General features: G+C 47.4%; 1 protein-coding gene across 1 annotated transcript; it reads right to left on the bottom strand.

The window, feature by feature from the left end:
- Positions 1 to 4,802: 4,802 nt before the first annotated feature.
- KCNK1 (potassium two pore domain channel subfamily K member 1) lies at positions 4,803 to 58,900 on the bottom strand. The gene is made up of 3 exons (XM_045437337.1): positions 58,450 to 58,900; positions 8,622 to 9,017; positions 4,803 to 5,800 (listed from the first exon to the last, which is right to left on the bottom strand). The coding sequence occupies exons 1-3, from the start codon at positions 58,802 to 58,804 to the stop codon at positions 5,541 to 5,543; spliced, it is 1,011 nt and encodes a 336-aa protein (XP_045293293.1). The 5' UTR covers positions 58,805 to 58,900; the 3' UTR covers positions 4,803 to 5,540.
- Positions 58,901 to 71,698: the final 12,798 nt, after the last annotated feature.

Consider the following 71,698-nt stretch of genomic DNA (forward strand, 5'->3'; position numbering starts at 1 on the left):
CGCTTGGGATTCTCGCTGTCCTTTCTGCCCCTTCCCGTTTGTGCACGCGCTCTCTCTTTCTCTCTCAAAATAAATAAATAAACATTTTTTAAAAAGTAAAAAAAAAAAAAAAAAAAAATGGAAAGGAAGTGCTGAGGTATATGTGTGACCATATACGTATAATGATCATAATTTATATAAATAATGGAAGAGGATGAAAAAAGCCCTCAGAACTCAATTTCTCCAACTAAAAATAAATAATATCTAATTTATTTATAGAAGTTTTTAGTGGTCAGGTAAATGACAGCAAGGCAATACATTCACAACCTTGCTATCTCATGCTGAAAAATGAGAGATTTAGCCTAAATGAAGTTTTCAGACAGTGGAAGTTATATTTAAGAAGCAAGCCTCTTGGGGTGTCTGGATGGCTCAGTTGGTTAAGTGTCCGACTTCAGCTCAGGTCATGGTCTCGTGGCTCGTGGGTTCCAGCCCCACGTCGGGCTCTGTGCTGACGGCTCAGAGCCTGGAGCCTGCTTCGGATTCTGTGTCTCCCTCTCTCTCTGCCCCTTTCCCGCTCACACTCTATCTCTCTCTCTCAAAAATAAATAAACATTAAAAAAAAAAAAAAGAAAGAAAGAAAGAAAGAAAGAAAAGCAAACCTCTTAAGGGAAGCCTGGCTGACTCAGTCAGTGGAGGGTGCGATTCTTGATCTCAGGGTTGTGAGTTCGAGCCCCACGTTGTCTGTAGAGATTACTTAAAATCTTTAAAAAACCTAATTTTAATCATTTTATAGGCAAACAGTAGTTGAACGTTGTTAGGAAAATTACAATATTGAAATAACATGAACAAACAAATGTGCTAGCTATCCTGGGGGCTGTTTGCCCCTGCCTGGGAGGGCTCTGTGAGGCAGTTCCTTTCTGAGTCTGAGTCTGCCTTTCAATGTTAGGCTCTCAACAGCCCTTCTCAGTGCACTTACTAGCTGTCAACACGTGGTTCTCCAAGCAGGTGGCACAGGGGATCCAAGCGGGGGGTGCAGGAACCATGGACGCTTTTAGAGGCACAGAGCCCCGGCATTAACTTTAAGGCTGCCTAAGGTAAGGACTGCCCAGTGACTCCTGCCAATTTGCACCGAGACTTATAATTCTTTTGCCACCAAAAATTACAACACGAAGAGTACGCTAACTCCTACGTTGAGAACTATTGGGTAGCATTGCTCTCCTGTATTCTCTGTGGGTTCGAACCCAGAGCAGTCACTTTATCGGAGCGGTGTGCAAAGTGTGGGTAAGCTATGAGGGAAGAAAAGGGGCTAGCTTATTAAATGTGCTTCACTGCCAGGCTGTGAAAATACTTACAGTTTTACTTCTGGGTTCCTTACTCTGTTTTGCTTTATATGTTTATTTATTGAGAGAGAGAGAGAGAGAGAGAGCGCATGTGAGCGAGTTGAGGGAAGGGTAGAAGGAGAGGGGGAGACAATCCCCAGCAGGCCTGTGCTGTTAGCACAGAGACCGATGCGGGACTCGATCCCACGAACCATGAGATCAGGACCCGAGCCAAAACCTAGAGTCGGAAGCTTCACTGACTGAGCCACCCACACGCTGCATTCTTACTGTATTTTAGAAAGCTGAGTTGGCCTGACGATACCTATTAGGTAAATGTTTGGAAAGTTGTCTTCAGCAAACAATTTCATGTTTTGCCTTCACACAAAACACTCGGATGCACCCAATTTTCATAAAGTAGAGCGCTTGGAAAAGAATACATCACTATGGGGAAAGCTTTAAAATTGTTAAAGAGACAGGTTGAAAATTGTACTGGGCAGCAACAAATACGTAGCTGAGCTCCGTATGATTTCAGGCTCGGCATCACAAGGAAGTTTCGTTTCTAAATTTGCCAAGGCATGATCCGGTTGACCACGTACGCATTTCGGAAACTCGATCCCAGAGGACTGGTTTCCTCACTCGAGGATATCAGTATTTATCACAGCCCTCCTCGGCATGGGATGGCTGTATCATACGCCACACAATCACGAAGCCCTGCTCACTGCATTCTGAGTAGGAGACAGCTAATCTTACGGTCACCTTGCAGGGCGTGCTTGTTGGGCCAACTTGAAAACAAACTCTTATTCCAAGCAAAGTTCTGCCGCTTTCACGAAGACATCGTACTACTGACAGCTTTAAAGGGTTTAAAAGGTTTTGCGTTGAATCTTTCAGTTATTTCGACGTCTCCAGATTTCTAAGTATCTCCCCATCCATTTTCCAAAAGGCACAGAAGACTGGTTTGTGGAGTGTGGGCATGATTTTGTCAGGTGAGAAAAGTGACTCCGTGTCTTATTAATCTGATAACTCCCAGACGTTTTTTCCTTAAGTCACATCATATTTATTTGTTTGGAAAGCTTTCCCTTTTCCCACCCACGCATCTTCCTCTTCAACTTTTGAACATATGGCATTCTAAATCTCCTGGGGGCATACGGAGACTACAGTCTCATACACGGAGTCATCTGGGCCAAACGTCTGTTTTGTGTATTTCCTTTATTACCTCCTTTTGGAGGCTGCTCCTAGCCTATGCGGTGCCTCTGACTTCTGGGAGGGTAAGAATGCTTCCTCCACCCACACGCTGTTCTCTGCTCACACTGAGCGTATCTGCTGCACCGAAGTCAACCTACCTATTGGACACACGTAACTTAACACTCACACACAGGAGTGCTGTCCTTGAAGGACAAGGGTCTCTGCCACTTCTCTATCCCGAGGGCCTTCTACAGGATTCTTTTTTTTTTTTTTTTTTTAATTTATTTTGAGAGAGAGAGCAGGAGAGGGGCAGAGAGAAAGAGAGAGAATCCCAAGCAGGCTCAATGCTGTCAGCACAGAGACTGATGCAGGGCTTGGACTCCAGAACCATGAGATCATGACCTGAGCCAAAACCAAGAGTCAGATGCTTAACCGACTGAGCCACCCAGGCGCCCCAAGATTCTTAAGAACTCAATTTAGAACACTCTTGCACAAGAGCTGGATCCTTGGGCTTATCCTCTACTCATCACTCCCAGTCGTCTTTGCTAGTATTCACTTCCACTTCTAGCTGCACCCTCGCTCGCCTCCAACTAGAGGGTTCCAAGGTCAGCATTGGCAGGTGCCGCGCTGGCCTGCTGCACGCTGCTTGTCCTGCCCCCGTTCTCTGATTGACAGCTCGCTCCGCCTTCAGGACCACAGGGCAGCACCTGCCCACTGGCCAAGGACAAAAGACAAGCATAGAAAAGATACTCTGCCTTATAGTTTGCATCCAAAAGGGTGCGGGAGACAAAACTTGCCCCCCACGTTTGGACCCCCTGCTTCACATTAGAAACAACAAAAGCAATTTGAAGGGCATTAAGGGTGTCTTCTCTGCAGCTTCATAAAAGCTTTGAAAATGACCTTGACACTTCGATACTTGACGGCATCCTGATTCCAAGTTTTCCCGTTCTGCTCTTTCTCGTTCTCTGTAGTTTGGACTCGTCACTCAGATTAGTCAAGCGGTGGTGGCACCTGAGTTATTTTTCCCCGCATTGAATATAAAGACACTCTCCCCGTGTAAAATCCGTTTCTGCAATTTTTATCCTTCAACACCCCTACACCATACCAAGCACTGTGGTCACAGCGAACTTTCCAGACCCGATCAGGTCCTTGACGCATGTCCCTATTTTCTAAAGAGTCTCTATTCCACTCCTTAACCGATCACCAACCCCGTCTAAGGGCAGTCTCCACCATGGGGACATGGTCAGCATGGGGTGCAGACAGAAACGTGTTACTGGATCACCCAGCATCACCCAGATCCAGAAAAACAGAAGAACACGTTTGGAACTGAACACTGGAAAGGGGGGGGGGTCTACTGAGAGCATCACCGAAGCTCTGGAGCCAAGATACATCCTTCTTACAGCTTTGTTGCTCTGAGGCCAGATGGGATCTCCTACAACGAAGGCCCTGCTCATGTAAGGCCAGCAGCCAGCAGGGCAAGGCTGGTAACTGTGTGCTCAGGGTGCACGTCATGGAGATGTTTCTGAGGGACGTCCCCGAGGTGAGGACGCGCTGCTCAGCTGCCTCATGAGCGGGGCACAGATTTCTATCAACATCTCGAGCACCACCTCCCAGGCAGGTACCCATGGGAGAGAAGACGCAGGTGAGGGGGTCACTGGGCATCAGTTGTCATGCAGGGTCTTTTTCTCTTCTAGAATTCTCACTACAAAAAAAGTGTTTTAATGTTTATTTTGGAGAGAGAGAGAGAGAGAGAGAGCGCACAAGCGAGGGAGGGGCAGAGAGAAAGGGAGACACAGAATCTGAAACAGGCTCCAGGCTCTGAGCTGTCAGCACAGAGCCCGACGCGGAGCTCGAACTCCCGAGCTGTGAGATCACGACCTGAGCCGAAGTTGGATGCTTAACCGACTGAGCCACCAGGCGCCCCTCTCTTCTAGAATTCTTAAGTGTTCTGTGTGTATCACTTACATGTTGCCGTAATGGTTTCTATAAAGGAGTCCTTACATATTATCTGCATAGACGAGAGCTTTCCTTGATACATTAAAGCATAAAGATTGCAACCAGCTAGGATTTTTATTGATGTCAGCTTGCAAATTAAAAACTCTCTGATTAATTTGCCAGCATCTGTTCATCTGGGGCTTCTGTGTTCACGATCTGGGCTTTCGCACTAGGTGACTACGAATCACAAAATAACTTCCTTTACAAATCATATTCTTCATTGTTTGTCCACCTCCGGAGAAACGCTTACAGACATTTTAGACATCTGGTATCATTCCAATGCAAAGGGTAGAAACATTTATTGTAGAATATGACAGTAACTCACTCTTAAGTGTATTATTTCCCTTATTTTATTGTAGCAACTCTCGATTCTTCAGTATAAAGAGAAATCAAAAGGAAAAGTATCTACAATCTTGGGTTAAGAAGTATGCTGAGATCTGGTGACCTAAACCCTCTATGTACAAGATATAAACATATTTGGACTTGTTTGTACACAGTTAATGGCAACCTATTCATTATAAATAGTTTTAAGTTAGATTCTACAAAAATAATGATCTTGGATGGGCACATGCAGACTGGTACACATAAACTTATTTATAAAACACATCTCTATGCCTCTCTCTCTCTCTCTTTGTTTTTGCTTTTAAATATAAATGTTCTATTTAGCCATCAGCTAAAACGATTTAAATGCAAATCCCCAAATCCCCAATTAAAAATATAAAATCCACTTCTCTCCACCGCAGCACACTTCTTCAAGTATTCTTCACCCATTAGCAAAGTCTAGGTAATTTTGTCCCATGGGAATCATAGGTACACATCCCATTTCTTCGGATATTAGACAGTCCTCCAGAGTAAAAGCTTCCTTTGTTCTGTTATTTGGGGGGGTTTTTGTGTGTTTGTTTTTTGTTTTTGTTTTTTGTTTTGTTTTTTTTTTTGTAAATATTTTGGACAGTAGGTATTTGTTAAAATACCATCTTGGTGCCTACGTTCTCATACAAATAAACAAGACAAAGGGTCTTGCTCGCTGCCCTCACCCGGCTGCTCCCAGACAACACGGCAAAGCCCTTAGTTGCCTGCGGGGCCGTCGGGGTGGGCAGAGGATTGAGGGCCCACGAAAGGCTCGTTCTGCTTCCGGTCCTCCTTCGGGCCGGCTGCCTGGTCTGCGATGGACGAGAAGGACAGCTGGTCGTGCTCTATGATGTGTACTCGATCCTCATCCTTGTCCTTCTTCACGTAGAACATTTTCCTGAATTTTTTCAGCTCGTGGAGTTCGCAGAAGGTTTCCAGAACTACCAGCATGGCAATGAGGCCAAGCAGAAGGTAACCTGAGTGAGAAAAAAAAAAAAAGTGTCTCAGTGGGATCGACTCACGGATGAATCAAGGGACGCCACGGAAAGCGTGTGCGTGAAATCAAGTCATTGCCGCTTTCTGAATTTCTAGGAACGTTCTGAGGTCCATGGCTCCAAGACGGGTTACCCACAGGAAAATGAAGAACGACTTACCCTTGTGCAAACGTGGGATGCTCAGGATCCCAGGGTGTAATTTTTGAGGAAACAAAAAGATGGGGTTGACCTGGCATCGTTAAAGGGAAGTAGCATCCTGCAATGCCTGCCACACAAGGGTAACGTGCCGGGGGAAGGGCTCTCCACCTCGGCCTCATAATCAGCGGCTCTCAAAAAGCCAGTGACACACATCAGAAGACTTTTTGATGGCCATGAGTGCTCAGAACAGAGGCTGACGCTTTCTTAAGCACTCAATACTCGTGTCAGTATTTCCACTACCGAATAAGAAGTGTAGCGAGAGAAATAAGCTAACTGAAAATCCTTCCAGGAATGGATGCAGACAGGGAACAGGTCTTGGCGTGTGGCGATTTGCACCTGACCGGGATCCAGCTGCCCACTGAGCTGTCCACTGTGGGACACTTATTTTGGGGCCACACGGACCACACTCACCGGTCGACTCTACCAGCTTCTTACTCCGAAATAGAAGATAACCCGTTGATTCAGGTTGAGTGGTGTTCTTTGAATTCGGTGAGGGGGAAATGGTGCTTTTAACTCAGTTCCTACACATTTAAAATCGGTTTCCAGAAAAAAAAAAAAATCCATCATGGAAAGGAACAGGAAAGTGGAAATGAAAACTAAAAATAGCAAAAATTCCAATTTCATGGCCTACTGGTAAAATGCTTGAGGACTGTCAGGAAACAAATGAGCGGGCTAGAAGGAGCGGCATAGTGGGAACGAGGAGGCGGACCATCTCAAGAATGCACGGAGATGTGGTTCTAGCATCTTTAGAATTTGGCTATTAAGTTTTGATGACAGCATGGTATATTTTAGAAATAGCAATGACATTGTTGAACTCATTGACAATTCCCCTCCTTTTCCTTTATCTAGTGTTTAGTGAAGCCTTGATCAAGCACTGGCAAAAATATCCATGGGGTTTCAGGTAAAAACTGTGGGATTCTACCCTATCCACAACCCAATATGCCTCTGGAATATTCTTTTGCTCCGGTCAGCACATATGCTATGTAGACGGCTCCAGAAAACCCGGTTCATGTTGTTACGAGTGTGAAGATGATCCGAAAGTATTTAGCGTCATGTGAAAAACTGAGGCGTGCGACAGTTGGGCAGAATTTACGAGAAGACTATAAACCCAAGAGAAAAGTAGAGCTAGCAAACACAATCTCAGAAACACTCAACTTCTCGGAGTCATAAACAAATTAAATTAAAACAAGGAGGTAATATTTACCTGATGGGTGAAAAAAAAAAGTTGAGATAATGTTTACCAGAGGTACCACGTGCAACAAGACCCTCCCTAATGCTACGGGTCTATACCACCCTGTGAGAGTGGAAACCGTTACGCCCACATAATTCTGGGAACGGTCTGAGCTCATAATGCCATTCGGAAAGCACCGGGTCACTGTGTTCTGTGAGTCACAGGACAGGCATATTCACTTTGGGCCGTCAATCCCACTTCTTGGAAAGACAGCAAAGTAGAAAAAGTGTAAACGTACAAAAATATTTACTGTAGTGTTATTTATAATGCCCCCATGGCACGGTTAGATTATGGTATAGCCAGGGATGGAACATTATGTGGACATTGAAAATAATTACGGTAACTGGAGGAAATATGAAATCATCCTTGTAACCACTTGGTGAATATTTATGGAACTCGTATGGTAGCCAGGCATTGTTCAAAGCATTGGGGTTTGTGAGGGAAGTCTCTGTCCTGGGGGAGCCCGTGGTTTAATGGAGCTGTGAAAATATACATAATTCAACGAAGCATGTTGTCAGGTTAAGACTACAAGACAGGGCCAGGACAGAGCATCTATTACGATTTCCTAGGAGACACGACATGAGTCAAGTCTTGAAAAAATCTTGAGACAGCAGAAATGCAAACTGTTATACATCAAGATGCAAAAGATAAGAAAGGAGCACACAAAAATTGAGAATTTCTAAGTTCTTCATATCCTACTGAATTTTAAGTTCTTACTCATTTACCTTGGGAGAAAGAGAGAGAAAGAGAATGTGCAGAGGGAGAGTAGAGACAGAGGGGGACAGAGGATCCGAAGCCTGCTCTGTGCCGACAACAGACAGCCTGACACAGGGCTCGAACTCACGAACCGTGAGATCATGACCTGAGCTGGTCAGACGCTTAGCCGACAGAGCCACTCAGGTGCCCTTCCATATCATACCGAATTTTAAAAAACTGTTTAAAAATTGTAAACCACTGGCCATCCGAATTTAAGATTTTCCTGGTAAATTGAAAAACACGATCGACTGCTAATGGGCTACATTGTAGCCCTAGTTTTCTGGAACTTAAAACATTTGATAAAAATAGCAACTTTTTTTTTTTAATTAAAAGTTGGTAATCCAGTATATTTTGTGTGGTGCATTTTTACGCTGTAATTTTTAATGTTATTAGTAGGGAATTGATCAGTCATGTTATTAGTAAGAAACTGATCAGCAGTTTTAAGTACCTGGGAAAAAGTAAGTCTCAGCAGTAAGATTTCTGCATAAAGAGTTTGCAGATTTATCGGTGAAAAAGAGATCAGGGCTTTTATGAATGACTCCTCATTGGTAGGTGAGGAGGGGTGTGGGAATAGCAAAAGAGGCCAAGGAAGTAGGGTCCAGGAGCCTGGCTACTCACACGTGATCCCAATCTTATAGAGCTCTCTGAATTTTTGATTGTAGCCTTCTCCAGGAACGTAATCCCCTAGGCCGATGGTGCTCAGGGAAATAAAACAAAAATAAAACGACTCCAGAAAGTTCCAGTCATCCTCCAGGATGGAGAACACGGCCGCCGGGATGAAGAAGAAGCAGGACACGGTGACAAACCCGAGGAGAACGGCGTGGACGATGGCCACCACCTGCTTGGAGAAGCCCCAGCGGACATGGAAGTAGAGGACAGGCCTGCGGGTGACATGGATGGTGACACGCTGGACCACTGCCGTCAGGAACAGGAGGGTGAACGGGATGCCGATGACCGAGTAGATGATGCAGAAGGCCTTACCTCCATCTGACAAGGGCACAGTGTGGCCATAACCTGCAAGGAAGAGGGGGCCGGAAAACACATCTGTAAATGACAAGTGCCTGCCACCCACCCCTGCCCCCTCAAACCTAGGCAAAGAATCAGTCTTTGGGTCTGATACTTTTTTTTTTAATGTTTATTTATTTTTGAGAGAGAGAGAGAGAGAGAGAGAACACAAGCAGAGGAGGGGCAGAGAGAGGGAGACACAGAACCTGAAGCAGGCTCCAGGCTCTGAGCCATCAGCACAGAGCCCGATGCGGGGCTTGAACCATGAACCGTGAGATCATGACCTGAGCTGAAGTTGGACACTTAACCGACTGAGCCGCCCAGGCGCCCCAAAGGGTCTGATACTTTAAAGGCTCCATCAGAATTTTTACTGCAGTAAAATTCAACAGAGGATGCTATTGCCCTTGACAAAACCTGACCAGCTCTTTCCAACACATCCAAGTCTGGTTTTGAATTTACTGTCAGGCTGGAATAGACAGAGGTTCTGTGTGAGAAGGGGCTGATGCCCATTGTCCTAGACCAGCAGGGAAAACACACGAGATATGCCCCTCCACCCCTGCCTCCCAGGATCCTCATTAGTATCCAAACACCAGTCTACACTTGCATCCAAAACAGACTGCTCACAGAACTAGAGTTCTAACAGGGATGGCTGAACTATGGGCAGGCAAAGAAGACTCCATGAAGATAAAGACATCACAAAAGAAGAAAAAATTAAGATTTAAGCACACCAAGCCACAGGATGGAACGTTTCTTTTAAAATATTTTGCTCCATTATCTGGCTAAATGGCATACTCAGAAACTGTAACCTTTTTTTAAAAAAATTTTTAACGTTTATTTATTTTTGAGAGAGAGACAGAGATAGAGAGCAAGGTGGGGAGGAGCAGAGAGAGAGAGGGAGACAGAATCCCAAGCGGGCTCCGTACCCTCAGCGCAGAGCCTGATGCGGGGCTCGAACCCACAATCCGTGAGATCACAACCTGAGCCAAAACCAAGAGTCGGATGCTTAACCGACTGAGCCACCCATGCCCCCAACTGTAACCTTTTTTAGCCTTTACTCCCTCTTTGTTATTTCTGAAGGTTCCAAGATGCCATAAGTTCCCTTAAACAAACATTAAAGAAAAAAACACATTAGGGCCAATGGTCAAAACAGAGGTCTGTTTGGCTTTCCACTAGGTTTGAATCATGCCCAAATTAAGCCATTCAAAAGACTATTTGTCCAACAAATGCTGGCAAGAGAGAATCCAGGGGGCTGAGGCTCTGTGTACTATTTTTTTTGTTTGTTTTTAAAAAATTTTTTTTTAATGTTTACTTATTTTTGAGACAGAGAGACAAAGTGTGAGAAGGGGAAGGGCAGAGAGTGAGGGAGCCACAGAATCCGAAGCAGGCTCCAGGCTTTGAGCTGTCAGCACAGAGCTTGACATGGGGCTCGAAACCATGAACGCTGAGATCGTGACCTCAGCCGAAGTCCGACACTCAACTGACTGAGCCACTCTGGTGCCCCTCTGTGTCCTGTTTTTAAAATTTCAGGAGCACTTCATCCTGAAAGGCCTAATAGGCCGCAACAAGTCAGTTCAGGAAAAACCCAACAAAACGCAGTTTTGGGGGCTCCTGGGTGGCTCAGTCGGTTGAGCGTCCGACTTTGGCTCAGGTCATGATCTCACAGGTCATGAGTTTGATCTCCACGTCAGGCTCTGTGCTGACAGCTCCAAGCCTGGAACCTGCTTCGGATTCTGTGTCTCCCTCGCTCTCGGCCCCTCCGCTGCTAATGCTCTCTCTGTCAAAAATAAATAAACATTAAAAAAAAATTTTTAAAAACGCAGTTTTTTGTGGAGCTGGGTTCTGAACAAACCTCCTATGTGTGGTCATGACCGAAAAGTTCTTTCAAACCCTGATTTCTAAAACATATCCCCCTTAAAAATAAACAACTCTGAAAACCCTTCGGCTCTAGATGCCACGATTCCCTGCTCTGTGGCACCTGCTGGGGTAGGGCCCAGGTATCGGTGATAGAAGCTTTCCCGGTTCTGCCCCCGCACAATGTCAACACAACCGTCAGGAGGTTATCTGCTGGCCCAGAAGGCACTCCGGTTATGAATGCGCTGCAGGGAGTCCCAGAAACCTGCTGAAATCGTTTGCAGTGGGTCCACCCATGTGTCCATTTTTCTGTGACGACATTCTGGAATCTTAGATTCTCAAAAGCGTTAGGAACAGTCGTTCTGAGCCTCGGGGCCCAGAGCCGTGTGGCCTTTGCACACCCGACTGCTCCCGGCGTGGCGTGCTGGGTCGGGGCGCGCTAGAGAGGGAAGGGGACAGGTGGAGGCATCCGGGGAAGAGCAGGAAAGATGGGGCCAGCGTGCCAAATGATGTTCACGCCACAGAAGGAAGCAGGAGGAAGTGACTGTTTACTCTGAGGACTGAGCAAAGCTGCCACACGACGGGAGACCGGGGCCCGTAACCGCCATGAGAGAAGCAAGGCATCGGGAGGGGTGTTCCCGTGCTCAGAGATCTCTTGGAAAGGCCATCTTACTCAACCGTAACAAAGCCCCTGGAAAGTGATGGCAGACTTGGTTCTGGGCCTGTGCAAGTGCTAGGAGACCGAGGAGCCCGACAGAGACGCCAGGGAGGGCGTCCGCCGTGGCAGGGATTTTGTGGAGGAGATGGAAGGCGGTGCACATCAGTGGGACTCACCCAAAGCCCTTAAGTCCATGACTGTATTATGGGGCGTGGTAGTGTTTTCAAAAAGTATCTGTTCTGCAGATAGTAGAACACATCAGTTTCCTTGCAGCCCACCTCTCCTGTGCCATCTGCTCTAACACAGTACCTGATTTCGCTGCTAGTAGGGAACAAAAGTGAACAAATGTCTAGTTTTAAAATATGTTAGGGTGTGATTTTCACTTCCAAATGACAACAGCTCTTTTCATGAGAACGTTAACTGAATCTCCATTTCCTAAAACATTATCCCCGAGCAACGGAGATCATCATTGCGAGACTCTACATCTCTCTCCGCAGTAAATGCGTGTTTATGCCAGCAATCTGTTTCCGCTAAGAGATTTAAAACCAGCAGCATGTAGCTTGCTTACTGAAAGCCCGTTTCTTCTCCTGGTGTTTACATAAATAATTTTTTGTTAATGGAAGACGAACTGTTAAATTTGCATTTCATTGGTATTCTCCACGCTTTCGGTACAGGCCATATTGGGGAATCCATTGCACGGCAATTCTTTGGCAATAGCCAGCTTAATGCATCACATGGAAACCAACCTTCAGTGCTACTGAATTTTAATGAAGTGGTGAATAGTTTACTCAAGTTCAGTCAACTGAACCCCCCAGATAAATCATGAAGCAAAGTTCGTATTTAAAAATCTCATAATTATATTCAAATCCATTATAAACTATGAAGAATGTAGCAAAATTTTAATAAACCTCACATATTTGGTGTTCTTTAAATTTTCTGAGGCTATTCACAGACTTTTGGGCATCGTAGGAGTGTATGTATAATGGAGGGGGGCGAGTCCTACAGATGATAGTGTCCTAATAAATATGGCTTCCCGTTTGGCCACTCTTACTATGACAGCTGTCACGCTATGCTAGCTAACATCCAATCTGGGGCTATGCCATGCTGGATCTGGGCCTTCTGGTTTTTCTGGTATTTAAGTCCTCCCGAATGGAGTACAAGACAGAGAACCTTTGTGGGCTCCTGTTCAGTTCATTACAGAAAGTCACCGTGAGGCAACCTCCTCCCACCTATCAGATGTGTTTGGGAGAGGTACGGCTTACTGCTACCTCTTGTGACCCTGCACAGGGAATAAATATTGTCATTTACTCACATTCTTTAGTATGATGTCGTACAACACTTACATTTTCCATCAAGTTAGTTTGATACCTGCTTAAAAAAAATCTACAAAAGAAGAAACTCAACTTCTGAAATCCACCCCAGTAGAGATACTGAAATAAATTACAGTGTTCCCTCTCCTCTAAAACAAGTATTCATTTGCAGTCCTGGCTTTCGCTTATTGGCTAATCTCTTTCCCAGTAGACCGTGAGCCCCTGATGGGGAAATCAGGTCCTTTTCAACTATGAAGCTCTCCGGGTTCCCCAACCACAGCACCATCCAGTCCACCGAGAGCAATTGACACTGGGGTTGTAAGTGACTTCAAATTTGGGAGGGCCGGAAATTCACTAAGTGGCAACAAACAGGCTTCTGGTCACATTGACTTTGCTTGAAGTAAATTTTTGCTCCACAGTGTCAGTAAGTGGTTGACTTCTAGATACCTTGCACACAATAGGTCTTCATAGTTCATTGCTTTACAGCAATGTTTTCCAAAGATTCGCACGGGGATAAACTCTCTTCATCCCTTCCATCCATGTAGCTACGGGGCAGGGAATGCACAGCTTCTGTTACTTTGCTTATAACCAAAGTTGCTTACAAGGGAGAGAAGACTCCGGGGGAATCTAAACAGACTTGAAGAGAAATATCGGCAAAACCTGACAGTGGGCTACATTCGCTTCATGCGATGAAGGAGGCACGGATGGTAAGAGGGAACAGAAGTGAGACGTCACTGGCGGTGCAAATGGCCATGCTTTTCTTGTTTATGTTTAGGAGCCCGTTCTTTTAGTACCTTTTGGATGCTTCTTGTTGATTGTACTCAATCACAGATGGTTTCTTGCTAACGTCCCAAGAGAGAGAGGCAGCGGTGTTCCTAGTTAGGACACGGCTCTGATCCTTTACCTTGGAATGACCATTCTGAGAGATGGGCTGTATCAACACACTGCATTTAAAAACTACAGGATCCTAGCAAATGGCCTGAATGTCATAGGTGGGAGCACCCTGCACGTTTTGCAATGCGAGTTTCAACCCAAAATGGCAGCACTGTGGAAGAGCAGTAAGAAATGGTAACGAGGGCAAAGGGACTGCTGCCACATATCCATCAGCCTGCGGAGACTGAGGTGCTAGAAAGGATGTAGGTGAGCTCAAAATCTCCAACAGGGCCACTTGCCATGTGTGTGTCTGAGTGTATGCAGAATTGCAAATTGCATGACAAGATTCAAATCCGAGAGTTATTATACACACTTTACAGATGAGAACCCTTGAGTTTCTGAGAGCTTAGACAACTTATTTGAAGTCAAAAAATAAATAAATAGAGCCCACAATCTTTCCATTTGTATCATCCATTTTGATACAATGGTCAATGATGCCTCTAAAGCCAACTCAAGTCCTAACGTTATTTCTCAGGAGCTCGTGGTGACCAAGAGGCAGTGTTGGCCATCACCGCAAAAGGGCGCCATGTCTGGCCTGTGGCTCCATGGGGCTGCCTATGAGATAGTGAGCCTCAGGATAGGGCAGGAGGAAGGGAAACGGTGATCAGCAGGGACAAAGGACAGCACAGCGAGGTGGCGGGGGAACGCGGAGCCTGGGTAATGCTGCAGGTATCAGGGGCAGGTCAGCACAAAACCAATAAGGGCCATGGAGTGTGAGCACAAGCCAGGTGAGCCCCATGTTCTCGAATTCCAGTGGACCACCTGGGTAAATGGCAGGGTCATCAGTGGAGAAATGGAGAAGAGGACTGAGAAAATGAGAGAAAAACACGAAATCAGAACAAGTTAGGGGCGACCTTGGAAAGCAGAGTGTCTGCAGCAATAACTAATATCAGGGATAGAAGCACAGAAAAGGGTTCACTAAAATTCTTATCTTCCCATTCCACTGTTAAGCTTACATGTCGATAACCTGTGTGGAATCCCTGTCTGTAAACAAACATATACCTGCAGAGACACCGGTTAAATAAGACAGGCTGTCCAGTGGCCCAGAGGATTGGTTATAGTCCCAAGAATGTATAATTAATATATAGAGAGAGTATTTATAATATACAAATCAGGTAATAGTTTAAGTAAAAATGATCACTTACTCAATGCATAAGTACATTTTCGTTGTGAAAGTTTAAAAAAAAATGACAGTGAAGGCGAAGTCTCCTTGGCCAAAGCTCCAGGTCAAAAGCAGCTTCGTTAGGGTACTCCGGTCCTTGGTAAGGGCAGCACACAGTGGTGAGTTGTGATCTTGTGATCACCAACATTCCCTTCTCGCCTTGTGTGCTACTCACGTTTCCAGCTCAGAAGAAAGCTTATTAGCAGAAACCTAAGAATAAATTCTACACTGCACGAAGAATCTACCAGCTCCCAGCAGAGGCCATTCCTGGGGGTTGACACACCCAGTTCCTAGGTGGTGCTGGCATAACCTAACTCCTTTTCTGGCACGAGTATGCAGGGACTGGGACTTCCAGGTGAGAACTGGCTTCCCTCGGGCCCTTCCACCTGGGCTCACTTTTATATGTGTCTGGTTTTTTGTTTACTTGGCTGATGATACTACCGTTTTTTCCCTCTTGGCATCCTAGAGTCAACATATAATCTGTTCACATATAAACAACTCCGTTTGGTTTTTGATGATTCTGATTGAATACGCAGTTTTTCATAGTTTTCTACCTGTTAATTACCCAACTGCAAAATAGTTAATTTTCTCATTGTATTTTAGTTTTTTTGATGTTTATTCATTTTGGAGAGAGAGAAAGAGCACAAGCGGGGGAGGAGCAAAGAGAGGGAAACACAGAATCGGAAGCAGTTCCAGGCTCTGAGCCATCAGCACAGAGCCCAATGCGGGACTTGAACTCACGAACCGTGAGATCATGACCTGAGCCAAAGTCGGATGCTGAACCGACTGAGCCACCCAGGCACCCCATTAAATTTTCTCATTTTAAACTTTAAGTAGTTTGGCCAACTTAGGAATTCCTGTTATGGATGCTTTCTTTCTGAAGCATCACCAGTTTCCTGTGACTCTGAAACATTTTACCCCCTCCAAACTAATAATTCTAATACCTGACTCTCCTTGATCCTTACTGTTTCACTGCTACACATTCTCCCGAGCACTGTTTGACTATTTAGTTTTGCGATTTCTTACATAACCTTTTAAGCTCTAGATTTCAAATTACAATGATTCTTTGATGTGTTTCTTTTTTCCTATTTCTAGAACTGTTTCTCCCTCATTTTTATTTTTTTTTTATTTATTTTTTTTTTAATTTTTTTTTTCAACGTTTATTTATTTTTGGGACAGAGAGAGACAGAGCATGAATGGGGGAGGTGCAGAGAGAGAGGGAGACACAGAATCGGAAACAGGCTCCAGGCTCTGAGCCATCAGCCCAGAGCCCGACGCAGGGCTCGAACTCACGGACCGCGAGATCGTGACCTGGCTGAAGTCGGACGCTTAACCGACTGCGCCACCCAGGTGCCCCTCTCCCTCATTTTTAAAGGCCTGTGTCCCTGTCATGTCTTCTCTCACACTGCCCTCTGCATAATTCTCACAACCCTGGCTTCATAAAACTGCAGTTAGGAGAGAGAAGTGAGCGTGCTCCAGAACATTTTCAAACGACCCATCCTCTTTCCGGCCACTGCTGATGAGCAGGCAAGCACCTGGTGGACAGCCCAGCTTCCGATCCACCGTCTTCCCTCGTGAGCCTAACGTTGTCAAGGTGCTGACGAGGCCAGTCACCTTGTTCGGTTATGATGCGGGAACCCTTGCAGGAAGATGCTGTAAGTTACCCTAGTAGAGGCACAGGGAACAATCGGCCAAGGGCATTGTTTGCTTATCATCATAATTACACCTGCTCCCTGTGGAAAAAAAAAAAAATCAGGTGATAATCTCTACCTTCCCAAACTCCAGCTTGTTCTATTGTCCCATCTGTTGAGCAGTGCGTTTGAAGGGCTTAGTTAGGTCACATGACCTACTACCCGCCATGAGATTATAACCAAATGATGTCACCTTTTTAGTACAGCTTTCCCAGAATCCCAAGCAGTCACATTTCTTGGGTTTCCCCCAGGAAGGAACAGGAAAGGCAGGGTAAGCAGGCTTAGGATTGGCTGGTCTGAATAATGTCAGTGGATGTGGGGGCACAGAGGCTGGCCCTAGTTGTCTAGCATCTGGCCCCGGGGTCACTAGGGCAGCAGGACAGTAGTTTGGAGGGTGAGAGCCCCAGAAAGGAGGTGCTTAGAGGTGTGGGCTCTAGATTGGTTGGGCTGTATATGAAAGGTGTGCTCACAGAGAAGGCCTTTATTATCTAAAATTGGTTAACCCTGCGAAGGGTGGTTCCTTCTGGATCAGCAAGGCCCCAAGAGATCAAAGCATCAAATTGAAAAGAAATAATACAGGACAGCAAAGCAGGAGCCTAGTTCTGGAAAGGCATGCCCAGAGCAGTGCCAAGCCTGAGGGGCCTGTTCTAGTAACCAAACCAGGAAGATGCAGTGGTCTGGATAGAGGGACAGAGAGACGTGCCAGAGAGCATTTTGGAAAAAAGTCAGAGAACATGGTCCATGAAGAAACTAACTTTTGTGCACCGAACTCCTAGAACCTTTAAATTCTCCCCAGGTTTGTTACTTGTTAATTCTGGGTTGCCCTTGCAGACCTGGGCAGAGTGTTCCAGAGAGAAAAGTGACGAGAAGTGCTTGGTGTGTGAGCCCCAGGCACCATGCTGGGCGATTTATAAACACCATCTCCTTTAATCTTCATACCAGCCCTTGGAGATAAGCACACAAGTCCCTCTTTTACAGAAAAGAGACTATGCAATTAGTTCTACCTGGGAGCATGTGAGGGAGGCAGATCTGAACCCTGCGTTTACCGGATCTTTTCAATCTGGCCCTCGGGGCTGTGGTGAGGAGGACGAAGGGAAAATAGAAAGGGGTGACGGCGGATTACATGGGAAATAAAAGCTGGAGAAATCCGTGGATACTTCCAAAGAGAAGAATACTCTGAGACAGACCTAAGACAATGACCGCAGGGCTTGGGCTAACCCAACCCTGGGCTTCCAGAAACTCTCCCGCCCTGCCCAGGTGATCCAGTGACCCCAGGCTATGGGGGGCGGGGGGAGAACACATCCTGGTTCCTCCATTGACCTCAGACTTCTGTTTTCTAATTCTAATTTGTTGCCTTTGTCTTGGGGTTACTCCCAAGATTTCTTTCAGCCTTTGGTCTAACCTAAATGAAATCTCCAGGTCATCTCTGATCTGTCCGGTCCCAATTCCATGAGAAGAGCAAAAGAGGGCTTATCCGATTCTCACTGCGAATGCAAGCCACATAATCGCTCACAGACATTAGCACCTGCCCAGAGGGGGCATTGCCATGGTCGTGCCCTGGCGTCCCCATGCCAGCTGCTGCTTATCACGCTCCTCCCTCCCCAGCCCTTGTACCGGGGGTCAGCACACCTGCACGCGCCCAGGCTCCCACCTGCCTGTCACCCACGGCCCCACCCTTCCACCGCTGGGACATTGGTAGGAAGAGTTAACACTGACTCAAAGTCTGATCGTTCTTGAAAATGGCACAGCTGAAGAATCACACATTATATATACTCTTGTTGGTGTTCTTTATTATTCATTTTTACTGTCCCCTCTCACTCGTTCCTGACCATTTCTTAGGAATTTCTGTCAGCAGGACAACACAGTGAAGCTGAAGAAGGCCAAGGAACAATGGGTCTCGTTTTTCCTAAAGCCCCAATATATTAGACAAGGCTTCCTGATGTAGAAACTGAAGCACTGTCCCCCCCACCCCTGCCACTTCCCTTGGGTTTGCCTTCGGGTTGGACACGATTATCCTGCAGCCATGACTACCACGAGGTTTAAAAGTGATTACACTGGAAAGGCTTCCCAGTGATATACTTTTACAACAAGCTTTCACAATTCATGCCGTTGGCTTCCCTCAGCCCCACCCCCCCAACCCAGTATGCTGTGCAGGCAACTCAGGATTTCTTTCCCCCCGAAAGAGTTCGGCACCTTGCCCTGTGGAAGACTGGCTCAAAAGGTAATAGAAAAAGTGCGGGGTGACAAGGAGAAGACACGCCATTTACTTGGTGCTGAAATCCCGCTTCCCACCCATCACATTACGGATGGAGATCTTAGCCCGGCCCAAAGCTTAACTCCAGACTAGAAGAAGCCAAAGTATGTCCTAAACTCGCATGTGGTGTGAAGGGGTGGGGGTGGGGGGGGGAGCCCTAGACACCTGCTGAATCAAACCACATTTCCACTCTTCCCTTTACAGGGACTCAAAACAGTAATGTCCCAAGGGTTCTAGGGAGTCTGGGAGGGAAACAGGTGTCCATGGGAAAATGGCCTTGATGGGAAAATCTGTACACCTTTTGGAGGGAGAGCCTCCTGGAATAAAGTAAACGTTGTTCTTTTTCTTTTTCATCAGACTGTAAAGACTTGAAGGCTCTTGAACTTTGAGAACACAGGGTGGAAGGTGCAAACCAAAAAAAGTCCTTTGCAATACCACACTTGTCAACTAAGTGGTGCTTAGGGGAAGAGGAAGCGGATTTCCTAAATGAAATCCAGGCTCTGCTTCTTAGGAGCTGTGTGACCCTGAGAAACTTGAGGCCTTAATTTCCTCATCTGTCAAATACGAATAATACTTCCTCCCCTCATAAAAGAACCCACATAGAGCAACGAGCACCGATGCGGGTGCATATGAAGTCCAGGGAAGTTAAACTTCTCTTCTGATGCTGAAAGAGATAGCTAATGGAATTATCTCGACAACACCTACACTCTTCCAGGTGGCTGTAGTGCTCCTAGGCACAGTAGTTAGAAGTTCTCTTTTCTCACCTCTGTTCTCTGTACACATTTGAATTCTCCTCGCATCCTTCCAGACATCTTTCACAGCAATGGTTGAAGCAGTCCCTCATAATGATTGAAGACCTAACAACAGCACTTAGGGAACAGTTTGATATTGGAACTTTGTGGCCGCTCCGTAGTTTGGGAGGCTGCTAACGACCCGCCTCTCCCCGCCCAACAGAAAAACCCAAAGACTCTCTTTCAGGTTCTCATCCCCTCCATTGTAAACTGACCCAATATGGTGGCCATCAACCAGTCACATTTCCAAGAGGAGATACCAGCAGATTCCAACGATCAAAGGTAGGTGAAAATTCCAGGTCCCTGCCCACAAAACTCCTCTACTAAGTGTGGTGCATTACAACAAAAAAGAGGCACAAAACAGTCACACAACACATTGCAGGCTGAGGGCAATTCAAACTCTCTACATTAGGTACTTGAACGAGTAGTTCGTTGAAAGGTCAGATGGAACGCTCTTCTTGAAGCCGGATTCAACTACTTTCTAGTCAAATCAGGTGACAAAATCCTCAGCTCCTTCCTTACGTGGCAGAGCACAGAACAGGACAGAGTCCTAGGCCTTGACCACCACTGTCAGGGACACCCATTTGCCGGGTGCATGAAGATTTTATGCCCGCTTCAGGCCCGGGGCGATGCACGACTTCTCTAGTTACTCTAGTTAATCCCCGTAAGTTCACCACTACCACTCTTAACTTGTGAAAAGTACCTCTAAGTACTCCTGATGCTAATTAACAGACTCTCTGGTCTAGCTATGGAGGTACCTGCTGAGATAGACTTAGGAAAGTAGATTCCTAGTTAGAGTCTTTCAAACGATAACTAACTTTCCCTCCAGCAGTCCTAATTAGCAACTTGGCAGGCTAATTCCCGGCCTCTGGAGTGCAGATTCCTTGAAAAGAGAGCTATCGCGTTCTCCAGGTATTAAAATACAACATTTTTTCCTTCTGAGTGTCTGACAATGGACAGGCCTTTCCTTCTAGGGAATCTTGCGGCTCTGGGTGCTGGGTTATGGCCCAGTCAGTGCAGGCTCCCCTTCAGGAGCAACCGTGAGTGGGGCCTTTGTGCTGGGAGGCCCGTAGCTGTAGCTGGTGTGTTAAATTCAGAACATGCAGATTATGATTTGCTGACTGAGGACGCACAAGCCACCCATATGAGGCAGCTCCCTCAGCATCCGAGCTCTTACTTGGGGGAAGAGAAAAAACACAGGGTCATTCAACCCTGTGCAGTTTCAACCCACTAACCCGAAAGGAAGGAAGTCACAAGATTTAGGACTTACAGATCCCAGATACGGGAGGGGGGGGGGGGGGGCGTGGTAGGGGGGCAGGAGGCTAAGCCAGGGGAAGGGCGTTCCTTCATCCTAGGTCTTGGGGGAGGCTGGGGTAGACAGCAGGCCAGCAAGCACCTGTTACTTACCAGATGGTTGGGGAGGAGGTCCCTAACTTTTTATGGGCTCGACTCTAAGCGGTTATTTTCAAAGCTGCCCCAGGAAAAGCAACGTGGGAACACGGGGCAGGAATCCGCAGCTCAGGTCCTTATTTAAATGTCCAGACCCTGGCTGTGAGCAGGGTCATCGCTGCCCGGGCGGCGAGACTCAAAATAGCCGTTTTCTCTTCACAGACTCAGTTTCCTGCCTTAGCCCCAGAGTATAATGGTGGGGAGCAGGGTCAATTGCACCCACCCAGGACACGGACCTTTGTTACCGTAAGCCAGGAGATTGGGGGGGCTCCATCACCACAGCACCGCCTTGCCAAAATTTACTAATGCACCAGGAAAACATGAAAAGAAGGTGGGGGAGGCACGTGGGACGGATGAGGCACGGATGGTAGAATTGAGCGGGTGGACAGCTGGCCTGTGGGTACATGGAGTCCTCGTTACACAATTCTCTGATTTTGTACGAATTTTGTAATAACCTATCATAAAAAGTAAAAAAGTGGAGGCTTTGAAATGCGGACGTAGGGACAGCTTTTCATCTAGACAACCTCTGAGAGAGTTCTAGACTTTCTTCATGCCTTGGAATCTCGCTTCTTACAGACAGCACTCCAAGTATAACAGAAGAATTAGAACCCAGAAGTATGGCACATAACACACACTACAATCCAGCCAAATGTGACTTCTTAATTTAATGCCCTCTAAACCTAGAACGATTCCATAATCTCCTTGGATGGAGGAGTTGAAACCTCACGTTGTTCTTTGAGGGCACAAACTCCTGGGCCACCAGCGACCCACAAGTCCAGGAGCTGACCAGATAGAGGGGAGTGAATTTTGGGTTTAAAAAAAATTTTTTTTTAAATAACTTTTTAATGTTTATTTATTTTTGAGAGCAAGAGAGAGAGAGAGAAAGGAGGAGGAGGGGCAGAGAGAGAGGGAGACACAGAATCAGAAGCAGGCTCTAGGCTCTGAGCTGTCGGCACAGAGCCCGACGTGAGGCTTGAACCCATGAACCATGAGATCCTGACCTGAGCCTAAGTCGGACATTCGACCTGAGCCATCCAGGAGCCCCACACTCTGGGGTTTAAAGCAAGCCAGCTGTCTGCTCCTGCATGTGGGACAGAATTCTTGGAGGAGCCCAGGTCCATCTGCCAGGCTGGAGGGGCGCCGCCCAGGGAGCAATCAAACACAACACACAGGCTGAGCCGGACGTCCATCATCCTGTGAAACTAGCATGGCACACGAGGATGGAGGGCACAGCACCGGAGGAAAGGAGAGCTGGCGGCCAGCACCGAAAAGGCAAAGCCGCCTTCCCCATCAGCATCTGGCACTGGTGTTTATGGGATCACTGAGGGGCAGCAGGGTAGGGAAGGCAGTGGGTCCCGTGAAGGGCAGACACTCCCCCATCTGCCACGGCACGGACACCCTCCTCTCAAGGGACCTCACACTGCTCACCCTGCTCTCCGCTGGGCAGTGTGGTCTGCCACGGGCTCACTTGAGCCCTAAACTTCAACTAATGTTGGCTGAGCCCTGACTGTGCACCAGGCAACGGGTCTGACAAGACCGTTTGTTTCCATGAGCGATTGCAGAGGCTCTGATTCATGAAGCTAGAACACCCTGGCTTGGGAGAAAGGACCCGCGGAAGCCAAACAATCACACGTACCCCTGGGAAGTACCGAGAGGATTTCATCTGCAGCAAAGTCCTATTTCGACGAGAAAGACTTAAATGAAAGGAACAGAGGCGCAGATGACATCTCGTTTATAACACTGACAGGTTAATAAGGGGACTCGGGTACCACATTCCACAAGATTAAACATTTGGTTCAACAAAGTCGTTCGGAATAAAAGTCTCTAGCTCACGGCTGGGATGGAGTTTGGGTGGAGAAAGCAGAGAGAGCGAGGCCTCACTGGCTGCCCCAGGTTTGGCGGGGAGATCTGCAGGCTCAAAACGCACTTCCCTTCAACTGGCTCGATCGGAGTTTTTATCCAAGCCGCTCCGGTGAGTCAGGTCTGCCTTCTCAAGGGCACCGGTGGTTTGAAAAATCCTAAAATTGGGGCATCTGGGTGGCTCAGTCGGTTAAGTGTCTGCCTCTTGGTTTCGGCTCAGGTCACGATCTCACGGTTCATGGGTTCAAGCCCCGCGTCGGGCTCTGCGCTGACAGCGTGGGGCCTGCTTGGGATTCCTTCGCTCTCTCCCTGACCTTCCCCTGCTCGCTCTGTCTCTCTCACAGTAAATAAACTTAAAAAAAAAAAAAAAAAAAAAAGGAAGAAAAATCCTAAAATTAATTCTACCCTCATGTTCTGCAGTTTCTAAGCACCATTTGACCAAACCCGCTTCTCCTCCACCTTGAGACACTTTCTCCCTCGGTCTGAGACACACAGACTCTCCCTGGCTGTCTCCCAGTGTGTCCAGACTCTTCCCAGTTCCCTCCCCTGGTCCCTTCTCCTCGGTGGGCCTGCCACCTTAGGGCCCTCAAAATCCCCTCTATCTACACTCACTCCCTTTCCTGTGTCTTCTGCCTCAGGGCCCACAAGAAGAGAAACACGGTGCTAACCCTAAACCTCTGGCCCCCCTGGAGAGCTCAACGGGATCAGAGGCTAGCCGACCTGTGGCCTATTAGCAGCATCTTCCATTTTAGGCAGCTCCGCCCTGGGCAATCGCATCCAGACCTATGGCTTTCAACACCATTTACACCTGTGGCCCTTCAACCCTGGCAGGGCATTGACTTCACCGGGGAATGTCTTAAATACCATAGAAATTTCCTTTCAACTGCTCTAGGATGGACTGTGGGTATCAGTTATCTTTTTTTTTTTTTTTTTCAAATCTCCCCAAGAGTTACCAGTTAGGGCTGAGAACCAGTGACCTATATTTGATGACTCCCAAATGTACTTGCCTTCACCTGCTTCCTGAGCTCCAAATTCAGGCCAAACATCCAATTCAAAATCCCATCTGGGCCCTCTTGGGGCGTCTGGGTGGCTCAGTCGGTTAAGCGTCCAACATCGGCTCAGGTCATGATCTCACGGTTTGTGAGTCCGAGCCCCGCATCGGGCTCTGTGCTGACATCTCAGAGCCTGAAGCCCGCTTCGGATTCTCTGTCTCCCCCTCTCTCTCTGCCCCTCCCCTGCTCATGCTCTGTTTCTCTCTCTGAAAAATAAATAAACATTAAAAACAAAGACAAAATCCCATCTGGAATGTGGCATAGGCACCTCAAAATTACCATGTCCACAAAAGATTTCTTGATTATGTCATGCTGTGGGCCTCCCCACCCCCACCCCCGTCCCGCCATCACCTGTCACCATGGAACCTAGGCCCACATTCCCCCTGGTGGTTCTCGTTTCAAGCAACAGCACTAGTATCTGTTTAGTTCTTCAGGCCAAGTACCAGCTAGATTTTTAAAAATTCTTCTCTCCCTGTCCCCGGAAAATCCTATCGGTTCTACTTCCAGAAGAGGTTCTAAATCAGAGCACTCTTTATCATTCCCACACCTGTTGACCCAAGCCACGTGACTTCTTTCCTGTGTGACTTTCACAGCCGCCCCCCCAGGAGCCCGTCCCCCACCCTCTCACGCACAGGAGACACTTGTGTCAGTTTCCCGTGGCTGCCGTCACAAATTACCACCCACGGGGCGGCTTAAAACAGCAGAAATGTGTTGTGTCACTGTTCTGCGGGCCAGAAGTCTGAAACCAAGGTGGGGGCGGGGCCCTCCGCCCTCCACAGGCTCTAGGGGAGAGAGTCCTTCCTCGCCTTTTCCAGCTTCTGGTGGCTCTAGGCTTCGAGGAAGGTGGCTTCCCTGGCTTGTGGCCACATCACTCCAGTCTCCGCCTCCTGCTCCACACGCCCTCCCCTCTGCACCTTCTCATTTTCTGTCTCATTTCAGGACATGTGTTGTCACTGTATCCAGGGCCCATCCAAATAATACAGATGATCTCATCTCCAGATTCTTCATTACATCTGCAAGGACCCTTTTCCAAAGAAGGTTATATGGTTACCAGTTACAGGGGTTAGGACATGACCATAAATTTGGGGGGGGGGCACCATCAACCCAGTACAACACTGTGTCTTTTAATAGTGCAAATTATACCACATCACCTCATTAGATTAAAGTGCTCCAACGCCTTTTCATGGCAAGTACCAGAAAGAGAATGAAATCCTACATTCCTTGCTGTTTCATAAAGACTCTACGGGATTTGGCTCCTATCTGTAACCAAATTTCCTCCTACCATCTCCCTCACATATGACCCTGTGGGCACCCCGGCCCTGGATCGACTCTTCAGCAAGTTCAAGCTCCGACCTCAGAGCCTTTGCACGTGCTGTTTCCCCAGTCTTCCAGGACCGGTACCTCCCCCTCCTGCTGGCCTCAGCCTCAGTATCACTACCGCAAGAGAAGGCTTTCAGGTCACCCTCTCTAAAGTAGCTCCATCCCCTTCCAGACGCTGACGCCCCCTACCCTGCTGGCAGTTTCCCGTGGCACCAACCCCATCACGTGCCGACTGCCTCCCTAACCAAAACGGACACCGGGGTCTCGTCTGTCGTGTTCACGGCTGCGCGCCTAAGCGCCTGGAAGAGCTGCTTCGCCAGTAGGGTGCACATCCCTCCACGTTCTAAATATTCTACCCTGAGCGTGACTGGTGGGGGTGGGGGGGCCAGGTGAACTTGAACCACGCCCTGTCTGGAGAGGAGGCTATAGTTGCGGTGTCCGTATATGGACTCAGCCACATGACACCCAGGCAACAGGGGTGCAGGGGGGGAGCCAATTTTAGCTACCCCTGCCCACCTGCTCTAAGACCCATGGGGCAGCCCACACCCACTGAAGAAATCCAGGTCTCCATTCACGCCTCTTCTGCCTTCTGTAAACGGGTCACAACAGGTACCGAGGATAAGATAAGGAAGGAGAAGCACAGTAAGGGAGGAAGCTCGGAGTTTAAAGGGAAGTCACTCTGGGAAAAGCCCGGTACCAAAAACAGGAGCTCGTCAGAGAAAATGGCAAGACTGAATTCACACAGACAAGAATTCCAGTCAGCGCGTGGTGGGTGGGCCCTTCCCTCACCCCCGGATTCCCATCCAGCCGTTTAAGTGCAACTGGTACTTACGTGCACCCCTCTGCCCCCTACACCAAGGCCCCAATCCGTATACACTCCAGGCCCCCACCTCTCTTCATCAAACCCAGTCCCCCCCATTCCCACCCAGCTGGCCATGCCCCACAGCTGCCACTAACCCAACGTACAGACGGGCTGGTCGGCACCACCCCCCCCCCACCCAACCTGCCTTCTCCAGGCTGGAGATCACCTCCACTGTCCACCCACCAGCTGCCTGAGAGTAAGCCCTCACTCTTAACATCCAAGTGGACACCAAGGGCCGTTGACTTTGGAAGACTTTCTCTAATTTACTCCTTTTTCTCTATCACCACCATGATATCTTAGATGAGGCCTTTATCATCCGTCCCCCGTAGGAACAGCCCCTGCTGGCTTTTCTCCTACCCTGCCCATCCCCCCACACTGCCATTTCTCACCACAAAAAGGGCTAAAAGGGGCGCCTGGGTGGCGCAGTCGGTTAAGCGTCCGACTTCAGCCAGGTCACGATCTCGCGGTCCATGAGTTCGAGCCCCGCGTCGGGCTCTGGGCTGATGGCTCAGAGCCTGGAGCCTGTTTCCGATTCTGTGTCTCCCTCTCTCTCTGCCCCTCCCCCGTTCATGCTCTGTCTCTCTCTGTCCCAAAAATAAAGAAACGTTGAAAAAAAAAAAAAAAAAAAAGGGCTAAAATTCAGGTCCCTCCCGTGAGCACTTGGTGCCCGTGTGTCCAGCCTCACTGCTTGGTCACGGCTGGATCGAAGTGAACCCGGAGACGTTCTCAGGACACCCCGTGCCCTTTACACTTACGTGATTTTGCACACGCTGCTGCTCCCTTACCTGTTTCTGACCTGCCCCCGAGCCCCTCGGGCACTGGTCCCCACATAGGCTCCCACAGCAGCGGACACATGTTGTTGTGACAGCCACAAGGCACCCGGGACCCAGAGGTCCGGCGAAGCTGCGCATTTCCTTTCCCTGCCACCCCAGAAGCCAGGAGTGACCCCACGACATGGCTCTGACTAATGAGATCTGAGTGGGAATCTGCTGGAGGGAAACCTTTGTTTCCTCCTGCTTCGACCACCAGCAGCGTGTCTGGAGCTCAGGGCCCGTGTTGTGACTCTGAGGGCCTTGCATGAGGATGGAAACAGCCTGGGATGAAGGGACCAGCCACCTGGAGCAGCCAGCCCTACGCCAGCAACCGCTCACAGCCAGACCTTTATCATGGGAGAAAAACCGCACCCCCCACCCCGTCAATTTAAACCATTACAAACTGCAATTTTTGTTTACCGTGGCTGAAAGCAATCTTAATTGGTATTCTATTATAACGATCTGTTTACAGGGTTCTTTAACTTTTTTTTTTTCGACGTTTATTTATTTTTGGGACAGAGAGAGACAGAGCATGAACGGGGGAGGGGCAGAGAGAGAGGGAGACACAGAATCGGAAACAGGCTCCAGGCTCTGAGCCATCAGCCCAGAGACCGACGCGGGGCTCGAACTCACGGACCGCGAGATCGTGACCTGGCTGAAGTCGGACGCTTAACCGACTGCGCCACCCAGGCGCCCCTACAGGGTTCTTTAAGATATGCTTGATCCCTCGGGCTCTACCTTCTTTCTCCCTCTAACTCTGGAACCCAGCAAAGCCTCTCAAGTGGTGAGCCCCACTGCTACACAAGGCTCTGAGCATCGTCGCCCAGGAGGAAAGCAGTCCTACAGGCTGTTACAGGCAGACTGGAGGCAGACCTGACCTTTACTCTCAATGTTATTCCAGAAAAGCATCTCTTTTGGAGCAATTTACAGGGGTACCTGCCCAACAGATTACAAATACATATGGGGCGCCTGGGGGGCTCAGCCAGCTAAGTGTCTGACTTCTGCTCAGGCCATGATCTCGCAGTTCGCACGTTTGAGCCCCGCATCCCGATCTGTGCTGACAGCTGGGAGCCTGGAGCCTGCTTTGGATTCTGTGTCTCCCTCTCTCTCTGCCCCTCCCCTGCTCACACTCTGTCTCTCTCTCTCTCTCTAAAACAAACATTTAAAAAAAATTAAAATACATGTGTAAAATGTAACCAAACTTCCATCATGGGGAAATGAGTTCACATGACCACAAAATAACTTTCGAGGCTAATTCATTTTACCATTAACATCTAACTATAATTAATTACTTCCATGTCTGTTTTATCCTTCAATGGAGAAGAAATTAGCAATATAATGAGTCTGCTGAATTCAAGCTAATCACTAGGTCAAAAGCAAGGCTGGGCTTCCCCAAAGTCCCTAAGAGTTCAGCAATGAGAATGTGAATTACTCCTCTATTCCTCACCTGGCCAGCTTGCAATAAATCAGTCTGAGTTAAGCCCATAGCGACACCAATGCTGTGCAACTGTTAAGTCTTATAAGTGTTTCCACGACTTTTCAAATCTACCCCTGGTGCAAAAAAGTCAGATTTTATCAGAGGACTATTTTCCAATTTATTTAAATGTTACCGAAATGTTTAAAGCCTCAAACCAGTATCATACGGCTTCCTCTCACTGCTGCTTCCCACACTCTCGGGGTGTTGTGCTTATGGTCTTTCTGTTTGGACAAGAGAATTCTCATCTTAGATCTCTCTTTGGATACGTTTGCTAAATCCCTTTTGCAGACCCTCAGGGGAAAACCGAGAATACTGAAGTAACAGCAGCAGCCCCCCAACAAACGCTTAATTTGTCATCAGTCTCTTTTCCATTCATCCCCAACTCTCCAGGTTAGCAACCGCATAAAGCAAGAATGAGGCGGGAAGGGCCCCTCTGAGGATCTCTATCAGGTGACTTCCAACCTGGGCCACACGTGTAACAAGGAATCAGCATTCAGTACTACTTTGCAGAAAGGAGTTTTCAGGATAAAATTCAGGAGTACAAAATGAAAACAAACTGCAACCAAGCAAACATGAACAAGCCACAATGTCTAATTCACGGGATGACTGACAGCCTGTGGTTTTTTAAAAACTGGACAGCTTAAAAAGCAGATTCCAGGGCGCCTGGGTGGCTCAGTCAGTTAAGCGTCCGACTTTGGCTCAGGTCATGATCTCGCGGTCCGTGAGTTCGAACCCCACGTCGGGCTCTGTGCTGACAGCTCAGAGCCTGGAGCCTGTTTCAGATTCTGTGTCTCCCTCTCTCTGACCCTCCCCCGTTCATGCTCTGTCTCTCTCGGTCTCAAAAATAAATAAACGTTAAAAAAAAAAAAAAAAGCAGATTCCTTTCCCCAGGATATTAATGGGGGGATCAAGTATTCAACATACACAGACAATGTTCAATGCTTTTTCAGCCGTTAGATTCCTCCGACTTTAAATGTTCTTGGCAGAGGAGTGAACAGGAAGTCTGCTGGTGAAAAGGAGGGTACCTCTTATAGGAGAGATTCCATCAGGTAACATAAAGTTGGCAGATACGAGAGATTCTCTCGTATCTAACCACAAAAAGCAGGAATACAGTTGTGCTGGTCAGATCTCTATGACACATCTACAACATAGCAAACACTTTTAGATGCTTTAGAAGCTGAAGGTTCTTCGAAGAAACAGGACCAGAGACATGTCCCCTCTTACCTTATGAAAAATAAAGATGTGCAAACAGAAAGAGAACATCTTAAAAAATGCAGAACAGTGGGGCAACTGGGAAGCTCAGGCGGTTAAGCGTCCGACTTCGGCTCTGGTCACGACCTCACAGTTGGTGGGTTTAAGCCCCACGTCAGGTTCTGTGCTGACAGCTCAGAGCCTGGAGCCTGCTTTGGATTCTGTGTCTCCCTCTCTCTCTGCCCCTCCCCTGCTTGGGCTCTGTCTCTCTCTCTCTCTCAAAAATAAACACTAAAAAAAAAAAACTTTTTTAAAATGTAAAACAGTGAATGATTAGGGGTCAGCTGAGTGGTGAAAAATGCACTATATGATACAGAGAGAGGGGGGCAAGCACTACACGACCTTCTTTGATTTGGGTCCAGATTCAGGGTCACATGAATGAAAAACTCAAATCCTGTATCTTCCTTTCTTCTTTTGGTGCCTCAGGACCTGAGCCCAATTGTAGGGCCAAAAGCCATGGGTAAAAACGCACGTGGGTGCAAAACTACAGGGAGCAGACTTTTGGTCGGAGGCAACTAATCATCATTAGGCTTATGGTTTACTCGTCTGAAGAGGGAGTGGTATCACTTGTTTTGTGGGCAATTACCCTGGGCTAGCAGGAAAAACCTACCTGCCACTTCCGTGGGTACACACTCTCCCCTTTAGAGCCAAACGTAGGAAGAACAAGCTGCTTGGAGGAATCACGTGAATTCCTCCCTTTCTAAAAATACGACTTTCTGGCATAAAACACCACAGCGCATGGCTCAGCTTAGTCACCCAGCCCGTGGCCAGTGCTGGAATGTGCATCACATCGCGCTCTGCACCAGCTGGGTCCCCACAGCCCTGCACCTGTGCCATTGGGCAGCTCGGCCAGAAAGGACGGCCACAAGACCGACCCCCACTTAGAGGAGGCTGGGAGGCTGGCAGCTTCTGGAATGTTCACAAAGCTGCTGCACGACGGAACTTATTCCGCAGGGCTTTCGTCCCATCCAAGGGAAAGGAAGCATTCTCTTGTGTGCTAAGAAGCGGGTCAATTTTCTTCCTTCCTTCCTTCCTTCCTTCCTTCCTTCCTTCCTTCCTTCCTTTTTTTTTTTTTAATTTTTTTTTTATTTTTTGGGGAAATTGATCATCAAGCGCACACACATCTATCTTCCCTTCCTAACCCACGGCTCTACGTGACATAAGGAAACAGCTGCCGTGAGCTCCCCGTGTAGGGCAGGCACACCGTAGAGTCGGGGGAAATGAAGGCACACAGGATCTCCCCACTTTAAAGCACCTCATCAGACACTCCACGGGCTTTGTTTTACTACTTAAGACACGTAAGGGGTGACTATCCAAGCCAACATTTTACTAACTTTTAAAATCAATGCTCCATGGGGCGCCTGGGTGGCGCAGTCGGTTAAGCGTCCGACTTCAGCCAGGTCACGATCTCGGGGTTCGTGGGTTCGAGCCCCGCGTCGGGCTCTGGGCTGATGGCTCAGAGCCTGGAGCCTGTTTCCGATTCTGTGTCTCCCTCTCTCTCTGCCCCTTCCCCGTTCATGCTCTGTCTCTCTCTGTCCCAAAAATAAATAAACGTTGAAAAAAAAAAAGTTTAAAAAAAAAATAAATAAAATAAAATCAATGCTCCCTTTGGATAAACAACACAAGGAAAAGTAAACCCATCTCAGGAGAGAGTCTGGCTTCTCCAGGCGGGGGCAGGGGTGGGGGTGGGAGATAATAACACCCTTTTATGTTTTCTGTTTTTCCATAGCCCTGAACGTTCCATCAAGCATTAATTTCTATAACTGGCATGATAAATAAACATAAAATAGGGGCGCCTGGGTGGCGCAGTCGGTTAAGCGTCCGACTTCAGCCAGGTCACGATCTCGCGGTCCGTGAGTTCAAGCCCCGCGTCGGGCTCTGGGCTGATGGCTCAGAGCCTGGAGCCTGTTTCCGATTCTGTGTCTCCCTCTCTCTCTGCCCCTCCCCTGTTCATGCTCTGTCTCTCTCTGTCCCAAAAATAAAATAAAAAAACGTTGAAAAAAAAATTAAAAAAAAAAAAAATAAACATAAAATATGATACTTAGTATTCACACTACATATCCCTCCCCTCCCCCCTAGCTGTTGAGAGTCTCCGCTCTCACAGGCCTTAAATGTTGAGTCTCATCAGCCCGATAAATAGAACCATTTAAAATGTAAAATGGTTTTCTGGGGCTTCAAACGACTGAATTGAATTCACTTTTAATGCAGAGGCTCTCAAAAGGACATTACATTCTGACCATTACAGTGTACCAAAAGAACAGAACTCCTATGGTGTAGGTTTCTACAAGTGAAAATCCTGGGGCGACTGGGTGGCTCAATATGTCTGACTTGTGATCTTGGCTCAGGACATGATTTCCCAGTTCGTGACTTAGAGCCCCACATCGGGCTCTGCAGTGATAGTGTGGAGCCTGGTTGGGATTCTCTCTCTCTCTCTCTCTCATTCTTTCTTTCTTTCTCTCTCTCTCTCTCTCCCTCCCTCCCTCCCTTCCTCCATCCCTCCCTCCCTCCCTCCCTCTCCCCTGCTGGCATGCGCGCGCACTCTCTCTCTCTCTCTCTCTCTCTCTCTCAAAACAAATAAATAAAGTTGAAAAAAAAAAAAGAAAGAAAGTAAGAAAATCTCATCACTGGTCAGGCCCTGGTTAACCCACCAATCAGAAAGGTCGCCCTGAAAGCATAGTAGTTCTGTGTTTAAGAAAAGATAACCATCCACTGCCAAACAGAAATTCTGATTTGAAAGAGCTCTGAGGCTAGCTTGAAAGAAATGATGGTGAAAACTGAGAGATGGGCAGAAAAATTGGTAAATTATATCAGTGAGTTTTTTTCAAGTTTACTTATTTATTTTGAGACAGGGAGACAGAGCAGGGGAGGGGCAGAGAGAGGGAATTCTAAGCAGGCTCTGCACTGTCAGTGCAGACCCCAACGCGGGGCTCAAACTCACGAACTGTGAGATCATGACCTGAGCTGAAATCAAGAGTCGATGCTTAACCCACTGAGCCACCCAGGCGCCCCCGTATCGGTGAATTTTTAAAAATCCTTTTGTTTCCAATGCTCCTTACATTCTCCTCTCACTGAGAACACAGACGCCAACAGAAAAGAGCTCCCATAAGAACTCACTGGCACATCTACCTACTGGTGACAATGACCTCCTCCCCCCCCCCCGCCCCCCGCCCCAGTCTTTCTCTTGGATTTCTGAGACCAGCTCTCCCCGCAAACCCATTCACCCACCCAAGGACACGGGTCAGCAAGTCTGCCTTCTTTCCATAAACATAGTTAAGTCTCCTCTAACCCACCACTTCCCTCCCAGCTACCACTCATTTTCCTATTCCTCTGTGCAGCAGGATTCTCAGAAACCATTATCGGGGTGCCTGGGTGGCTCAGTCGGTTAACGGTCTGACTTCGGCTCAGGTCATGATCTTGTGGTTCATGGGTTCAAGCCCCGTGTCAGGATCTGTGTTGACAGCTCAGAGCCTGGAGCCTGCTTCAGATTCTGTGTCTCCCTCTCTCTCTCTGCCCCTCCCCCCTCGTGCTCTGTCTCTCTCCTTCAAAAATAAACATTAAAAAAAAATTAAAAAAAAAAAAAAAAAAAGGAAACCATTATCAACCTCCCGCCTCTAGTTCATCACCTCTCTCTCTCTCTCTTTTTTTTTATAGACTTTACTTTTTAGAGCAGTTTTAGGTTCACAGCAAAACCGAGCTGAAGGTACAGAGAGTTCCCACATACTTCCTGCCCACACATGCGTGGTCTCCCCGGTTATCGGCATCCCCTACCGCAGGAGTACGTCTGATACAATGGATGAACCCACACGGACACATTATCGTCTCCCAGAGCGTCCACAGTTTACAATGGGGTTCACTCTGGGTGTGTGCAGTCTATGGGTTTAGACAACTGTATAATGACTTGTACCCATCATTACAGGGTCACAAAAAGTAGTTTTGCTGCCCTAAAACTTCTCCGTGCTCATTCACACCCTGCTACCCAACCCCTGGCAACTGCCGATTTTTTTGATCGTCTCCATAGTTTCGCTTTTTCCAGAATGTCATACAGTTGGAATCATATGGCACATACTGTCTTCTTTCACTTAGCAGCATGCATTTAAGGTTTTTCCAAGTCTTTTCATGCGTTCGTAGTGCATTAGTGGTGAAGAATATTCCATTCTGGATGGACCACAGTTTATTTACTCATCCACCTAAGGAACCCTCTCATTTTCTTTTGAATCTAACTCAGATTGGCCACTTACCCCCACCAACCCATGACCCTGCCACTGCTAAATCCAATGGCGATCTCAGCCTTCACCTACTGACCCATCAGCGGCATCTGAGACCACTACTCTCACCTCCTCGCAACGTCTCCATCATTGATTTCTCGGCCTCCAGGCCACGGCAGTCACCTGGCTTTCCCATGACATCACCAGTCACCTCTCAGGCTTTTCATTGGATCCTTCCTCTTTCCGACCTCTGATGTGGCATACCTCACACCCACACGTCCAACCGCCTCCTCAGTACCTCCACTGGGCTGGCACACGGGCATCTAAAATTACTGCGTCCCCAGCTGAGCTCTGGGTCTCCCAACCTGCTTCCCTGGGTCTCTCTCTCCAGGTAGTGGCACCTCCGTCTCGCTGTGGCTCATGCCAATAACCCTAGTGATGCTCTGCTCTCTCTTCCACCTACCTCCAACCCCTCAGCCAATCCTATTGGCTCTACCACTAAAGAAGGAAGTCTGGAATCTGACCAATCCTCACCACCTCCCACTCTACGCTCATGGTCCGAGCCATGGAGATCTCTCCAATGATCATAGCACGAGCCCACCGATGGGTCTACCTGATCTGTGCAGCCTCCTGTACTCTGTTCCCCAAACAGCAGCACAGCGAGCTCGGGAAACAAGTCAGATTGTGTTACTTTTCTGCTTCAAAACTTGCAGCAGTGCTCACTCGCTCACAACGAGACCCAAGGTTCTCGTTATGGCTCATATGGTCCTACCTGACAGGACCCACATCACATCTCTCTAACTTCATCTGCTATTACATCCTGCTGCGTACCCAGCTCCAGGGACACCGGCCTCGGAGCTCCGTGACAGGCATACTCCTGACTCAGGGCCTTCGCACATGCTGCCCCCGCTGCCTGGAATGGTCTTTCTTCAATTATCCATTTGGCTGGCTTCCTCAGGGACTCCGGGTCTTTATTCAAAAGCTGTCTCACTCAGAGAAGCCTACACAAGCCACCTTACGTAAAATATCAATGATCCCTCCCCTCAATTCAAACCTTACCTCACCCTTCCCCGCTTTATTTTTCCTTAGCATGTATTTTATTTACTTATATTGATAATATTGTCATTCTTCCCTTCTAGAATGTATATTCCACGGTGGGCATTTTGGTCTATGTTGTTTCCTGATGTTCCTCAGCCCCTAAAAATGTGCCTGGCACAAAACAGCTGCCCAAAAGGTATTTTATGCAAGTAGTAATGAATGCATGAGTGAATGGGAGAGTAAATGAATTTCCCTTGGCTGAATCAAATCCGTAGCTTAATCTCTAACAAAAACCCAAGTTACTGGGCATTGGTACCTCGTTAACATGGTACCGATCACACGGGAAGAAGTTCCAAAATTTCAGATAAAAACATACAGCTGTGATGTTACACTGGCTTAAACTTTCCATTTTATCAGCCACTTAAAAGTATGAAAAACAACGAAAACATGATGGTCTTGGAGCCAGGTTCCCTTTGGGCTAAGAGTGTATTTGATCTGTTTATTCCCATATTTCAAGCCTAGCAGAGGTCAGCTCACAGTGGGAACTCACAAGATATTTGTGGCTTGAATGAACACTAAATGTGACTTTTATTTTGGTGAGCTGCCATTAGTTATTGAGTGTGCCAGGGTGAATATACCTCAGGGGTGCCCTGCAGGGCCCCTCCCTCCTATGCAGGGCCCCTCCCTCCTATGCAGGTATACACGTAAAGCCTTTCTATGGAAAAGATGATTATCTTTCCATTCAAAGGCTGATCACTGCTATTAGCAGCATTAAAGTGGTTCCTGAAATAGAAAAAAAAAAAAAAAAAAGGGTATTTACCCAGGTCAGAGATCAGGAGAATTACGTTGCTGAAAAGCCTTTGTACTTGAGACTGGTTTTAGGTTCAAAGCAGAACTGAACAGAAGGTACAGAGAGTTCCCATACACCTCTGGCCCTCACTCATCCACAGCCTCCCTCACTATCAACACCGCCCTCCCCTGTGGTACCTGTTACAACTGACGGACCTACGCTGCAGAGTCAGTATTTCTCTAAGGGCTCACTCGTGGTGCCCCACGATCTATGGGTTTGGACAAATGTACGGTCCCTGGCATCCATCGTTACAGCATCACATAGAGTTAACTTCAGTGTCCTAAAAATCTTCTGTGCTCTCTGCCTTTTTATCCCTCCTCCTACCTCAAGATAATTCCATCTTAAAGAACTGGTCTATACGATGGACAGGTTAGACCAGAGGATAACTTACATTTAATTCTTTTTAATGTTTTTATTTTTTTTTGAGAAAGAGAGAGAGAGAGAGAGAGAGAGAGTACGAGCAGGGGGAGGGGCAGAGAGAGAGGGAGACACAGAATCTGAAGCAGGCTCCAGGCTCTGAGCTGTCTGCACAGAGCCCAATGCGGGGCTCGAACCCGCGAACCATGAGATGAGTTGAGCCAAAGTTCAACACCCAACTGACTGGGCCGCCCAGGCGCCCCAAGAGGATGCGCCCCAAGAGGATAAGTTATGTTTAAACCTTCTTCTGGAGTTGGGCCAAGGAGTGGAAGCCTTGAGTAACAATGAGGGTTATAATATGTCAACTTAACTTTGGAAGGAAACAATTGTTTCTTTTAAGTTTTTTTCAAATTTATTATTTATTATTTATTTTTAAGAAAGACAGAGTGAGAGCAGGGGAGGGGCAGAGAGAGGGAGATTTTTCAAGCAGGCTATCTGCTGTCAGCACAGAGCCTGATGGGGGGGCTTGAACTCACGAACCATAAGATCGTGACCTGAGCCGAAATTAAGAGTCGGACCCTAAACCAACGGAGCCACCCAGGTGCCCCAACAATTATTTCTTTCTATTTAAAGGGTTCTATCTGGGGGCACCTGGCTGGCTCAGTCGGCTGAGCGTCCGACTTCGGCTCAGGTCACGATCTCGCAGCTTGTGGGTTCGAGCCCCGCGTCGGGCTCTGTGCCGACAGCTCGGAGCCTGGAGCCTGCTTCAGAGTCTGTGTCTCCCTCTCTCTCTGCCCCTTCCCCACTCGCATTCCGTCTCCGTCTCTCTCAAAAATAAATAAACATTAAAAAAAAAAATTTTTTTTTAAAAGGGTTCTATCTGGATAAAACGATCACTTCATACTTAGATGCGTGAGTAGGATGCCCTGGCAAACTGAAAAATGTACTCTGGGATCTATCTACTCCCCAGGAAATGATGCTCTTGATTTTTCCTTCAGCTTTTCATTAATGGATTTGAAGGAAGCATAAGTATAGGATCATCAGCCCCAGTAGAGGTTTCTGGTGATGTTTCTCCCAAAGAGGAACCTGAGGCACATCAAAGACTGAAGGTCACCATACGTAGGGCGGCAGTGGCCACAAGACCATGAGCCCTGCTTCTACTTAACAGCCTGCCACTAAACCTTGTCAGCCCTCTCGGAATCTGTCAGAATCTCTCAGAGTCCTCCCAGGACTGCCAGAACATTCCGACTGGAGTCCCCATCCTGCCACTTCCTAATTGCTTTAGGTTAAACAAGACACTTAACATTTTCCGGCCTCAATTTCGTATCTGTAAGACCGGGTTGATTAAGGTCTGCTCTGCTATCCACACACGAATGGTTTTGTTTTGTTTTTCCTTTTTAATGTTTATTTATTTATTTTTGATAGAGAGAGAGGTGGGGGGGAGCAGGGGAGGGGCAGGGAGACAGGGAGACAGAATCCCAAGCAGGCTCCAAACTGTCAGTGCAGAGCCTGATGTGGGGCTCGAACCCACAAACCGTGAGACCATGACCTGAGCCAAAACCAAGAGTCTGGCACTTAGCCAACTGGGCCACCCAGGTGTCCCTCCACATACGAATGTTTTAACAGTCAAAGAAAGTAATTTCAGTGAGAGCAGCCGGAAACATTTTAAAGCAATATCGAAATGGAGATATTCTTATGAAGTATTTATTGTTCCCTCCTTTATCTTATTCATGGTCATTGCCAAACACCTGTTGTCACAATCTCGTGTGCCCAGAAAATACTTGTAAGAGAATACACAGAACTACTGTTTTGTGTGGACTGTGGACAGACGGGTATTCTAACACTCCACCCCACCAGCCTCTCCTCAAAGCCATGATGGTTTTTTCTTGGCATCTGCCATTAACAATCAAATCATGTGCTTCTTTAAATCAAATCATTTCCTTTCAAATCATCTCCCCGAACCTCAAAAACAAACAAAACATCTCCGCCAAAACAAAACATGGAATTTTAGACACTGGAAACTATTAAAACTAGTCTCCTTTTCAGACTGTTTCTACCACTGAACAAATTTACCATTTCATAGGGTATCATTCAAGATTTTAGACAAATTAGCGTCACAAGTTTATTCTTCTATAAGGATCAAATAGGACTCCAAATTCTGCCTCACAAAATTGGCAGTTTAAGGAATGTGATAAAATCAAATATTCTTAGATTCAAGAATTAGTTCTTGAATTCCTCAGAAAAACAAACATGAGTTTAATGGGCTATCAACATTTCCCAAGTATATTATGTTAATCTGGCTTTAAATGTATCAACCTAGAGGGAAATGCCCTGGGGAAGAGCCCTAAAATACATACTCTAATGAAGTTTTCTTCTTAAAATGTCAGGTGTTTTTTTCTTTTAAAAAAAAATATTTATCTATTTTGAGAGACAGAGAGAGCAGGGGAGGGGCAGAGAGAGAGACGGAGAGAGAGAATTCCAAGCAGGCTCCGCACTGTCAGCACAGAGCTCGATGTGGGGCTTAAACTCACAAACCAAATCGTGAGATCATGACCTGAGCTGAAACCAACAGCTGGACACTTAACTGACTGAGCCAGCCAGGTGCCCCAAAATGTTAGTTTAAAAAAAAATATTTGTAACATTTATTTTTAGAGACAGAGACAGAGCACGAGTGGGGAAGGGGCAGAGAGAGAGGGAGACAGAATCTGAAGCAGGCTCCAGGCTCTGAGCTGTCAGCACAGAGCCAGACGTGGGGCTCAAACTCACGAACCATGAGATCATGACCTGAGCCGAAGTCGGATGCTTGACCGACTGAGCCACCCAGGTGTCCCAAATGTCAGTTGTTTTTTTTTTAAACATACTTTGAATACTTTCATACCTGTCAGAGGACTGGTCCGTCTAATACAAGAGAGACTTCTAAGGGTCACAAAATTACCCAGGATTGGCTGTAACCTCTTCTCCAGCCCTGCTTCTCGAGGATCTCACTGCTATTTTCACACAACTCACTCACCAGTAATCAACACTGTTTTCACTGAAACACAGGGAAGCAAACCCAAGTTAACAATGGACCCCCTAACCTTTGAGGGGCCAACGAGGAAGCCCTGTGGCACAGCAGGTGCATGCCAGACTCTGCGGAAGTCAAGCTGCCTGACATTTCTGGGAACAGACAGTACAGTCTTCTGGCTCCTCTCTTTAGAGGACAAGACCAGTAAGAGAGGAGAGGCTCCCCCAGACTAAGTTCTGAGAGCTGAGCTGCAAGGGAATCTGAAGAGGAAGAAAAGCCGGAGGGAAAGCAAGCAGAGATGTGGACCAGGAAGTGCACCCGGGGTACCTTCTGGGAAGAGGCACAGACCCAGGGTAATTAGGAAAGAGCGGTCGTGACCTCGAGATCCGTACATGGACGACAGAGGCCCCCAATTACGTGAAGGACAAAGCAGCATGCCCAGTGGCCAGCCCCCAGCAGGTGGTCGGCAAACAGTCGTAATTACTGGAATCACAGGACCAGACCCCTTGTGAAGTCCAGGCAGCAAGCCGGGGACAAACCACTGCCAGGAGAGCCAGCAGCAGTGTCTGCACTGATCTCAAAATCAAAGACAGGGACGCCTGGGTGGCTCAGTCAGTTAAGCGTCCGACTTTGGCTCAGGTCATGATCTCACGGTTTGTGAGTTCAAGCCCCACGTTGGGCTCCGTTGTTGACAACTCAGAGCCTGGATCCTGCTTCAGATCCTGTGTCTCCGTCTCTCTCTGCCCCTCCCCCGATCATGCTCTGTCTCTCTCTGTCAAAAATGAATAAATGTTAAAAAAACAAAAACAAAAAAAAAACAACAAAGCTAAAACCCAGTATTGGTGGGATCATGAAAAAATGGTCCCTTGAATCTTAAAGTCCATTAACTGGCCTTAACCATCTCACGTGGTCAAAATGACTAATCAAACGTTCTCTGTGATTTCATCAGGTAATTTGGCTGTTTGCACGTCAAATCTTACGAGCTTCAAATCAGAGCTCATAATTTCAGGGGGAGAAAACAGTGCAACTCCATCCGTGTAAAAATGAGTTTGTGCAAAACACATCACGGAAGGAATTATTACCTTAGGCAGCAGACTTTGGGGAAATAATGAGAACATTCCCTGAACTGAGTGGGCAGGGCACACGTTGACTCACGCTAAGAAGCTCTTCAGACAAATGTCATTTTGCCTTGTGTCAGCAGGACACAGAGCCGTGTTCTCCTTCTGAGCCAAGCTAGGAGCACACACGTAGAAGCAGAGAACAAGGTGGCTACATTCTGTCATGGCGTCTTGGGCAGACACCATCTGCTTGGGGTGCTGCTGGGGGACACAGTTGGGCGTCTAGGACCAGGGCCTCTGGAGGCACTGGAACAGCAGTGCTCTGGCCCCGAATGGAAGGAGGCCAAACCAGAAGACAGTCCCAGTTGCTAAAGTTTCTAGAAGCCACAACTCTCTCTGCCTTGGCATTTAATGGGAAATGGGGAGCAATGTGTTTGGGGAAAAGGTGGACCCCGTGGGCATCTAATGAGACAAACCATAGGAGTGAGCTCGATGTGTGAGAACACCAAGGATGTTTCTTTAGGAACACACAGCTCGGCTCTAGCTTGGCCTCATTTCACTGATGAGGAAGTGAGTGGGGGGGAGGGGGGGTGGAGAAACTTGAAAACAAATAAATGGTCTCACCGTGTACCCCAACACACGCAGAGCACCACCTCCCAGAACACGCAGAGCAGATAAATAAGGGTGGGTGACTTTATCCCGCTCTGAGACAGAAGGGAGAGTGGCTTTCAAAACCACCCTGCACACAAGCCAGCAGGAATTCAATTAAACTCATGGTGAGCTCACATACGTCCTTCAAGGTGTTAGGGCACAACCAGACTTTTTTTTTTTTTTTTGCTTCTAAGGAGAAACATAATGAAGCACGCCTAACCAAACTATGCCCTGATTCTCAGCCTCCCCCCAACAGCTATACAAACATGAGCTATCCAGTGAGGGGCTCACTCCCAATGTCAGAACCCTGCCATTCGGCGGCAATGGGAATCACTCGGATAGTCAGTAACCATCACGTCTATTAGAATTACTACTTACCGACAGAGGTATAAATAAAGCAGACCGTGGATGATACATGACTCTCAGGGCCCGGCTTCTTCCTTTTCTTTTTAAAAATTTTTTTGAACACTTAATTCATTTTTGAGAGGCAGAGCGCAAACAGAAGAGGGTCAGAGAGAGAGGGAGACACGGATTCTGAAGCAGGCTCCAGGCTCCGAGCTGTCAGCGCAGAGCCTGATGCGGGGCTTGAACCCATGAACCACGAGATCATGACCTGGGCTGAAGTGGGACGCCTAACCGACTGAGCCACCCAGGTGCCCCAGGGTTCTTCCTTTTCAAGAAGGCATGTTAGAATGGAAGTAAGGGTGACGTTGCTATAGGAATAATATTCAACCCACTCTAATTGTTTCAAGTACATCTTTTAGAAATGCAAAGTTCACCTGCTGCAAGCAGCTGTGAATCAGTCGTCTGTGGCCCTTAACTGCTCTGAGGGTGCAGATGACCCAGGAGCCCTGGAGTGCGGGCCGTGTCTAACCCTGAGATCCACCAGAGCCCATGCTCAGAGCTGACACAGCAGGTTTTGAAGAGATTAAACAATCTGATCAACTTTGCTTTGCTTTCCAAACATGTCCGCGGACTGGTCTATGTCTCGGGCTTGCCTATGAGCTATGGCAATACCGTGGCTGAAAGACTACTTTTCCTTTGGTCTAAGAGTCACCTACCCTCATCTGTCTGCTCTGCGTGCACATGTGGGTTCAACAGGGAACTCAGTTCTTGAGTTCACGCCTTTCAAATCAGGTAGCAAGGGGGAAAGGAGTGTCTGCAGGTGTGATCATGTGTGCACTTTAGAAAGATAAAAACCAGGGGCGCCTGGGTGGCTCAGTCAGTTGAGCATCTGACTTTGGCTCAGGTCATGATCTCGCGGTCCCTGAGTTCGAGCCCCGCGTCGGGCTCTGTGCTGACGGCTCGGAGCCTGGAGCCTGCTTCGGATTCTGTGTCTCCCTCTCTCTCTGCCCCTCCCCCACTCACAGTCTCTCTCACTCTCAAAAAATAAATAAATATTAAAAAAATAAAATAACAATCACATCTGGGGTGCCTGGGTGGCTCAGTTGCTCCAGCGTCTGACCTTGATTTCAGGTCAGGTCATGACCTCATGGGTGGCGAGGAGCCCCGTGTCGGGCTCTGCACGGACAGTGTGGAGCCTGCTTGGAATTCTGTGCCTCTCTCCCTCTCCGTCTGCCCCCTCCCTGTGCCCCCTCTCAACATAAATAAAAACGTAAAAAAAATTTTTTTAATCACATCTGACGAGAAAGAAAAGAAGATTATAAATGTAAAGATTTGCGCTAAGTGGTGCCTTTTCCTCAAAGCATCCACGAGGTTCACACAGCAGCTGTCATCACAGCTTTCCCTGTGAAGTAAGAACAGACTTGGGATACCGGACACCCTGAGGCAAAAACTGAAAATACTGAGCGATGAAAGAGAGGCCAGACATCTTCATTCTGAGTCCAAAACATTGAGAAATTCCCTTGAGCAGTTACAAAATGCAAAGAACTGTATTTATGATACCTGTTTCCTTTTTTTTTTAAATGTTTTACTTACTTTTGACAGAGAGAAAGAGAGAGAGAGAGAGAGACAGAGCATGAGTGGGGGAGGGGCAGAGAGAGAGGGAGACCCAGAATCCGAAGCAGGTTCCAGGCTCCGAGCCGTCAGCACAGAGCCCGATGCGGGGCTCAAGCTCACAGACCGTGAGATCATGACCTGAGCCAAAGTCGGCCGCCCAACCGACTGAGCCACCCAGGTGCCCCAATACCTGTGTTTCTTTTAACGAAAAAAGCTTCCCTAAGTCACAGCTTGGTCACTCGGGAGCGGGGCTAAAGTGGGGATTTTGATAGGTCAGAAAAGAATTTCCTTAAAGCAGGTTACCAGGGGCGCCTGGGTGGCGCAGTCGGTTAAGCGTCCGACTTCAGCCAGGTCACGATCTCGCGGTCCGTGAGTTCGAGCCCCGCGTCGGGCTCTGGGCTGATGGCTCGGAGCCTGGAGCCTGCTTCCGATTCTGTGTCTCCCTCTCTCTCTGCCCCTCCCCCATTCATGCTCTGTCTCTCTCTGTCCCAAAAATAAATAATAAAAAAACGTTGAAAAAAAAAATTAAAAAAAAAAAAAAAAAAAAAAAAAAGCAGGTTACCAGCGAGGCCATGATACAGGGAATGGCTATTTTACTCGACTTCCTCAATCCATTGAGAAATGCTTGTTTGTAACGAACTGAAATACCAATCTCAAATGCCGCTTATAGCCACAGCCTCTACAGCTCAGTCATTATCTTATGGCTGAATCCGTGAGAACTGGGGCTGGAGGACCCCGGCCCCCACAGCCCCCTGTGTCCCCCAGAAGCACACCCGGTGTCTGGGGCCCGGCTAACCACGCATGTGTGGGGAGGTGAAGGAGCACAGGACTGGGGCTCTTCCCTACGGTGCTCCCTGCCCCGTACACACCTGCAAAGACCTCACACTCCCATGTAAGGCAGCCACTCGGCTTGTCCCTCAAGCCTCAGGGTGGGCGGGCTTCGGGGTTCGGGCTGTGGCATTCATGGTAGGCCAGCCCGGAGTAACCCCTCTTACGCCATTGGTGCCCCAGGGCCTAGGAGTCCCCATTTAAGCCCACCGAGGGGCTCTGTGGGGGGTCCTCCCCCGGCTCCCCCCACCCCGTCCCCGCAAGTCTGTCTTCATGTCCGGGTGGTCTTTTGGGCAGTTCTCACTCTTCTTCAGTGCAACTCACAGCTTGCGTTTGAGCGACTGCCATGCCTCAGAGCCATGCTGCCCAGCTTCTCCTGTTCTCAGCCAGGCTGCAGGCCGGACGGTTAAGAGCACATTCAGGAACCGACGTGGCTCCCTCTTGCCGGCCGAGTGAAGCGCAAACTCCGCTCGCCATCGTCGAAGCCCTCTGCCTCCACCTTTCCTCCTCTTGTCTGCCACTGGCCGATGCGGCCTGTTCGCCTGCCACCGGTCGATGCCGCTGCGAGTCCCCTCTTCCTCTGCACGCTTCGGCCCACACTGGCCTCCCCCTCGAAACCCCGTAGCCCCACACGATTCAGCGGTTAGCTCTCCACGAGTCTTTACGTGTGCGTGTCCCCCGCTAGACGGCAGGCCTTTTTTTAAGGTCAGGGATTATCCCTTTACAGTACTTTTCCTGCGTCCTCACGTGTGGGGCACAGGGTAGACAGGTTCTCAGCCAACCTTCCAGGGGCCTAGAACCCCCAAAGCCTAGAGCTGGAGGAAGGTCTTCTTCAGCCCCTTCATTGCTATCGAGAGGAAACGACTCAGCTCTGGAGAAATTATCAGTGAATTTTTGTTGCCAGTGACTTGGCACAAGAGACCCCAGGCTGCCCGCCCCCAGTCCACGGATCGATGCTTTTGTGTTTCTTATACCGGCCGCCCTTCACTTAAGCCCCGGGGCTTATTTTTTTAATGCTCCCTAAAACACACCTCTAAGCAACATTTACTTCATTTATGTAGGGTTGTTCAGTATATCAGAAAATAAAAACTCCCCCTAAAAATAATGCATGATCTTCACTTTTCACTCAATCAGGCCGTACTTTTCCTTCTTCTTTTTTAAAGTTGTTTTATTTATTTATTTTGAGGTGGGGCCGGGGGGGGGGGGGCGCAGAGAGAGAATCCCAAGCAGGCCTCATGCTGTCAGCTTAGAGCCCGATGCGGGGCTTGAGCTCATGAACTGTGAGATCATGACCTGAGCCCAAGTCAAGACTTGGACGCTTAAGCGACTGAGCCACCCGGGCGCCCCAAGGCTGTACTTTTCTAATATGAATTCAGTCTGATATCACAACAATCGAACTAGACAACTCCATTCCCTGGCTCCCTAGGGAAAAATCCGTCCCTTGAACCCCGGCTATGAGGGGACGCTGCTGTGCGGCCCTCCTGCCCTTGGCTGGTGGTGTACTGAGGAGGGGACAGAGCAGGATGGCCGAAGAAACTCTCCAGACACCGCCGACCCCCGCCAGCCAGGGGGAACAGGACGCCGCCTCACCAGGAGGAGGCGACTGCCAGCATGAATCGACACACAAAATGTAGTTGTGAGAGACATGAGAGCAGGAACCTAAACGTACAGGTTCAGGTGCCAGTGTGACATTTCAGCCACATCCAGATTACCTTCGCAAATGACAGGTGGGCAGCCAGAGTTGCTGGAAGAACAAATGTGGGTGTAGGTCATGTTCCAGAAACTACCATCGGCGGTGTGCTGCCTTTTTTCCCCCTTTGTTAATTTAGTTTTGCTCTTTCCACCTTTGTTGGTTCGATTTTTTTTTTAATTTTTTTTTTTTCAACGTTTATTTATGGGACAGAGAGAGACAGAGCATGAACGGGGGAGGGGCAGAGAGAGAGGGAGACACAGAATCGGAAACAGGCTCCAGGCTCCGAGCCATCAGCCCAGGGCCCGACGCGGGGCTCGAACTCACGGACCGCGAGATCGTGACCTGGCTGAAGTTCGACGCTTAACCGACTGCGCCACCCAGGCGCCCCGAATGTTGGTTCGATTTTTAAACGGAAGATGCACTGCAGAGTGGCAGGGGCGGGGAGGGAGGATGGGCCCGGCAGAGCGGATGACAGATTGCGTGTCCACACACGGGTGCTCCTCCCTGCTGTTTAGGGGCGTGAAAGCGTGGGCCTCATCCGCACCCCCTCCTGAGCGGTGCATCTGTGCAGGCTCCCCGTGGGCGAGCTCGTGTCCCGACCCCTGGGTGGCAGGTAGGTGGTGACCTGGGGTCTCCTCTCCCAGCTGAGAACTCGGGGGGGGGGGGGGGGGGGGGCCCTCTTGACCGGGAGGCAACCTCTCCGGACCACCTTTAATTAACTTAATCCCCTAACCACAGCCTTTAAATAATTGAGCTCCTTGGTAACCAGTGTTCAAACATTTAAAGAATTTTAGCTACAAGAATGCTTTAACCTTTAAATTCTAATTTCAGACATTCCACTTTGCCTCCTGGTAAGTCACAAGCTGGTGGGGGTAGGGGGGAGGCTTGGACAAAATTCAGTGTTTGGGAATAGAGAGGGCACCTTAGATCATCCAAGAGGAGCTGGGAGCTGTGTTATTCAAATGACATCATTCCAAATGGTAATTACAGCAAACTTAAAAACAAGCAGAAGTGAAAATTACTCAGGTAGTTTTCCGGGTCCCATGATAACTTTGCCCTCTGTCACAAACTGTAAATACTCTTATTTGAAGGTGATCGACCTCCTAAAATTCTGAGATTGATTCCTCGTGGAAAAAAAAAATTATGTTTTTCTTATTTACTTTCTAAAAACAGAAAAGACCTACACTGATTTCTTGGTAATTTATTTAATGTTAGGTGCATCTAAAAACCGCACTGGAGAAGATATTTATTTATTGCTGTTCTCTGGACTATACAGAATATAAATTTTAAATTGAACTATTATGTCAGATACTAAATATCCTGTTGTTAAAATTTTAAGAAAAATATGAAGCAAATCTTCCTGTCCCGCTCTCCCAGTTTTCCATATGGCCCTATATAATATTAAATTAGAAAATAATATTACAGTTTAGAGACTGTTTCTTAGCTGGGAAGTTGAAGTATTTAAACTATTGTTAAATGAATTAATCAGATGGCAACTTGGTCGAGAGAATTCACATGCTTCACCTGTAATACCTTCTCTCTATTCTCTACCTATGGACATGCTATTTCTCAAGGCCAAGTTCAGGTATCACCCCTCAAAAGCTTTCTTCAAGTCTGAGTCACTAATGACACACAGATGTGATGTGAAATCACAGCACGCGGCTCCAGTGCAAGGACGGCCCTGGGGACGCCACATCAGAGGGAGTGCAGCCACGTGTGGACCCCGAACACTTCAGCAGGGACCTCAAGTCTGACAGGCCCATGACTGAGCTCCAGGCCTACCCCAAACCTGCTCCTTCCCCAGCCTTCTCTGTCTCCAGGCAGGGTTCAGATCAAAAACCTTGGGGTCATTCTTGATTATTCTTTTTCAACACCGCACATCCAATCTATTGGCAAATCCTGTTGGTTCCGCCATCCATTTGTGTCTGAGATCTGACCACCTCTCACCACCTACTTCCTCCGCCTGCTCTAAGCATCTGGGATATTGGAAATGTCCTGCTTTACGCCCCCGGCTTCCTCTCTTGCCTTCCTCCACCAGCCTGAGTGAACTTGGTAGAACAATCGGTCAGATCACGTTACCCTTGTGCCCAAACACAAGGGGGTGATATATGAACTTGGCCAGGGCTTTCCACCTTGCTCAGAGAAAAGCCCAAAGCTTTGCAGCGGCCTGGGACACCCTACCCCGTGTGCCTGCTTCCCTTCTCCTTGACCTGGTCACGCGCTGTCTTACTCAGCACCAGCCATGAGGGCTTTCTCGCAGCGCCTCCGATACGGGGATTGTGTTCTAGAACAGTCCCCCAGATAGCTGAATGATGCACTATCACCTCCTCTGGTTCTTGACTCAATGCCATTTACTCAGTGAGGCCTTTTGTGACTTCCTTATCAGAGACCACAGTCCTGGACACCACCACCCCCCCCCCCCGCAACACACACCCAAGTCTCCCTATCTCCTTGGCTTCCTTCTCTCTGTTGGAGGGGATGCTGCTCCTTAGCAATCTATCCCCACACAACGTGCTGTGCGTTTTACTCCACTCAGTGTACATCCTGCACCTCTGTCACTCCTCACACAAAACATAACACTTCTGACACCTCTGGTCGCCGTATGCGTGGATGGTTTTTTTCTCCACAACAAGCAATTCTGCACGACAGCAGCTGGTGTCCTGTGAGTCAGTCCCATTCCGACACTGTCTACTTGGAGATGGCATCCGATCCCACAGGTGAAGGGCTCAGTCCCGCAAAGCTGTCCTCACTTCCGAAGTCAAGTCCAGCTGGCAGCTGTACTTCTGACTTATCGGCTATAAATCAGAGTTCCCACGATCCCTTCCTCAGGGTCAATTTGCTAGAAGGGCTCACAGAGCAAACAGGCCGTTCACTAGGTCACCGGTTCCTCATTTTATGACTCAGGAACAGCCAGATGGAGAGATACATGGGGCGAGCTGGGAGGGTTGCAAGGCAGGAGCTTCTTGTCTCTGTGGACTTGGGGGTGTGTCCCCCTCCTAGCGTGGATGTGTTCACCAACCTAGAAGCTCCCTGAATCCCATGCTATTGGGATATTTATGGAGGTGTCCTCACAATGGCATGACAGATCATTAACTCCATTTCTAGCTTCTCCCCTCTCTGGATGATGGGGGTGGGGCTGAAAATTCCAAGCTTCTGATCATGGCTTGGTCTTTCTTGATGACCAGCCCCCATCCCTAGAGCACATGCAGAGCTGCCTTCCGGAACAAAAGATTCTCCCAGTGCTCTAATCAGGAATTTACAAAGCTTTTAGGAGCTCTGTGCCAGGAACCTGGGGCAGAGACCAATATATATTTTCCATTATCTCACACTTAATCATCTTATTTACAGGATCTCCTTCCTCCTACTAGACAGACATTCAGTTAGGCAAGATCCCCAAGTGCCTGGATCAGTACCTGGTAAACTTAAGTGCTCAATAAGCATTTGCTCAGGAATGCATGCCTTTCTCCTCGCTTTGGATCACTTAGAGTCTTCCACACTGCAGTGAGTAGACACGAGGCACTCAGATACAACTTTTTATATAAATAACTGTAGGAGGTCATTTAAGCAACGTGGGCCTCTGTTTCCTTATCAAGACAATGACAATATATCTGAGGTCTCTTGAAAATGAGTAACATCTTTAGAAACCTCCTTGCTTTACAGAAGAGGAAACAGACTCAGACAAGGGAAGAAACGTGCCTTCCTTTGCCTTTAATGAGGACCTACTGAGTGCTAGGGATGCCACAACGTGAGGCCAAGACAGCGCTCATTCTCAAGACCACCCTTGCGGGAAGAGAGGCGTGAAAACAAATAATTCTGTCCAAGGTGGTAAGTGCTGTACCAGAAGAAGGGGATAGTCCAACATCAGGCAGGACACAAGATGCTGTGGGAACCAGAGAGGAGAAAGAGCAGGAACAAATGGGGTACACGTCTGGGAAGACAGGGAGCACAGCCAGCTTCCGTACAGCCCCCAGGCCTGTGTGTGCCCAGCTCAGGATGCCGCACTCAGGGTGGCACTCTTCTCTTCTCCGGGACACGGGTGCCTCTCCTGTCTCCCCTCCTCGGTGTGCCTTTGGTCTAAAGGTCTCCTTCGGACTGTGCTGCAGACTCGAACCAGAGCCTGAATAAACCTCAAGAGGCTTCCACGAAGCTGAGCAGAGAGGGGGCGAAGGCACCACCTTGAGTAAATAGCTTCATTTGGGTCCCCATGCCGCTCTAAGCATGAATAGGGGATGAGCACTTATAATTGACCCTCCAGTGCTTATTTTTCTCTTGCAACTGAAGTGTAATTAACACACAACGTTGCATTACTTTCAGGTATACAACACGGTGTTTATACCACAAGTCTATATTTCAATACTTTTTTTTTTTAATGTTTTATTTTATTTGTTTTTGAGAATGCGCAAGACGGGAAGGGGCAGAGAGAGGGGGACAGAGGATCCGAAGCAGGATCTGTGCTAACAGCAGAGTCCCACGCAGGGCACAAACTCATGAACCGCGAGATCATGACCTGAGCCGAAGGCAGATGCCCAACCGACTGAGCCACGCAGGTGCCCCTCAGTTCTTTTTTTTTTTTTTTTGGAGGTGCTGTCCAGTGTTTTTATTTTTTTTTATTTTTTTTCACTATATGAAGTTTATTGTCAAATTGGTTTCCATACAACACCCAGTGCTCATCCCAAAAGGTGCCCTCCTCAATACCCATCACCCACCCTCCCCTCCCTCCCACCCCCCATCAACCCTCAGTCTGTTCTCAGTTTTTAAGAGTCTCTTATGCTTTGGCTCTCTTCCACTCTAACCTCTTTTTTTTTTCCCTTCCCCTCCTCCATGGGTTTCTGTTAAGTTTCTCAGGATCCACCTAAGAGTGAAACCATATGGTATCTGTCTTTCTCTGTATGGCTTATTTCACTTAGCATCACATTCCCCAGTTCCATCCACGTTGCTACAAAGGGCCATATTTCGTTCTTTCTCATTGCCACGTAGTACTCCACTGTGTATATAAACCACAACGTCTTTATCCATTCACCAGTTGATGGACATTTAGGCTCTTTCCATAATTTGGCTATTGCTCAGAGTGCTGCTATAAACATTGGGGTACAAGTGCCCCTATGCATCAGTACTCCTGTATCCCTTGGGTCAATTCCTAGCAGTGCTATTGCTGGGTCCTAGGGTAGGTCTATTTTTAATTTTTTGACAAACCTCCACACTGTTTTCCAGAGTGGCTGCACCAATTTGCATTCCCACCAACAGTGCAAGAGGGTTCCCGTTGCTCCACATCCTCTCCGGGTGCCCCTCAGTTCTTATTGCTAATATGCAATCCACTGACCACACTCGGAGAAATAAAAACTAGCACTTTTTTTTATTTTTTTTTTTTAATTTTTCAACGTTTATTTATTTTTGGGACAGAGAGAGACAGAGCATGAACGGGGGAGGGTCAGAGAGAGAGGGAGACACAGAATCTGAAACAGGCTCCAGGCTCTGAGCCATCAGCCCAGAGCCTGACGCGGGGCTCGAACTCACAGACCGCGAGATCGTGACCTGGCTGAAGTCGGACGCTCAACCGACTGCGCCACCCAGGCGCCCCTAGCACTTTTTTTTAATTGTGTGTTTTGTTTCCTCTGCTCAGCACCCACAAACTGTGCTTACATTGACTTTACATTACCTGGGTCACTGAGTCCCTGGGGAGCTTTCTGCCCAAACCTCACCACCGCGTACCATAACTAAATCTACAAAGGCTTCCGAGTTTGGGCTCTCATCTCACAAAGCAAGTCAACTTGAGCCAGAGCACCCAAAGCAAACAGAACCTGACGGGGAATCAAGCAGATAGTAGCCAATGAGGAAACACGGCCAATGTCAGACACAGCCCAGTTAATCTCGTTGATTTAAGAACCTATTCTGTTTCACAGATTAAAGAACGGAAACACAAGTACAATCAGAAAATACAAGACTGCTGGGTCTGCTTCACACCCAGGGAGAGAATCACAGTCCTCCCGGTTCTACTTCCTCTGTGCCTCCAAATCCCCCTCCCCCTCATTCTTCACTTTGACCTTCGGTCAGGGGCACAGCCCTGCGATGGAGTGGCCACCAACTCTGAAGGCAAGGAATCCACCCAGAATGAATAAAGAAGTCAGAGCACAAACTGAGCCTGGGAGACAGAAGCATCACAGAAGTCTAGAGGACACCCCCAAAGTTGTCTGCTTTTTGAGAAGGAGACAACCCTTAGCTCCCACCGGTAACAGACAAGGTGATCATGGCACAGTCAGCAGAGAAGAGAAGGACTTCAGCAGTTCATGGATTTGGCTACAGTTGAGACCGAGTGAGGTTTCTTGAGAATAAAATCTAGCACAGTGCAATTCTATGCCAAAGAGAGGGTATGGTATAAACGGTTTCTCTGTCCCGGAAACCAGCTTGCGGGAAGTCAGACCACATGAAATCGCCGTATGGGTCAAAACAATGAAGCAATTTCACATGCTCCAACTTCAGAGTCCTCTTCTGTGCTAGAGACAACAGATGGTCTCCCCACCCTCAGCAGTCCAACGTGCGGTGCATGAAACAACTTGTCCTGAAAGGCACCAGATTTCCCACTGGGTTACCGGTACAAGAGAAAATGCTATCTGGACTAGATTTACAGTTATGTCATAAAAGCAAACGCATGCTTTCTTTCAAGTTATTATCATTTATAATGGCAACAGGATGTTCCGAGTGCCATAAAATAGGCATAGATAATAGCAAATGTATAGTTTTGGGGGAAAAAAACCCTTCAAAATGCTAAAGAAGCGATGTTTCAGAGACAGGGATGGGCTTACACATGAGTATTAGTAAATACTAATACATACTCTTTGACCATTAGTGGCTGGAAATATTTCTAGGATTTATGACGCATTTCTCTGCCTTCCTAAATAGAGTCAGGTTGAAGTATTATTCCTGATCATTCAGGGATATCGATTATTACAATGTATCCTAAAATAATGGTGTCTTATTCATGCATATGCAGTTGTTGGCATGTCATACATGGCAAAGACATAAAAATTCTGTTCCTTGTGTTCCTATATTTGTTTTTTTGTTTCTTTGTTTTAGCACAACAACAACAACCAAAAACCACAACAGTACTTCTGTATTACCTTACTAGGGCTACCATAAAAAAGTACCACAGATTGGGTGGGTTAAACAACAGAAATTCATTTTCTCATGGTTCTGGAGGCTAGAAGTTCAAGATCAAGGTGCTGGCAGGCTTGGAATCTTCCGAGGTCTCTCTCCTTAACTTGCAGATGGCACCTTCTCATCGGGTCCTCATTTTAACTTAATCACTTCTTATTTTTTAGATTTTTTTTTAATGTTATGTATTTTTGAAAGACAGAGCACAAGCAGAGGAGGGGCAGAAAGAGAGGGAGACAGAGGATCCAAAGCAGGTTCTGTACTGTCAGTGCAAAACCTGATGTGGGGCTCAAATTCACGAACCTCGAGATCATGACCCGAGCTGAAGTCGGATGCTCAATAGTCTGAGCCACCCAGGCACCCCATTAGTCACTTCTTTAAAGGATCTATCTCCAAATACATAGTCACATTCTGAAGTATAAGGATTAGGACTTCACCATTCGAGTTTTGGAGACACATTCAGCCCATAACAAGCCCCTATGCCTAGACACTATGCAAATATCAAGCTCTTAACCCAGACACATCTGGACTCAAAGCAAGGCCACTACTAGTTTTGCGACCTAGCTAAGGTCCCTGAACCTAAATTTTACTTTCAGCCTCTTTTAAACAGAAGATAATGACCCCTACACCTCATTAGCTCCTTGAGATAGGGTACACATAAAGTGTTCAATAAAAATTTGTTCTTTGTCATATTGCTTTGGGGTGCCTGGGTGGCTCAGTCGGTTGAGTGACCAACTTCGGCTCAGGTCATGATCTCACGGTTTGTGAGTTCAAGCCCCGCGTCGGGCTCTGTGCTGACAGCTCAGAGCCTGGAGCCTGCTTCTGATTCTGTGTCTCCCCCTCTCTCTGCCCCTCCCCCATTCATGCTCTGTCTCTCTCTGTCTCAGAAATAAATAAACATTTAAAAAATTTTTTAAAAATAATATTGCTTTATTTTTCTGATGTTTAAAGTATTTGTCTTTTTGTGACCTTTTGCTTAGGCTTGCTTATAGCTGTACGTTTCCTTCTTCAATCCACCAGGGGCTTTGAAGCCAGAAAATTAAATTTGTTAGAATTAAACATAAAGGCTCCAAATCAAGACCAAAGGCTCTCCTGCACATAAAGACCACAGACTTCAGCACGTGGGATTTCAGATCTCTCTTCCAGGTCAATAGTTTGCTTGGCTGTTTCTGGGGGAATTCCTTTCCTCATTGGCATTTCTGTTCCAGATAGAATACAGTATTTACCAAGCATGTTAGATAAGGCAATTCCAAGGTGAGGTGTGGCTTTGTCACCATTCCAAATTAAAAAAAAAAAAGGGCAGTGGTGTCACAGATTTGACCAAAATCTAGTGACATTCTACAATAAACAATCATTTGTTTTGGAAATGGTTGGGATGGTAGCTACTAATCTAAATGCTGCATACCCCTGAAAATTTTAACCAACTAATTTAAATGCTGCATACCACAGTGCAAAGAAGTCTCAGATGCTAAACTGTCTTCTGGAAAGTTTTCCCAAAGGAAGTACAGCTCTTAGAACTCCTCTGACTTAAGAGTTCCTTTTAAGGCTTATTCTAAAGCTGGGTTCGGCCAACTCTTTCTGCAAATGGCCAAGCTGTAAATAGTTGAGGTTTGGGGGCCACATGGCTCCTGTCACAAACCTGCCATTGCAGCGGGAAAGCAGTCATAAATGATACCAAACAAATGGCTGGACGCCAACTCAAAGTTTGTATGGGTGCTGAAATTTGGTTCTTGTAAAACGTCAATGTGTCAGGAAACATGACTTTTCTTTTGATTTCTTTTTAGCCAGCTGAAAATACGAAGACCATTCTTAGCATGGGCCGCATAAAAAGAGACAGTGGGTCAGATTTGGCCCAGAAGCTGCAATTTGCCCACTGCTGTTAGATTCTAAAAGCTCAACCTGTATTTGTTGTTAACCATAACCCAGTTTTCCTAGTGAAAATGGTTTGAAAGCTAAGGGTCAACCTGGAACCGCTGTTTCCTTCTCCCATGTTCTCTTCCTGAAAACGACCAATGCCATAGCAGCTCCCTACCTCACCGGAGCTGTAAAGGCCACTGTAAAACAAACCAAATTAGCTTCCTTTTCTGAGCACTCTATTTATTTATTTATTTTGAAGTTTATTTATTTAGGGGCACCTGGGTGGCTCAGTCAGTTAAGCGGCTTGAGTCTTGGTTTCAGCTCAGATCATGATCTCACGGTTTGTGGGCTCGGGCCCCACATGGGGCCCCATGCTGACAGTGTGGAGCCTGCTTGGGATTCTCTCTCTTCCTTTCTCTCTGCCCCTCCCCAGAGAGACTGGCTCTCTCTGTCTCTCTCTCTCAAAAATAAATAAACTTAAAATTAAAAACAAAAAAATAAAGTGTATTTTTTTAGTTTGAGAGAGAGAGAGAGAGAGAGAGAGAGCCAACAGGAGAGGGGCAGAGAGAAAGAGGAAGAGAGAGAATCTCAAGCAGGCTCTATGCTATCAGGGCGGAGCCAGGCGTGGGGCTTGAACCCACCAACTGCAAAATCATGACCTGAGCTGAAACCAAGAGTTGGATGCTTAACTGACTGAGCTACCCAGGTGCTCCCCTATTCTGAGCACTTTAAATAAAAGTTTCAAAACCTCTCTTCATAAACAGGGATAAGGCGGCGTCATGATGCAAGGCCCCAGGCTTACAACTGACAGCAACAGGGACTGAGCTATCATCCAGACCCCTATTTACAACACAGCAAAAAAGTGACAGTCTTACAGTCATATGCACACAAAACTGTATTTTTACCAAACATCTGCATGATATAACCTTGCTCAGGGGGATGAATAAAGAAGTCACCTTACAATAAACTGACATGTTCTTAATTATTTCTTCCTTCCCAAGTGTTCCTTACTCCTCGGGGAAAAAAAAAAAAAAATCACGGTATAAAAGTTACATGGGAAATGCCTCAGTCTATAATGCCTCCTTTTATTTATCTACAGCCCTTCCCTCTGAAAAGGTAAAAGTGTACCACAGTTTCCCCTTCCACTCTCATACGGTTCCCACGCAGGTGTTGCTGCATTTTTTTTTAATCAAGGAAAAGTAAAGAGACGTTCAGTTGTTTGAAATAATTCCCAGAGTCCTTGGCAGAGCGGAGACTGCAGATCATCCCTGAATCACCAACCTACTCTTCCCAAGAGACCACCAAGCTCCTCGCATAAACTGGAAGCCTGGACTTTGTGAGATGCGAAGGTTCTGCCGTAGACACATCCCGTTCCTGTATCAAGGTGATGACCAGGAGAACAGCAACTTTGTAATCCCCACTGTTACCATTCTAGGCAAGCTAGGGTTGGCTGTACTGACTGGGTGACAATAAGCTCAGGGATTTGCCACCTACAGTGCGAGAGGAGTTAACCAAGCAAACAAACCACGGCCACAGCATGTCTACTATCTACCCGAAAGACAGGCACGAACCATAACTCCAATTCGAGTTGTCTAGTATTTTTCTGGAACATACTTTTCTAGTAATGAAGTATACTGGCTTCACCCGACCAACTGTCTGACTTCCGGCCACGAGACCGGTGTTTCGCTACCACGTGGAACATCAAAATGTGTCAGATACCGGGTCGACACAAAACTGGGAGAAGAGTAGCTTTGATTTAGGGAATTCTGAAGTTTGCTGGAACCCTATCTGAATTAATGAAGTCAATTCTATCGAGGACAAGAATTCATTGATTTGCTAATGTTACGAACTGAGAGGCACCTTTTTCATCTAGTTTATCCTTAAGTGCCCCTTGCACCGGATTTCCTAAATGAACTCTTGTTTTGCATGAATACAGACTTTCTTAGGAACTACAATGTAATCTGAATACCAATAATAAGACATCTATCCCCACCTTTTTTCTTATTTAAACAGGAACTGCATTTTTCCTAATTAAAAAAAAAGAGGAGGAGACACAATCTAGGAAATAACTGTCTAATCGAGATGTAAACCCATATTTTTTTGAGATTTAATTAGCTGCTTATGATGAGGTTATACACGAGCTGTGCCAGTCCTAGAAAATCCCACCCAGTAAAAGCAAATGCATTCTTTTCCTCGCAACACTGTTCTTATACTGTTCTACTCTTTTTTTTTTTTTTTTTTTTTTTTTTTTTTTTTAAATTTTTTTTTTTTTTCAACGTTTATTTATTTTTGGGACAGAGAGAAACAGAGCATGAACGGGGGAGGGGCAGAGAGAGAGGGAGACACAGAATCGGAAACAGGCTCCAGGCTCTGAGCCATCAGCCCAGAGCCCAACGCGGGGCTCGAACTCACGGACCGCGAGATCGTGACCTGGCTGAAGTCGGACGCTTAACCGACTGCGCCACCCAGGCGCCCCTGTTCTACTCTTAAAATACCATTACTTAGAAGGTACTGGAAGTGATAAACTCTTCCCAATGTTCACTCAACACCGTGACCCAGTTGTAGACTTTCTGTAACCCAGTGGAAAGAGTTCTGCAGAGAATGAATATTCTCCATTCAGAATAAATGTACTGCAAAGGAAAAGCACGGTGACCTCTAAATGTTCCCAGAAAGGGACCCAGCTAAAGACAACAGAAGCGACACTTGGGGACATACAGCTAAAGAGTGGTGTTGGCAAAGGTGAAAAGTAAGAGAATATGTCTTGTTTAGGGCTAAGTTTTTAACGTATCACAATACAAGCTAGAATTCTGTTTACTACAGTTCAGAAATTCACCTCAGACTTCTAAACCATTGCTTTACAGGATCCTGGTGGAAAGTGTACTATTTACTATTACTCAGTACCACTTATTACTAAAACAATCAACTGGGTTTAGCCCAAGGGGAACATAAACAAATAAACACTGGGAAGTGTCCAAGGGGTGGAGTGATGTAAGAGTTGGCGCCACAAGAAGTTGATTCACCTGCTCCGGAGGTGGGGGCAGGGGCGGGTCCAGTATCCCGGCAGGGATCACTCCAGGCCCAGATTCTAGGACTCCACTGGGAAGTAGTAAGTGTGTGCCCTTGTGCACGCCAAGATGGATTGTTCAAAGATTGGATCTCGTGGATAAAAGGGGGACTTCGCAGAGCATTCTTTGGGATACTTTCCAGGGTCCAAACATCAATTTATAAATGTCTCCAACCAAGTGTGTGTGCCCCACTTAGCCGCTGGGAAAAAATGCAGCCTTCATTCACCTAATCCGGCAGAGTAAGGGCGCCCTGGGGCACTCGCCGGCCTCGGCTTTCACCCGAGGACGCTCTTCCATTCGTGAGCGTCCTGCTGGGTGAGTAGTGCGGGGTGGGGGAAGAGTCGCTGCGAAGTTGAAGGGTGGCCTCGCACACCTAAAGTTGAAAAAAACTGCTGAATCAGGGTGCCCCCATTTTGCCGGATCCTAGGCAATCGGATGCTCCCTTCCCTCACCCCTCCTCCTACTCTGAAAAGAAACCGGATCCGCCTGTCCGCTCGGAGGTCACCTGCGAAGAGCAGAGTGATGTCACTCGGCTACCCCCACAACCTCCCCCCCAAACAGCAAAAAGCCGAGAAATCTATGCATCACCCAAAGAGAGGGCACCCTCCGGAAGGTGACCCTCCAGCGCGGCCTCGGCCCTGCGGGACGGGGTCAGGACGAAGGTGAGCGCCCTCGGAGCAGTGGACAGTTTCCAGCATCCCCTCGCCTCGCCGCGCGGCGGCCGGGATGCTCCGGATTCCTACCGGACAGTCTGGTGCAGGGCACCGCGAAAACGCTGGACGCAGCCCGCGAAGCCCCCGCAGCCACCCGGGCCGAAGGCTTCGGGGACCACTTCCCAAGAGTTACGGGAGGCTACACCCAGGGCGTGTTCCGCGGCCACTGCATCGGCTTCCGGCTCCGCCGGGTGTGCGCGCCGCGGGAGGGCCCGGGGCGCAGGGGCGCGGGCGGCGGGCGCGGAGGGGGCAGGGAGGTGGCCGCGGCGGCTGGCCCCTACCTGTGGTGGAGAGCACGGTGCTGGCGAAGAAGAGCGCGGAGGTGAAGTCCCAGTTCCAGTTGCCCGAGGCGTTGCTGAGCACCGACACGCCGTAGTTGCTGGCCTCCAGCACGCGGCCCAGGAACTGCTCGAGCTGCTGCTCCGACAGGCACTCGTGCTCCTCCAGGAAGCGCCGCTTCAGCTTGCGCAGCTCCTGGCGCAGCAGGTCCTCGTAGGGCAGCTCCACCGACGAGAAGACCACGGCGCCGAAGACCAGGTAGAGCAGGTAGCCGAGCACCAGGAAGCCGAAGCACCAGGCCGAGCGGTGCCGCTCCACCAGGCGCACGCACGAGCTGCCGGCCAGAGACTGCAGCATCTTCCCCCGCCGCCGCCGCCGCCAAAGCCGCCACAGCCGAGGCCCACGCCGCAGACCGGCCCGAGCGCGGCCCGCCGCCCCGCCGCCCCTCGGCCCCGCCCAGGCCCCGCCCCAGGCAGCCCGGGCCCCGCCCCCCGGCCCGCCGCCCACTCCCCCACGCGCGCCCTCTGCGCTCCCCGGCAGCGCCGTGTGCCTGCGATTGGCTCGCCCGGGAGTGGTTTTGCTTCCTTCTTTTCCTGTTCCCTCGCACTGTAAGAGGCCCCGATGATGTGGCGCTGACGTGGCTGGCGGCTCAGGTAACCCGCGAGTCGGCCGAGACCGCGAGGCAAACTTGGCTGGAGCGCCGGGGCTGGGCGCGCGGCCCCGGGGCCCCCGCCCTTCGCGTGGTCCCGCTGGCCGGGCGCTGGCGCTCAGACCCCTGAACCGCCCGCCGCGGCCACCCGCTGCGTCCTCCCCCCTTGGGTAACCAAACCAGAGCGGACCGCGGGCGGGGTGTGACAGCGTGTGCGCGTGTTGCGTGGGACCGTGCGCTGCCTGTCCAGGCCTTCGGCCCCAGCTACAACTTGGTTGCCACCTATTTTTTGTTAATCAAAGCCTGCATTTCCAAGTAGCGAGCACTGGAATTCTTTCCTTCGTCTGCCTTATTGGTCCAAGCAAGGCTCGCAATCTGGTGCCAATGCTGATGGTGAAAATATCAGAACCTCAGGGTTGGAAGGCACTTTGGATCTTAGAAGTCTTTTTCCACCCACCCACCCACTCAACTCCTTACAAAAAGAATCCGAGAATTGAAGACAGTTGGAAAAGTCACATTTCTGAACTCTTCCCTCTTTAAAACATAAAGAGGGGAAGAACGGTCCACAGAAGAAACTGAGCTTTCCCGAATGCTCTTTTTAAGGTGACAGGGTCAGTGAGCCACTTTTTTTTTAAGGTGACGGTGGGTGAGAGTAAAAATTGGCACACCCTCCTGGAAAGGCAAATTGGCAAATGCTTCTAGAGCCTTGAACATTTTCTGTACTCTGACTCCATGATCTGTCCTAAGAAAATAATCAGGCAAAGATTTATAGACAAGACTATTCATAAATAGTGTATATGTATATGTGTATTATATATATGCAATACACGTGTATATATTATGAAATAATTAAGGATCAAGAATACCCAAAATGTTCCAAATAGAGGAATGAATGAATTATGGTATCACTATAGCATGGATATTGTATAGCTATTAAAGATGTGTTTCAGGGTGCCTGGATGGCTCGGTCAGTTAAGCCTCCGACTCTTGATTTCAGCTCAGGTCATGGTCTCATGGTTCATGGGATCAAGTCCTGCATCAGGCTCTGTGCTGACAGCATGGAGCCTGCTTGGGATTCTCTCTCTCCCTCTCTCTCTCTGCCCCTTCCCCACTCTCTTGCATGCATGTGCGCTCTCTCTCTCTCTCTGTCTCTCTCAAAATAAACATAAAAAAGACGTGTTTGAAAACCACTGAAGCATAAGCAATTGTATGTATTGAATATATACAGTCTTATGCATAGAATCTCAAGTAGGTAAATTAGCTCCCAACAGCTGTCTTTGGGTGATAGTGGAGAACATAAGTGACTTTTATTCCTTGTACATTTTTATGGTTTTCTGATTTTCTGCAGAAATGTTTGTTTCTAAGTAGTTGATCTGTGAGGCAGATGCAGTTCTATTTTATAAGACAAAATACAAATATTTTCCATATTTGAGTCTCTCCCAGCTGAACCTGGCCTAACTCATGAGATACAAGAACATGGTTGCTGTTTTCAGCTGTTAAGTTTTTTGTTTTTTGTTTTTTGTTTTTTTATTTTTTTTTCAACGTTTATTTATTTTTGGGACAGAGAGAGATAGAGCATGAACGGGGGAGGGTCAGAGAGAGAGGGAGACACAGAATCGGAAACAGGCTCCAGGCTCCGAGCCATCAGCCCAGAGCCTGACGCGGGGCTCGAACTCAAGGACCGCGAGATCATGACCTGGCTGAAGTCGGACGCTTAACCGACTGCGCCACCCAGGCACCCCTCAGCTGTTAAGTTTTGAGATAGCTTTTTATGCACTGATAGGTGCCTGGAACAGCATGCATCTGGATTATGCTGAACTTTACAAATCATCGTTAGAAGTTTTCTTCGGATGAATTTGTCATTGTCTGCCATATTTCACTTCTCTGACTTAGACTCTACCTTGGTTCCATATTACAGCTAGGCCAGGGATACCAAATACTTGCAAATCGTATGTTACCCTCAGGCTATCGGCAGAAATTGGAAATACCATGTGAGTGGTCTGGTGGGGACCAGGTCTTGCTGCACGGGGGACCACATCTTGCTGAGATGTGTTGAGTGAAGCCTGGAGATGGGAGTGAGCTGGGGAGTGCGAGTATTTCTGTGGTTTTGGCTCTCAGAGTTGACCCAAATCATGAGAATAAAGGCTGGCTGTCTCCCATCTTCTTCTTGGCCCACTGCTCTGGATACACTATTCACCTGTCTTCAGGGTAGTTAGCAATCTCAGCAATGTCAACCAAGACTAGGACTTTTGTCGACTAGCTACATCCCCCCTGTGACCATGCGAGCTGGAGCTGAGATCCCTGACACCCTACCCCCACCTCAGCATGGCAGAGGACATTGCAAGCATTTCTCAGGGGGGTAAAAAGGAATATGGAAGAAAACTCAGAGGAAAGGGTAGAGATTCACAAGAGGGGAGGAGAGTGGGATGAGAGGGGGTGCAGTGGGCGAGAGAGGCAGTGAGGTGCTTTCTGCAGGGTGTTCACATTAATTAGCATAATTTGGAGACAAGTTGACTAAGCTTTGTGAGAAACAAACCTTGCACTAGGCAGAGCCTTGCAAGTTAATCTGACACGGAGCTCATGATGTAAATGATCACCGTTGTGCTATATGATAATTAGGCATAAATGGCAAGCAGTTCCTGTAAATAGGTTTTATTCTTTCAACAGGTTGAGACAATGAGAACTATTTATAGACAGGGTAGCTCTCTAGGAAAGTGTTTCACTTACAAAAAGTGAAATTCACAAACACAGTGTTAGGGAAACCCAGCCAATCAGCAACACATACACAATATTAGCATTTATGATTCCTTTTCTGGGTTTATACCCAAACGAATTGAAAGCAGGAACTCAAAGAGGCATTTATGCAGCCATGTTCACAGCATTATTCACAACAGTCAAGGCGTCGAAGTACCCCAGTGTCCATCAACAGATGATAGATAAGCAAAAAGTAGTATAAATTCACAATGGAATATGTTTCGGTCTTAAGAAAGAATGAAATTCTGGGGCACCTCGGTGGCTCAGTCAGTCAAGCATCCGACTTCGACTCAGGTCATGATCTCGTGGTTCGTGAGTTCGAGCCCCACGTGTGGCTCTGTGCTCACAGCTTGGAGCCTGGAGCCTGCTTCGGATTCTGTGTCTCCCTCTTTCTCAGCCCTTCCCTGGCTTGTGCTCTGTTTCTCTCTCTCTCTCTTTCAAAAATAAATAAACATTAAAAAAGTTTAAAAAAAAAGAATGAAATTCTGACACATGCTACAATATAAATGAGCTTGAGAAGACCTACGTTAAGTGAAATAAGCCAATCACAGAAGGGTAAAAACTATATGATTCCATGGTAAGAAATCTAGAGGAGTCAAATTCACAGAGGCAGAAAGTAGAAGGAATTGTATTTGCCAGGGGCTGGGAAGAAAGGGGAACGAGGGAGTTGGTGTTTGGTAGGAACAGAGTTTAGTTTTGCAGGGTGAAAAAACACTGGAGATGATGGTCATTCTTGCACAGTAATGGGAATGTGCTTAATGCAGCTGAATTGCACACTTTTACCATCATTTAAAAAAATGTTAGCATTGGGGTGCCTGGGTAGCTCGGTTGGTTAAGTGTCCAACTCTTAATTTCGGCTCAGGTTTTGATCTCAAGGTTTGTGAGATCGAGCCCCACATTGGGCTCTGCACTGACGGTGTAGAACCCGCTTCAGATTCTGTCTCTCCCTCTTTCTCTCTGCCCTTCTCCTGTGAGCTCTCTCTCTCTCTCAAAAATAAATAAACATTTAAAAAAAATGTTAGCATTTGGGTTGACAGTAGGAATGTGGTCATTAAGACTGGGTTGAAGCTGTCCCACCCGCCAGCGAGGGGCTGTCTCCCTGATGTGGGTCCTTGAAGAAGCAGACATCCTTCATCTCCAGAGAGTGTTGGGACAGTGTTGAGACAGTCCAGGAAACTGGGACAGTTCCTCAGTGATGTGGCTCATACCCAGATGAGATACAGGAGGCTGGTGATGGATCCGGAAGCTCAGCCTGGAGAAATGGTGGAAGGAATCCAGACATATGCCCCGAGGAAAAAAAATTTAGGATGATCAGATAGCTGCATGCCAAGAAAAAAAATGTGAATTTATTTTGTGTGTCTTCAAAGGGTGTAGGACTTAGAAATCACTCTAAGAGAGAACATTCTAATCATGACTTGACCACCAATGGAATGAGCTGCCTCTGGAAACAGATCCTGGCCCTGAGCGTTGGAGCAGAAGGCAATCAATCGCAAATTAGCAAGATACAATGGAGAGCGTTTAGCGTCTTCAGGCTCCTTCCAAGTCTGAGATTTTACCCTTGCAGTGTATACAAAGTCAAGTGTATGAGGAGATCAGGAGTAAAATAGGTGAGACACAAAGTTGCCCTGAGATTCCTCTTAAAATTACGGATTCCTAGCCAGGAACCCCGACACGCTCCGGCCCTTGAGCTGCCAGCTCCTGGTGGTGTCATGACCACGTGTCAGGGAACCTCGACACAGTGGACCCCCCCCCCCCCAGCTTCTCTGTCATTTTTGGCAAAGGGTGTTGCCATCCCCCCTGGACTGTGGTGGGAGATGTCCATCCTGTGAGAAGTGCAGATCAGGTTCGGCGTGTAGATAGCGTCTGGTGTTAGAGCAGCGAGCGACAGATGACTCCCCTTCAGGTCCTCCCTCCCACACCGCCCTGTGACAGGCTGTCCACCTTGACCTGAGCAATGCTCACAATTTCCCTGCTCTCATCTCTGTCTCTTAACCACGCCTCCAGTCACACTTTACCTGTGCGTGTTAAAACAATTGATCCCTGCTCACCTGTTATTCGGCATGGCCTCCATGGGTGCAAGGAATAAGGAGGGAAAGGAAAGGAAGATGGGGCTCTCCTGGAAGCAAGAGAAAGAAATCAAATAGAAGAGGGAGAAGCTGAAGCTTAAAGAAAAAAAATTTTTAATTAAAAGAGCTATTTTAGAGAGTATTTTTTAATGTTTATTTTTGAGAGACAGAGACAGAGTGTGAGTGGGGGAGGGGCAGAGAGAGAGGGAGACACAGAATCTGAAGCAGGCTCCAGGTTCTGAGCGGTCAGCGCAGAGCCCCACGCGGGGCTCGAACCCACCAACTGTGAGGTCATGACCTGAGCCGAAGCCAGATGCTTAACCGACTGAGCCACCCAGGCGCCCAGAAGAGTATTCTGATGACATCCGCTGCTCTGCCATGCCATGCACATTGGGACAGTGTTCCCCACCCCCAGCTGTGCACTTACCTCCACCACGGTCCCCCACCATGCTCTGCCTCTGAGCTCCTGCTCACCTGAACTGAGGTCCCCGCACTGTTCACTCAGTGCTTCATCACTGTCCAAAACCAGGTCATGTGTCTGAGCAGACTGGAATGGCTTGGTTATCCCGTGTTTCAAACTATTACACAGGGTGGGAGGTTATTGCCCTAATGCCAGAAGAGAGAGAGAGAAAAAAGAGTTGGACAGTATCTCTTTTCCCTTTTGGAGTGGTCCAGCCTGGGTGCTGGTTATCATCAGTGCTCCTGCCATGTGACAGGACCTGGCCAGCAAGCTCTGTGACAGCACGCTGCACCTCATAAACTATTGCGTTTGCACGCGAGACCCCAAGTGTCCTTCAGGAAGCTCTCCAGCAGAGAGTGGCTTTATGCTGAAGGTCAGTGGTTTAACTTTTCAAGAACCTACCTACTCAGAGAGAAAATCTTCAAATCTGGGCACACTGAGATTCCCCCTTGGCCCCCTGAATCTCCCCAAACTCTAGGGCCAGGACTTCAAATGAAGTCTATAAATGCTCAGTCCACACACTTCTGAGTTTGCTATATTAGTACCTTCCCTAGATCCTAGAATAGTTTAGTTTCCTCCCTATCACACTTCCACTTAAACTTTCCTGTATTACAAGACCCCATTCAAATCTGCCCCTCAGGTCACCTATTTAAACTATCTGAACACACAAAACTCCGCCTCTCCCCTCCCTGAATTCATGCTACACACGTGACCTGTTTGAGCCTCCTGGTCCCTAACATATAGCTCCCAGTGTTCATTATTTTTATGAGTACAGTGGACCCTTGAACGACGTGGGTTTGAACTTCATAGGTCCACTTACAGACTTTAGACAGCACAGTACTGTAAATGTGTTTTCTCTCCCTTATGATTTTCTTAATAACATTTTCTTTTGTCTAGCTTCCTTTGTTACAAGAATGCAGCATGTAACACAGAGGACATACAAAATAGGTATTAATCGACACCGTTTATGTTATCGGTAAGGCTTCCGGTCAGGAGTTGCCCATTAGTGTTTAAGTTTGGGGGGAGTCAGAAGTTATTGGTGGATTTGCAACTGCACGGGGGGATTGGTGCCTCTAACCCCTGCATTGTTCAAGGGTCAACCACAGACGCTTTGTCTTGCAATGAGGGTGTACACTCTTAGGAAGAATCCCTATGTCTCTTATTTCTTTGTATCCTTGATAAAGCTCAGCACAGTTTTTTCACATGATGTATGTACCGTAAATATCTTTGATTGTTTGATTAATAAATAATCACAATGATTACACTTTCCCCAGCAGGAAAGATTTGTTTAGTGAGAAATATTTTTAGAACCATGGTCAACTATCCATGTTTATGCAGTTAAGTATTTGTTATTGCTTTTAATGTGAGGAAGCCGGTTCTTAGCACAAGGACTTGCCCGAGGGGCCCTTGACAAGGAAATGATTTATCTTGGGGCTAATTTTGTTCCATTGGGATTCTAGGATTTTGCATATATAAAGAAGACTTCTCGGGTTCTTTTTTATTCGATGGAAGGCAAAGGTCGTCTGTTAGACTTTAACTTTGATCGTTTGTCCTGAGCACCACCTTTGAAACAAGGCACAACAGAACAGCACACACTCTTACAGATTCTAGAAGGAGCAGAACTATGGCCATGACCCAATCCCTAACGTGACTGATTGGACTAGGGATAGAGTTTGAACCAAAGCTGGTCAAACCAATGATTATCTGCCCACCAACCAGATTCCCTACAATTATTTGAAAACCCAGTGGGGATTCTCAGGCACTGGGGGTGCTGGGACTGAAAGGGATCAGGTTCAAGAGAAGGAAACTGCCTACATGAAGAGCAAGAAAGGAAAAGATGGAAGAGAAAGCTTCAGTGAAATGAGAGAGGGGGAGGGAGATTGTATAGATTGAGCAGTAAATAAAGAGTGAGAAAGCAGAAATAGCTGGTGAGATAATTAATACCTCCAAAATGTTTGACTGTGAGAAGGGACGAGAAAGAACAGAAGTTAGGGGAATGAACAGAGTGTCATCTATCATTTTAAGGTGAGATTTAACAGAAAGACATTGGAAACAATCGAGAAAGGGACTGGGAAGTGGAGCGGGAAGAGAACCGGGGGAGAGTGGTGACCTGTAAGACAAAGGAGGAGAGAGATTAACCAGGAAAACACACAAGAGGGTTGGATGCTGTAGGAGGACACTCAAACAGAAGGTTGAAGTGTGAGCATCATGGAGTTGTTGGAAACCCTACCCAGGGCAGTTGTAGAGGGCCCAGAAGTTACTGTAGTTAAGAAGAGGGAGGTGGAGGGCGCCTGGGTGGCTCAGTCGGTTAAGCGTCTGACGTCAGCCCAGGTCATGATCTCAGAGTTCATGGGTTCAAGCCCCGCATCAGGCTCTGTGCTGACAGCTCGGAGCCCTGGAACCTGCTACAGACTCTGTGTCTCCCTCTCTCTCTGCCCCTCCCCTACTCCCCCCTCTCTCTCTTGCAAGAATAAATAAACATTGAAATAATAATAATAATAATAATAATAATAATAATAATAAAAAAAGAAGAGCAAGGTGGATAAGTGAAGACAGTAAGCTCAGAACATCCAGCTAGCCCATGGAGAAAAGGGAGCCACTAATGGGGATACAGGATGGGAGGGGGGAGTGGTTGTGGGTGTGGACTTGCTGTATGCTTAAGATGGGAGAGAATTGAGCATGACTGGGTATTGCAGGGAAGTAGCCAGTGGAGAAGTAGGGTTTAAGCAAGAGAAGAAAAAGGAGACACTTAATAAAGAATGGTTTCAGAGGAAGTAGGCATGACTGCACTCAATAGCATAGAAGTAGACAAAGAAAGAAAAAAGTTAAGTGGTCGGTCTGTTCATTCATTTATTTATTGCTTCATTTACACATAGAGTTTGAATACCTGCCATGTGGCAAGACTTGCTCTAGGCTCAGAGAATGTAATAGTGAGCAAGATGTTTATGTTTCTTGTCTTAAAGGAACATATTCAAATGTGACAGTCAAACATTAACTACATACAAAGAGCAAGGCCCAGGGACCTGTAAAGTATCTAACAGGGAACTCTGTCGGAATATGGGAACCAGAAAGGCTTCCCTGAGTCCATGCTGTTTGAGCTGAGCTAAAAGGTGATAGGAATTGGGGGCACCTGGGTGGTTCAGTTAGTTAACCTTCCAACTTTGGATCGGGTCATGATCTCACAGTTTGTGGGTTCGAGCCCCACGTTGGGCTTTGTGCTGACAGCTCGGAGCCTGGAGCCTGCTTCAGATTCTGTCTCCCTCTCTCTGTCCCTCCTCTGCTTGCACTGTCTCGCTCTCTCTCAAAAAATGAATAAATGTTTAAAAAATGTTTATAAGATGATAGGAATTAACTAAAGAGGTGGGCCTGCAGGAGGGCCTGGAACTGGTGGGAAAACAGGCTATGAAGGCAGTGCGGCCAGATCACACAGGACCTTCCTTGCAGGGCAGCTTAAGAATACAGGTCTTTTTCTTGGAATCCAGGGAAGGGTTTTCAGCATAAGAATTTACGTTTCAAAATGGCTGCGTGGCAGTGTGAAGAATGGGTTTGAGTAGAGCAGGAGTGGGTGCCATGGGACCACTGGAGTTCCCAGGAGGCAAATGATGACAGGTTACCTCCTTGTGTGAATGCAGTAAGGGCAGGGATCACTGGCTCTTCAGTAGCCAACAGGATTGGACACATAGTGGGAGCTACGTGCTAAGTTGGGAGAACGATCAGGTTTGCACAAGAAGCTCATGATCTCAGTTTAGGACAAGCTGAGTGAGTTACTTTTCAGATGCTCAAGGAAACACATCTCACTAGGCAGTTGTGTATACAAGCTTAGAGCTCAGACAATGCCGGTGGAGATGTAAATCCACATGGTAGGTTATCCAATTTAACATTCATATATGGAACACTTCTAGATAATGACAGTTTTGGCTTTGCAATGGAAGTGAGTGACTGAAGTTTAGTCAAGGTATAAGATTACTGGCATAAAGAAGGTCAAGAACACAGATCTCTATGTTGGTTGCTGGATGGGATGCCCACATGGATGTCAAATATTTCCCAGGAAGATGGTGGGGGTTGGTGTGAGAGACAGCATAAACCTAGTGCCAAAGTCCTCAGGGACCTGAGGAGTGATAGAGGAAACAAGGGGAACAGGTTGAGAAATTGTCCCCAAGTGCTTTGAAGGTGCACAGGTCAAAGGAAGGTACAAGACTAGGTTTCAGAAGACGCTGTTTCTACCTCCATCCAACTATGCAGCTTGAGTAAGTCATTGAATGTCCCTCAGAGTGGTAATAACTCATCACCTGTCTCTACCTACAATGGGAATCAAGGAGAATAATTTTTATATAAATATGTAATTGAGCACTATGGAAAACAAAGGCATGACTGCACTTAGTTTTCACACCTGAGCTGCGGTAAAAGCCCCAAGAATTCAGAAGATAAAAGACATTGTGAACTGCCTTGGGTTACCCAAAAATGTCTTCTTGAGTGAAGTCATTCTTGAGCTGGGACTTCAAATACCTGGTGGTAGATACCGACCTATGTTAAAAAACAATTTAAGGGGCGCCTGGGTGGCGCAGTCGGTTAAGCGTCCGACTTCAGCCAGGTCACGATCTCGCGGTCCGTGAGTTCGAGCCCCGCGTCAGGCTCTGGGCTGATGGCTCAGAGCCTGGAGCCTGTTTCCGATTCTGTGTCTCCCTCTCTCTCTGCCCCTCCCCCGTTCATGCTCTGTCTCTCTCTGTCCCCAAAAAAATAAATAAACGTTGAAAAAAAAAAACAATTTAAGAAAATACTTGAGACAAGAATTAGCAAACCACAGGTTGACCCTAAAATGAAAATTCAATAGAAGGCAGACTCTGAGTAAATAACCAAAGTAGAAATAAAACATAGATAGGTCTGCTACTGCTTTCTTTCAAATGTGGTTTTATTCTCCAAAGAACAGAAAATGTTTGTCTATTCTTTTGGGTATGAAGTAGTATCAGTGTCAGTATTCAGGAAAGGATAGAAATGTCATCGTTAGCGTGTCAGAGTAATAGGAAGAGAGCCTGTAGCGGGTGTGCGTGCATCATAGGCTCAGCAGATAGATAATATCAAGGGCTGAAATCCGAGCTGTGTAGTGCCTGGCCCAGCCCCTTTCTCAAAAGCTCACCTCCTGCTCAGCCTCGTTAGATTTTGGTGAAACCATATCCCATAACTGGCTATCTTTTGAGACCCGGATCCGCGAAGACATCCCAAATAAAAGGGCTTTGTGTTTCTTCCCTGTGGTGACTGAGCCGTTCCCACAGAATGCAAAGTTAGGACTGTTGTGGTACCTTTTTATTCCCTGAAGGGTCCAGAGTTTTGCTCCAGTATTTCGTATGCTTGCCCTGTACTTGCTTTTACTTTTTTTTTTTTTTTTCTTTTAATGTCTATTTATTTATTTGGGGAGAGACAGAGAGCTGTGGGGGGGTGCAGAGAGGTGGGAGAAAGAGAATCCCCAGCAGGGGTCAGTGCAGAGCCAGATGCAGGGCTCCAACTCCTGAACTGTGAGATCACGCACGGCCTGGGTGAGATCAAGAGTTGGGACACTTAACCAACTGAATCACCCAGGCGCCCCCTTGTACTTGTTTTTAAAGCAGACCTGCTGTATTAGTGGTCACCTCCTACTGGCCTGTGGCCACCTGCAGTGCTGAATCAGGACACCAAGGCAGCCCCTGAGAATTTGCCCCTCACCCCGGGCTCTTCAGTCAATACTAACTAACCCAGGTACTGCTGCAAAGGGACTTTGCAAATGGAATTAAGGTTATTAATCAGCTGACCTTAAAACAAACAGATTAACCCGGATCATCCAGCAAGGCCCAGTGTAATCACAGGAACCCTGAAAATCAGAAGAGGAAGGTCAAAGAGTCCATCAGAGAGAGAGGTGATGAGGCAAAGGAGGGGTCAGGGAGCTGGTGAAGCCAGGAAACTGGGATGCTTCTAGAAGCTGACAGCAACCCTCACCTGACAGCCAGCAGGGAAATGGGGACCTCAATGAACCACAGGAACCAGGTTCTACCCACATGCTTCCCTGGCGTCCCTGTTGATGTTCTTTCTGTTTAGATGATCAGTTCATTGATATAGAAGGGTGTTACAGCCCCCTACAATTATTGTATTATTATAGATTAGTTCCTTTATGTTTGTTATTAACTTTTTTAGAGATTTTTTTTAAATTTATTTTTAATTATTTTAATTAAAAGCAATTTTTTTTAGAGAGAGAGTGAGCATGAGCAGGGGAAAGGAGCAGAGAGAAAGAGAGAGAGAGAATCTTTAGCAGGCTTCGCATTCAGCACAGAGCCTGATGCAGGGCTCCATCCCAAAACACTGGCATCATCATGGGAGCCAAAATCAAGAGGTGGACGCTCCACCGACTAAGCCACTCAGGTGCCCCATGTTATTAACTGTTTAATGTATTTCGGTCCTCCTATGTTGGATGCATAAATATTTCTCATTGTTAGATCTTCTTGTTGGATTGTCCCCCCCTTTATTATTACACAGTATACTTCTTTGTCTCTTGTTACAGTCTTTGTTTTAAAGTCCATTTTGTCTGATATAAGAATTGCTACTCTGGCTTTGTTTTGACATCCATTAGAATGATAGATGTTTCTCCATCCCCTACTTTCAATCTGCAGATATCTTTAGGTCTAAAATGAGTTTCTTCTAGGCAGCATATAGATGGGCCTTGTTTTTTTAGCCATTCTGCCACTGCATCTGTGTCTTCTGATTGGAGCACTTAATCCATTTATGTTCAAAGAATTATCGATAGATACATATTTATGGCCATTTTATTACTTGTTTTGTGGTTGTTTCTGAAGATTTTTCTCCTGTCCTTTCATGTCTTTCTCTCTTTCATGTTTTGCTGATTCTCTTTAGTGATATATTTGGATTTCTTCCCCTTTATTCTTTGAATATTTACTAATTGTTTTTGGCACATGGTTCCCATTAGGTTTGTATATAACCTCCTCTGCATATAGCTGTCTATAATAAGTTGATGGCCACTTAAGTATGAATCCATTCTTTACTCCTCTTCTCCCCACATTTTAGGTGTATGTTATTGTATTTTATATCTTTTCCTTGTGAATTCCTTGACTGATATAAAAAAATTTTTTAATGTTTATTTATTTTTGAGAGACAGAGAGATACAGAGCACAAGTGGGGAAGGGGCAGAGAGAGGAGGAGACACAGAATCTGAAGCAGACTCCAGGCTCTGAGCTGTCAGCACAGAACCCAATGTGGGACTCAAACTCACAAACTGAGAGGTATGACCTGAGCCGAAGTCGGACGCTTAACCGACTGAGCCACCCAGGCACCAGCCCCCC

The sequence above is a fragment of the Leopardus geoffroyi genome, chromosome D2 (assembly GCF_018350155.1).
Source record: "Leopardus geoffroyi isolate Oge1 chromosome D2, O.geoffroyi_Oge1_pat1.0, whole genome shotgun sequence".
Classification (NCBI taxonomy): Eukaryota; Metazoa; Chordata; class Mammalia; order Carnivora; family Felidae; genus Leopardus; species Leopardus geoffroyi.

Bases quoted from the DNA above. Each gene is read 5' to 3' on its own strand.
- KCNK1 (XM_045437337.1), bottom strand. From the start codon at position 58,804: ATGCTGCAGTCTCTGGCCGGCAGCTCGTGCGTGCGCCTGGTGGAGCGG. The intron at 9,018-58,449 runs GTAGGGGCCAGC...TCTTCCTTGCAG, and splicing joins CACCGTGCTCTCCACCACAG to GTTATGGCCACACTGTGCCC. The intron at 5,801-8,621 runs GTGAGTAGCCAG...TTTCTCACTCAG, and splicing joins CTATAAGATTGGGATCACGT to GTTACCTTCTGCTTGGCCTC.